Source organism: Bombus huntii, chromosome 10 (genome assembly GCF_024542735.1).
Source record: "Bombus huntii isolate Logan2020A chromosome 10, iyBomHunt1.1, whole genome shotgun sequence".
In the NCBI taxonomy this organism is placed as follows: Eukaryota; Metazoa; Arthropoda; class Insecta; order Hymenoptera; family Apidae; genus Bombus; species Bombus huntii.
This window is the reverse complement of record NC_066247.1, coordinates 10,229,011-10,301,099: the sequence shown is the minus strand read 5'-3', so window position 1 is coordinate 10,301,099 and position 72,089 is coordinate 10,229,011. Positions and strand designations below refer to the sequence as shown.

Here is a 72,089-nt window from a genome sequence, read left to right as displayed (position 1 = left end):
AACCAGTCAACCTTCTTTTGTACGTATGGTAACGAATATAATTCATAAATTAATGAAGTGTGTAATTCAATTGAAAGCTCTTTTCACTGAATTCAGTTTAGACTAAGAAAAATGATATAATAACGAAATTATCAATTTACAATTTATAGAGCGTATACTTTATTCGAAAGTGAAGTTTATTACTGCAAATATTAGTTGGCTATTTATAGCCTGTTTGAAAAGGTGATTTAATTTCGATTGATTTTCGATAAGTTTTTGTTGGTTTACTCAGGTTAATTAATCTCCAATAAAATAGAAATACCAATCCGGTAGTATAATTGCTTTCTTGCTTATTACTTTTTTACTAATTAGCGATGCACGATTCCAGACCAGTAAATATTTTTCCATCGGGAGAAGTCAGGTCGAGAGATGCAAGATTTATACGCTCGTTCTGTCAGTTATCCCAGTGTCTGTTACGCGATAGAAAATGAACGAACTGAATAATAAATGCATTATCGGCATGAAGATTGCTTGATGTAGGCCACCGCTTTTTTTCTATCCTTCCGATACCATTTTTCTTTTTTTTTTTTTTTTTTGCGAAACACTTTGCTAGTCGTGAGAAGCAGCAATTCCCTTCTGCGAATCAATTACGGTTCACGAGAAATTGTATTATAGCCTGGAACGTATTCAAATTATCTTCAATTATTCTCGGCTGTTTCCATTTCCATTCGTCTCTTACGTAAGTACTCGTTTGATGTACGTACATAGTGAGACAATAATCGTTAACACCTTTAATGTCTTCAGTATTATAGAATAAGACGCGAAAATACGTTGAAACCTGACTTTTAGATTCGCGAGACTCTATAAGGCTTCGAAAGTCTCTTGTTTCAGGCCGAATAAAAAATTGTAGATGAAGAATTACATTGCGAGGTCTGTTAAGGAAAATTTTAAATCGTATCGTTGTAATAGGATTATTTCAGCGAGGGAAATTACGTGTTGCGTGCGAAGCCACGAGCTTTCTTTCAGGCTAATATACATAATTATCCTATCGAACTTTCCATCTAAACCGTTGCGCTCACACGTGGATTTTGCATTTCAATTTTCTTACTTACAGTCCAGTCCAGTGAGACCAAGTTAAATTTTTCAGCCCTCCGAGGTAGAATATGTTTTATAGAGAGACGTACAACGCCATGAAGGGGAGACAGATTAATAAATTGGGTTATCTTTAAATTACTGACAATCATTTCATCGACGCGGTTTCACCGACACCGAGTCCCCCGGCAACGTCTGTCAAAGCTTATTTACCGATACACTGAAATCAACCACAATCATTTTACCGACCTCTTCCTTTGCTGACAGTTATTATACTCGCTGTCATATGTTATCGTTGATTATACATCTTTATTTACAAATTCGTTCCTGTATATAACGAAACAAAGGAAGAAACGAAAATAATACGTTTCATGACGCATTGTTAAATTATTAATTAACGAGAGTTACATATCTACATGAATGCTTTGAAATGTCAGTTATAATTCATGAAAATGGATACAAGCCATTTTACTATACATAAATAGAATTATAAAGACATGTTACGTACTAATGCTTTTACGAAATATATTTCTGTATACGTTTGACGTTTCTGTATTATTCCTTATGTGCTTTCTGCTCTTGTGTTTAGCTCGTCGGAAGTAAAAATACGTTAAGCGAATCAGCTAATCTATTCGAGCGTTTCAATGGCTCAGTCTTCTTTTATGCAACTACCAAAAGAGAAGATAAGTCTTTGGTTATACAACATTTCATAACGTCCAAAGTAACGGGGCACTAATTAGTTGAAACTTTAAGACAGACCAGATATCAGTCATCGTCCGTAAATACATTTATTACGATCGTTTAAAGTTTAAAGAAACACCATTATAAAGTCGTAATACGAGACAAAGCGATTCAGAACTCGAATTCATTTGTTGGAACGACGCCATGGGCAAAAGTAGATAATGGAAAACTTTCTTCCAAAGACCATTTGATAGCGCCGACGTAATCAAGAGTGTGACGATATTGCCAGAGACGTTTCTGCAAATAGAAGACTAACTTATTTACGAATTTCCGTAACACGATTGCCGCTGGTAGTATGGTTAGTAATCGCTTTATTGAATTTTCGCTTGATGTGACATCGTCGAGAGTTTCTAGCGAAATTCTTCTCCCTGTAAAACTATGTTTCTACAGTAATGGCTGTAATTTTCGAGTTACCGTTTGCGAAGAAATCTTTTTCTTTGTTACGTGTAATAGATTATTTTTAAGTTTTAAATTACATTGGTAACCTTCTATAATTTATTACTCGAAGGTGGTAATTTTTTCTTAAATAGTTTGTTTTTCCTATAATTATTTTACTACAGAATCCTCAAAAACATGATGTATGTATATATATCCTGAAATATTATCAGTCTATTGTCAAGTTATAGAACATTATGGAAATTGCCAATTAAAGTCATAAAAAACAAAAAATAAGGAAGTTCGTTAAAATATGTGATTTTCCAATCAAGATATAGAATTTATTCGAGTAATATAGATTACGGTAGAGATGGTGACGGTAACAATGAGTGGACTGATTCTTCGTGCGAAAACAAATTGGAAGCGCAGAGCGATGTATTGTTTCAGCGAATATCGATTTTAAAGCATGGTTTTAAAGCACGGTATAATCAATTTTTTTTTACATAAAATTATATTGTATAGGCTATTGTTATTTAAACATTTTAAATTGGATGGTTTTTACATATGCTAAAAAAATGGAAAATGATGATGATGAATCAATGACACGTAGAAAATTATAATCTATTGTATTGCTGTTATCTAATGGTGTCGTAGTTGACTGTATGGTGGATGTATCTAATGGTGTTGTAGTTGACTGTATGTTGTTCAATATTGCTATGAAACTCTTCGGATTCATTGTCACTTATACGAAGGATGGAAGGATACGAAATTGATAAAATTATTAATAATATTTACGAAGAGAAAGTAAACTGTTGGATATATGACAAAATAATTCTATTTTAAGTAAGAGACTGGTCAGCGTGGTTATTTTGTTTACAAAATCAAACGAATTTAATGAATGTAATGGTAAGGAAGTAACTATAAGTGGCTGTTAAACTATTTTTATGCTTGAAAAGTAATTCGCAAAGTAATGTAAAGCAGTACTACTGAGTTGTACATAACCTCTTTCAGAATTTGTTCTTAACCTCTTGCTTCATAATTTCCTTAATTATACTCTTCAAACTTATTGACTACTTCGATGTTGTTACGAACAGAAACTGATAAAATATTAATCTTAAATATAGATTGAAATGAAAGCTTGTCAGGTAAATATATATATATATGTACTACTTACTCAAACTATGGATCACATAACCTATACAAAAAAAAAAAAAAAGAAAAAAATTATTGTACACTATAAAGCAAGAGGTTAAATCTTTAATCTGTTAAGAATTAAATTTTTTATTGTAACTGCGAAAATTATAAAAGTACCAAGCGAAGCAAGTACGGAATATATGCGGAATATGAATCGCTCAACGAACCAAAGAGCGGCTCAGTGACAAAATTAGTAAAGTAAAGACCACAAATATTACAACATTATATTCTACCACAAAATAATTCTCTATACAAAAAAGGTACACAACGAATCGATTTTTCACAACGATACGAGTCAACAGAACCAATCAAGACCAGGCGAGACTCTCATAAGACAACGATATCAGAGGGATCAAATCAGCGACTTCAATCTATGTTACAGAGTATAGTTATCAAGAAAAATTGCTCTTTTCATGAAAAGTATGGTAATGATACTCTTATAATACATTGTATATCTGGCAGTCGGATGTGCCCGTGGCCATCGGAAATGTAAAGACGACGCTTTTAGAAAGTGATAGCGCCATCGCGTTTTAAAAACTTTTACTTTTTCATTTACCATTACGAAGATTGTGATGGAAGAACGTAATGGGGTAAAAGACGACAATTCCTTAGTGAAGAATGCTCAAAGAGATTCTATAGGGATCTATGCTCGTTCCGTTGGGTGGTTCATTCGAATTTTGATTGGGATTATCGGGATGAAAGGGTCGAGAGTGTCACGTAAAGTTGGTACTTGGGTGGTAGTAAGAAGGCTGAGTCGTAACCCAACTACTTATTTTCCTTTATAAAAGATTCTTTATCTAAAGATGTGTCACCTGCATATCTTGAATGATCTCCAATCTCAGTTGTATTCTCTGCTTGCTCTTCTTGAAATTTCTCATCTTTTTTTTTTTTTTTTTTTTTACATTGATCATCAATTTGTGGGTCCTTATTTATTATTTCTTGTTCTACTTCATTAATCGCAGCGTTCTTTATGCTCTCTGTCTCACTACTTTCCTTACTTTAGAAATTGTTTTTGTTTTTATTTAAATTTGTTACATCACATTTATTTACTACTAAACCATCTTGAATTGTATTATCTGTACATTCCTGTGACTTATTTTTTTTTTTTTTTGATTTTCTGGAATATCATGCACATTCTTTATAATATCAGTCGTTGATTCTGATATTAATGAAGAAGATACATCTACTTTTATCGATGATTCTACTTTATTAATGTCACTGTGCACTTTATCTAGTTGTTCCATAGTAAAACATCAAGATTGTTACAATTACTTAAGAAGTCATGGATTGTTATTTAAATATTTACTGCACTTTTCCATCAATGTAACCCTTTATGGCAGTTTGACATTCTACAGAACACCAATGCTGTATCAGTTTATATTTTTCTTCATCATGAAGTTTTATTATATCACCTAATTCTTCCTGATGTTTTTTTTCTTTTTTTTCAATTTTCAAATAAGAGTGTGTTTTCTATGTGAATCTTTTAATTCTTGGTTCGCCTCGAGTAAGCGATTATTAACATCTTTGGAAAGTTTTTGGACGTTTTCCAGTTCTTTTCTAAGAAAATTATTTTGTTCGTTCATATCTTTTACTTTACCTTCAATTTCTACCCTACGCAATATTTCAAATTTATTTTCATTGACAAGGATCATTTTTCTTATTTTTCAAAATCCAGTTTCAATTTATTAGTTTCTTCTTCATATTTATATCCAAAATCACCCACTTTTTTATATTCACCCTTTAGTTCGTCTAGTTCACATTGAAGGGCAGATTATTTGTCCTTGTGGTTCAAGAACTACATTTTATCTCTTTTGCATCTTTAGCTCCAGCTTCACGTTCCTCCATTGAATTACTAACACATGAATTAAGTTTGGCCTTTTTTTTTTTTGTTCCAGCAAGTCAACTTCATATTTGTGACTTATGTTATTTCTTCTAATTTTATTGTTAGTTCTTCAATTTGTATTCCAAAAGATTGAACTCTTTTTACGTGCGTGTGTATTTTTTTTTTTTTTTTGTAACTCGTCGAGTTGCAATTCTAATTTTTGCACTTCCTCCTTCATGTCCTCTATGTGCTTCTCGAGCTCTTGTGTCGTCCTGTCTTTGTCGGAACATTCTACTTGAAGATCAGCGAGTTGATGCTCGGGATCGTAATTCAATTTTTGGTCGTTAGCAGTAATAAGCTCACGTAACTTCACTTTTGAACTTGATCTTGTTTGGTCTTGATTGTGTTTTCGTGGTGCTTGTGGTGTTCTAAAAGTAATCGTCACGTTGCTTGCATTTTTAGTGCACATTGATACACTGCACTCTGCACAGGCAATGCTTTTGTTGTCATGAAATCTCTCTAACTTTTCAGTAACAAAACCTTTTATTTTATTATTTAATTTTGGATCATGCGCCCCTGGTGGAGATACATTATGTGTTCTCTTTACTTTTATTATGCACACGTTTTCCTTTTGCTCTCAATTTTTCGATCATCTTGTGCTGTTCTATATATTGTGTTCTTATGTTCTTCGCATATAAATCCTGTCGATTGATTTTATCTTTCAGTTGAGGTACATGTTTAATTCTTTACCTTTTTTTTTTTTTTATGGATTTCTTGATAATCTTTTAGAAGTTGCTCGTTATATTTGGAAAGCTTTCTCACTTCGTCTTCAGCCGTTTCCTAACGGGATTTTTCTTCTTCAAGTTTTTCTGTAATCATTTTTTCTAAACTTCTCCATTTATTCTGTTCTTCTTCGAGTAATTCATTACGTTTCGGTATCTGGCTATCTTTTCCTTTAAAACATTTAATTTTATCAGAGAGTTCTCCTATTTTCAAACTTGCTTCATTTAAGGTAACTTTATGAATTTCCGATTGATGCTTTAACATTTGATGTAAGTCTTCTATTGCTGTTTCACGTTCTTTCAACTGTTCATTAAATTCGTTGTTTAGCATATCCACTCGAGAAATTTCGAGTTCTTGAGCATCGTTTCTTCTTTTCGAAATTTGGCTTATTTTCTCTCGCCTGCTGCTACATGTTGCTGTCATTTTATCAACTTCTTTCTTCTTTTTTTTTTTCTTTTTTTTTTTTGAACTTAAAATCTTGATTTAAGGTTTGTGTTTCACTATATGATTTATTATTATTAACTAGTTCAACATTATTTTCAGTAGATTTTTTTTCGCGTGATTTTTATACTTATTTAAATAGTTTAACATGAGCAAATGCATCGTACGTCAGATATACCATTTTTAATAAATTGTCGCCTTTACAACTCGAGTTACCTCTGAACGAGTCGCATGATTGATCAATAAGCCATGAGTAATTATGCAAAGTCAGTTTTTTTTTCATCTATTTATTTGAATATTATAACAAAGACTTTACATTGAATATTTTATTAAAATTGTACGTTTTTCATAAACGCCTCAAAATCCACAGTCTATTGATCAACTCCTCTATCCTTTCTCTTTCTCCTCACTAAAATAGATAAATTCCTAATGTAGTTTGTGGATAATATTCTTTTTTTTTTTTCTAAGGCAAATCACATTTATCATCTGATATATTTTTTGAAATAATTTCTGTCTGTACATTTTCTTCTTTTCTCTTACTCCTCTTTCTCTTTCTAATGAATTCTTTTTATTCCGTAAAATAGTTTTTGTATATTCAATTTTGTTAAGTGCAATCCTTATTTCTGATAACTTACTTTTATTAGATAATTCTTGTGAATCTTCTACTACATCTTCCATATCATTTTGAGTGCGGCTTCTACCTTCAGTAAATTTAATATCTTGAACCGTATCATTAATTTCAAAAGCTCTTTCGGTATCAAGTAAATCGCACTTATTATTGAATATACCTTTTGAATTGACTTCTGTCTCTGTAGTTTCTTCTTTTGTATCTTCTTCGAGTTTTCTTTGTTCCTCTAATCCACCCTTCTCATTTTGTAGGATCTTCCTTGTATCTTCATCTTTTTTAACTTCGACTTTATCGGATCTCCTAGGTCTGCCTCTATGTTTCGCATCATCAGTTGCTATTACACCCGTTACTGCATTATCATTTTCTACAGATTTATACCTATCGCTATCACTAGCTGTGTTCGTTAAAAGAACTGCCCTTCGTTGACGAGTATCAGTTGTTTCGTTTTCACTATCTGAAATTGATTTTTGTTTAACACCTCTTTTTTCTTCTTTGGCAAATTTATTTTCTACATTTTCCGATGCCTTTTGTTTATTAATTATTTCAGACTTGTCTTCGATTAATTTCGTCTTTAAAGCGCTTCGCAAAATTTTATTTGTGTTTGATTGTCTGGTTTGATTATAAACAATTTCTTCAAATTTTGGCGAAGTAGCAGGCTTTGCAGCAACATTATAACGACTGCTCCGTTTACTACTATCTAACATAGATGGAGATGGATTCTTGTCATCTTTATTCTCTAAAGACTTCTCTTGTGTATTAGCATCTAAATTTCTCGACATAAGATCTGCTGAAGTTTTTGATTCTGTAGTGTCACACGCATTTTTCGCTGTCATCATTTGGTCTTCTTCTATAAGCAAATGTTCATTATTGTAAGCATTATCTCTTACTTTTTGTATAGATTCTAATGATATATTTTGTTCAACGTTGTCTATTGATTTTGTATCATTTTCAGCAGTTGATTTACTAACTGCTTCTAATTCCTTCGTTTCAATTTGGTTTTCTTTATTTGTATCGCCGTCCAAAATATTTCTCATTGAAATATTATCCTTCTTGTTATGATCTTTTTCTGCTTCTCCTAAACTTTTACTTTTTTTGTCAAACCATTCTTGTAAATTTTGAGTATCTTGTGACGAAGATGGTGACAAATCATTATACAATACTGCAATATCTTCTGTCCTTCGTTTCACAGACTCTTTCTGGTATTCTGTTGAGCTATTGACATCAAACATTAAGTCTGTTTTAATGAAAATATAATCCTATGAAGCGGTGTCAATTGATACTTTCTTTTCATAAGAATTTTCTACATTAGACTGCAATTCTTTTGAAAATTCTTTCAAAACCATTTCTTCATTTCCTACAGTAACGTCTGTTTTCTCCAAGCTTTTGTTCAAATTATTAGAAACTAAACTACCCTGATAACTCCGACTAGTCGCTGCTTTAATAGTCTCCTTTAACAGTTTTCTTAACTTGATTTCGTTCTGCTTCTGCATAGCGTCTAGTATGGCCCGAATACTTGGATCCACACCAGTAGCCATAGGGCTAACAGAAGATGTGTCTTCTGATTTTTTGCTCATAGTGGTTATTGTACTGTTGTTGGAGTCTGTACTAGCGAAGCTATTGCGACGAGTACGATAATATTTAAAAGAATCCAGTTCTTTACCTGAATATTCTTCTTTTCGTGACCAGTTTCAATTTTGGTGATGACCGTAGTCCGCTTTCCGTAGAAGTCGTTTTCACGCAAAGTGAGCTGATCTGCAGAGGTCCGCTGATCCCTCAATCTTCAATGATGCATGTATGCCGAAATGCGTAATTTCGTTTTCTTGAAGTTGATGGATCCTGGCACGGATCGCCAAAATGTCACGTAAAGTTGGTACTTGGGTTGCGAGAGAAAAGAAAGCTGAGTCGTAGCCCAACTATTAATTCTCTTTTATCGAACTTTATTATGACTTTGGCACTTACAGTAGAATAACGTTGAACAGAGAAAGGGGTGTTGTACAAGAACAGCAACTAGAACGAGAACTCCCCGGGCTGGGTGAAGTCTCGGCTTATATACACCCTGGCTTGGGGATGTTGGGGGGTTTGGTGTGGATTCCAAGGAGTCCGAAAGTCGGTGTTGGGGCCTTATCTCTGATGGAGACTAAGATGCGTCGCGGCGTTGGCGTCCGACAGTCGGGAGTCGATGTCTTTTCTCTGAGAGGTAATTGGTGTCACACGGTCAACGGGACGAACTCTCCATCTAACAAAGGCATTAAGTAATCCTATAGCTCTCCTTAAAAGAAAGATTTGTAGCGGCACATGGCAGTAAACATTCCAACGGTTTCTGTCGCTCGCCACGCGCAGATCCTATTCTCCGGGCAGGATGTTTACCAGATGTCGACGCGTCTCCACAGTACGTGATCGGCTAGCCCGAGGACCGTCATAAACACTAATATCTAGTTACCTAAAATCCTTCAACAGATACACAGTCTTTGTCCCAGTTACGGGAAGACAGGAGAGACCTATTTTTCCACGAACGACGTCTCCCACTAGCAACCCTCCCTCAAGGGCGGCTAGCATCCTTTTCTAACTACCGATATGGAGATTGGCCAATTAGCAGCAACGTCAATTTCCCTTACTTTCCGAACGTAGGATGTCCCCGACGAATCCGATGATCTCGTGTCCTTAGACACACCCCGTCATATTTTTCCTCTGGGGTATCACCGGGTCGGAAAGTCTCTCTCTCTTGCGGTCTCATCGACAAAAAAAAAGAGATTAACGCCAGCGACTATTAACACAGAATCCGACTTAGATCTTTGCGAGTGCGTACGGCTGCCGTCCCGTTGTCCGCGGGTTCGTTATTGAACCTAGGATCATTGTCATTAGTTTCTCGAGTATCTAATTACCACGGTTACTTGTCCGGTTCTATGGTAATCGTATTTGCACTAGCCAATGTCTTCTCTACTGCATAACGACGACGTGTAATCCAAACGACGCTTTACGCCCCTAACCCTAATTCTAATGTAAACCCGACGTATATATATATATATATATAATAAATAAGTAATTATAAATTAATATTACCTATTATTAATAATAATTTAATTATATATCTCAAGATAATAAAATATTTATAATTTATATTAATTTTTATATATAAATATTTAATTATATATAATACATTTTTGCAATTTAAAGTTAAAATATTTATATTTATATTTTAATTTTTTTATAAAATTAAATGTATATATAAAGATTTTAAAATTAATATATTTAAAATTAATAATTATATATTAATATATACTTATATACAAGATAATTCAATTTTTATCAATTTCATTAAAAAATTTTATTTTATTACGTTAAATATTTATAAATTATTTTAATTTAATTATCTAATTAAATTATTATTAATTAATTATAATAGCAATATTTATAATAGTATTGTTAATTTTTTATTTTTATATTTTAAAATATATATATAATGTACGTATCCATTATGTATTTCCAATGTACGTACAGCAGATACTCACAGGAAAAACCAACGAGACTAATAATAAAATCAATGAATTAGAAAAAAAGAGCTATAGACAAATATCTTATAATATACCGTGGCATAATCTGCAATTTATTATAAAATAATTGATCCGAGCAGTATCAATTATAAAAGAAGATGGCTGAATATGATAGACACTGTCGAATACTAATCAAATATAATCATTTAGTTAATCTTTAAGATTTAAGTTAAGATACATCTTTGAGGAATCAATAAGTCTTTCGCTAATAGCCTAATAGATCTCTTGATAGATCAAACGAAGAAATACCTAACCGCGATTACAGCCAATTGGTACATATTATTCGATACATAATTAATATTTGCAAGTGGTATTGAAGAAAATAGCCATTTTATGTTACAACTATAACGAGTAAATTTACTCGTTTAACTTGAGAGGAATTAAAAAGGTACCTGACTTTTAAATAAGCATTAAATAAGAAATTTAAATATCGCAGACGGTGATGTAGGTGTTATTCAAGAAAAGAGAACATTTTATTTTGTAATTAGCACGAGTAAATGAACGAATATCGATAATATAATATAATGATTAATATGAATTTTATCTGGCTGATTATTTAAATACCATAACATATTTCACAGTAACGTCATCGACTGCCGTTAGGCTCTTTTCCCTTTTTGTTCAAACTAATTGATAGTCGAAAACTAGTATCAAGGAGGTGTGAATTTAGTCTTAGTTTGTAGAAACTATTAAAATGATAAAAATGGATACCGTATTAAATCGTCGAAGGCGCCAATTTACGATAAAAATTAAGAAATTGTTCAATTTGATTTTGTTATAATGGAAAACCCGTCCTTTGCTATGTCAAGAGATCGTTAACGTTTGATTGACATCTCGACACCTTGTCAAGATATATAAGGAACGCGGAAGTCGCGCGCGAGCTCTTTCGTGCCTGAAATTCCGGACAGTGAACATCCAAGAAGAATTTAAATATAAGGTAAATAAAAAAAAATATCAAATAACAACATTGTAACTAGTAATTTATAACGTCTAAGCCATTAATTTACAATACTTGAGAAATTAATTTATAATATTTAAGCTATTAATTTATAACATTTAAGCCATTAATATATAACATATAAGCAATTAATTCATAACGTCTAAACTATTAATTTATAACATTTGTTGAGATATGTATAATTTTCTGTGTTGGACTGGGTTAAATGTGTAGTAGAGATACTTGTATGTGAATATCAGCGTGTGGATGTATGTGTGTGCGCGGCGTCTCGAAAACAGATGAATGTAAACTGTTCAGTCGGTTAACAGTCGGGTATAGAAGAAAGTGCTGAGACGCGTGCAAGTGTGTATCGATGAATATATAAGAAATCGTCCATGAAATAAATATATTACTATTTTAAAATTAATCCTCAGTATAAATTTAGTGTTCTTATAACATTATTTCGACTTCAAAGATCCACAATTCTCAACAACATTTGTGCTATTAATTTATAACATTTAAGTTATTAATTTACAACATCTAAGCCATTAATTTACAACATTTGAACTGTTATTTTATACATTTAAGTTATTAATTTATAACATTTAGGCTATTAATTTACAACATCTTAGCCATTAATTTACAATATTTGAACTATTATTTTATACATTTAAGCCATTAATTTATAACATTTAAACTATTAATTTATAACATTTAAGCCATTAATTTATAACATTTAAGCTATTAATTTTCAACATCTAAGCCAATAATGTACAACATTTAAACTGTTATTTTATACATTTAAACTATTAATTTATAACATTTAAGCTATTCATTTATACCTTCTAAGCCATTAATTTATAACATTTAAGCCATTAATCTAAAACAATTACATCCTTAATTCTTAACAGTTATACCAATAATTTATAACAACATTTTCCCATTAATTCAATGTAATTATGCTCTTAATTTATAACAGTTATACCCTTAATCGGAAGTAACTCTACATTCATTGATTTTAATCAATACCATAAATTCGTAGTGAGTGAATTAAAGATTTATTTTGCTTTATTTTATTAACGAAATCTATCAAGTCTTTGAAGTGCTATTTCATTTCCATATAGCATTATATTTTAACTCTGAATACAGTATTCAATTTCCAATTTCACTATTTCGTATAAAATCTGTGGTAACACAGAGTGTCGATGTATGTAACGATATATGGTATAACGTTATAACGTATTACTTTACATGATATAACTTTATAACGTATTACGTTATATGGGATGACGTTATAACGTATTACGTTATATGGGATGACGGTATAACGTATTACGTTACATGGTATGACGTTATAACTTATTACGTTACATGGTATGACGTTAGAACGTATTACGTTATATTTTATAACGTTATAACGTAATACGTTGTATGCTATGACGTTATAACGTATAACGTTATATGCTATAACGTTATAACGTAATACGTTATATGGTATGACGGTATAACGTATTATGTTATATGGTATGACGTTATAACTTATTACGTTATATGGGATGACGTTATAACGTATTACGTTATATGGGACGACCTGTTTCTGTCTGGAGATTGATTCCTAATACAACGTGTGTTTCATTATATCAGCATCTCTAAAATGCAATTCTATGTGATTTCTAGGGAGAACAATACAACCGATCCACACCTTCGTCAGGCAAAACGTTTATCCCGTGACCGTGGCTACGTTCGGCGACCAGTTGTCACCTCGAACCCACTTTCGCTTTCACAAATGTCAAACAATTACAAATGACAATTGCTTAATTACAGTTATGATAAAATCTAGGCTAAAGCATTAGAAGGCTTCCTCAAAATTGCAAAGGGAAGGCTCCGGTTTTCCTTTCATCTCCGACATATATAATAACCTGTTAATAGCAGCGTTCTCTTCAAGTTAACTACCCTTATTATCCCAAAAGAAATAAGGGATTGAACGATTCGTGGCGTCGATTAGTCAATCGTAACGGGAATTTACGACTCCCGTTGGCGCACTTCCTCGAGATCGCGTCTCCCTACGAACGTGCGAATTTACATATTTAACAATATATATATGGCGGGTTAATGTTGAAATTTTGGGTGTTTGGGCGTTAATTTTAGTTTCTTTACATTTTTTTCCTTTAGGAATACCTGCACTTTATCATTTATGGAAGTTTTGTTAACAGAAACGAAAAATTTAGAAAAGATATGTATAATCAAGGAATCTCAGGATAGCACACTTAGACTGCAGATTTTTCTGTATGCAAAAGTAAGTCAAAGGAAGAGGATGAAGTTTTCTTGTATAAGGCTTTGTTTCTGCTTGAGCTAGCTTACAATGAAATACGTTCAGTGTGACAGAGTATCTACAACTATTTCAAACTTTAGTTTTAAATAAAAAAAGTTTACGCGCAAAAATAAGCTGGAAAAATGAAAAATGTTTTTTTTTTTTCTTGTTTGACGTCTTATCCTGTCTGGCGGTATGGAATTATTCTGGAAAAGCCTGTATATGTACAGAGTATATAAAAAATACACTTATTTGACCGGACCACCCTAATTCTACAACTCTAGATGATACAGTTTTACAAACGTCTACTCATCGCGAGGACCAACTTGCCAACTTTTCAAAATAAGCTATGAGTCGCAATTGAACCGTTTTCTGGAGAAATGGCGTTGAAATTCCATTGGGTCTTACATCGAGATTATTCGCAACAAGTTTATATTTCGCAGTCAGGTAGAAAGTAAGCAATGTGACATTAACGAGAAAACAACAAGTTTTCGTTAGCAGGTGGGATAGCCCGTGATAAACAGAATGGAGCAATCAGCGTGATTTCACATTATTACAGAATTATCTACTGTGTGAAAAAAGACTTTCAAACAAAGATTCTGATTTTATTAGCTTTCTTTTAGAATAAATAGAAAATAAAATTTGTAAATAACAATTAATCTCATTATTTTAAATAATATATTTAAACTTGTTGAAATTGCAAATAATTTATTTCTGTCTTTTAACATTTAAACAATTATTTAAATGAAAATTTATTTAATAGTGCCCAGTATTGCGCGCAACACATTTTTGGAACAACGAACAATTCGATAGTCGGTAATAGAGATAGATGGCAAAATAATTGGATTTATTGATAAAATGAGGATTAAATTGATTAAAAAAAGTAAATTGATTAAAATGTATACAAATCCTACATATACAAGAATATTATCTTGCACATCATGGTATCCAAATATACTTTCCCAGTAAAATTCCATTTGATCCTCGTGCTAAGTAGCATACGGTGCCAGCAAACGTCAATTTTTACAAAATTTTGCATGAATCAATCGATCCAGAGGCTCCGATCCTCCGAAATCACGCTAGTGGACACTTATACGCCCTGACACTTTTTATACATGCTATACATAAAAATATACGTATCGAAACTGTTGTTATTTCTATACTCAGAGGTAAGATCAGAGTAGTTATTATTTTATTGAATGGATAAATCTATTACACCGTTCTGAGCCAAAAAAAGCCTTTATTGCACACGCCTACAAAAACTAGGGATAAAAACAAAAAAGCATCTTAAGCCTATCGATTAAATCTATCGATTGTAACTAGCATCATCCTCTAGTTACTATTTCTTATCACTAACGTATCTGCATATGGATGGCGAGCACGAACTCACGTTGTCATTTTCAACAGAAACTTTGATACAAAGTACGCAGATTTGTGTATAAATACATTACGGTTGAAAAATTGTTGAATATTTACTACTGTGTATCTGTTATACTTGATCGTTAACACCTGTTTTTTTCGCCTGCCTAACTTACTATCCTCAAAACATTATCAGATTATACATTTTGTTCGGCTGATAAAATGGAATTTCTTGGAATTTAGAGCTCCCTTTACATTCACTTGTTATTGTACGAGTATTTCGCTCGTTCACCAGCCGTTCACTCATTTTATTTTGCAATCGTGACAATTTGATGCTGCTTCTCCACTCTGTATAACGTGTTACCTACAAACACCAATATGTATATAATCTGATGCATTAATTACTATACAATACATCATGAGGACGTTAATACACGCAAAACGAAATAGATAAACAGTATCTGCTAAAATTATAGCTATAATATATAATATAATATATAATATAATATAATATAGTATATTTTTGTTATAGTCGACTTCTCCAAAAGTCAAAAGCTTGTCTTGTTATTGGCACGTACCGTAAACACTCGATTAATTGCGTATTTCTTAAAGCTATATTTCCCCTCTTTACAACTTTTTTACGAGATTAGTTTGAAATCAGCCCAATTGATAAACCATTTCAATTTTCAATCTCCTATATTCAAAATTTATTATAATCAATTCTATTTTAGTTTTTGCTATCAAAGGAACATAAATTGGAAGTTGAAACAAAAAACATGGGTTCTAATTAAATATTACTATCTGCTTCTATTCTTAATCGTTACGAATTATTTATACATTATTACCAATTATCAATTGTTTATTACACATTGCTCGTTGCATTCACCCTATTACCCCTACACTTCCGTATCATCAACCATATTGCTATCTTCGAATAATTTTCCTCAAACGCAAAATCTCCCACGTACCTAACCTTTTAATTTCAAAGCTAATTAATTCACGGACATCTTCGATCTTTAACAAGCGTGTATCCTACCAATGATTAGCAGCTACTCTTCATTAATTCATTAATTCATTGATTCAATCTGTAACGTTTTGAGTATGTACATCGCATGTCGTATCATTGTATCGGTATTGTATCTGTTGATTCGAAAGATAGCTGGTTACTCAGGTGGCTAAATTGATCTCGCCATAGACGAAACTTATTTGTGTATCCATCTATGTATATATAAAAGATATACACAAGCAAACAGATAAGGCAATCGAGAATCAATGGATTCAATAGCCGGTAAATATTTACAAAAAAAAGGAGATACCGCCGATTTTAACATTTTTTAAATATTTTGTTAATGTTATCAGTTTGAGTAAGATTTTATTCGAGGATTGCCGTCCATTAAAAAGTTAATATCAAAAAGTTCAATGAGTCATTTGCATTTAAGAGAGTGTACTTAGTCAGATTCTTAGTAAACACTTATCCAACAGCCGATCGTTTAGTCATTTTCGATTCGATTATTGGTGTTCGTTTTTTCGTGTTCGATAACGTTTTGCAGAAGAAGATTCGATTCAATGTTTGTAATATGTCGTGTATACAATTTTAATAATTACATTCGATAATTGCACAAAAATCGGGACTGAAACGTTACAATTATGGAGACGTAGGAACGACTCTATTCCTCAAAATTGACAACGCGAATGAAAGAGAAAGAGAGCCTCGTTAAAGGCTGGCGATAAGTTGAAAGATTCTTATTTGCGATTTTTGATCAATGAAATTTTTGCTAATATGTTTCTTGCGTTTTACTGGTTAAAATGACACCAAACACGATAAAATTTGGAACATATTTGTTTACTTAATAATTGATAATTAAATATTATTCATATTATATCATGTTTGATCTTATTTTAGTCGGGGAAATCCTACAAATGCGTTAGTGGAAATTTAATTTTAAAAAGCCTAAAATAAGGCAATTTTCAGTTTTGAATGATTACTCGGATACATTGTCTTAGCGATAACTGATAATATTGTATCATGTTACACTGCTCGATCGCAATGGACCGCCAAACTTCCGCGATACCTCAGGGAAATCTGCCCTTCTCAAAGTGGATACGACGGCTGTGTAACTACGTAGAGGACATTTTCGAATGTTTGTACTAACCGTTTAATTTTTGTTCCAAAATTTTTATTCTTTATATTAGATGAATAATTCAAATATCCCACTGTGAAGTACCTGTGTTATTATTGATTGGTGTTTTATAATTATATTAAACAACGAATACTGAATAACGAAGTATTTTTCGGTTAAGGATTTCTTTCGTTATTCATAATTAATAATTATTGTATATAGCAATTTCGACAAAGTAACGAAGATGTAGAGTCGAATTCGAGTACGATAAGTAGTCACAGAAAATTTATCTTTTCTCCAATTGATTGCGTCTCCTAGTTTAATGGTGTTTTATAAACGGGCCGCTTATCTTGAAAATGGTAAATCCATTTTCCTTTGTTTCGGAATATTGAAACATTACGTTCGATTGGACTATTTTACTACGTTTTATGACCTTGAGTGACCTTAAATGACCGCGATATTTAAATCCGTCTTCAAAAGAGCAACAATGGGACAAATAGGTATTCAAAACTACACGGCTATACTTAAAAAAAAAACGAAGCCTATTAAAGTGTTCTTTAAAACTCGTAAACGCGTCCATCTGAGAAAAACTTTTTCCATCGCGTAATAGCCTCCTCGAAACCAAACAACTTTTGTTTCAAACATTTCCCTGCGTCTCAAAAAATTGAAAGAATTATTCAGGTGGTTTGCTGTTGAAGACTCAGCCTGTATATCCCCAAAATTCCATGTAGTTCTGATTGTTAGGCAAACTGATATTGTAATCTAACACGAGTCAACCTCATCAAGGGGCGAGAGGGAGGGGGTGTCAATAGACTAAACACAGAAGTATTCGCCTCTATATGTACCTCTATTCGCTATTTTGAACATGAACAGAAAGATAACAGTACGGAGTGGGTGAGAAAAGCATTAAGAATTTTGATCCAGTATTTTTTAATCTCTTTATTGTGACATGAAAACTACGGAAAAAGTAATTTAAAAAAGCGACCAGATATCAATGACCTACGAAAAAGATAAAATTCATCCGGACAGAAAGAAGGAAGAAAACTATTTAAGGTTTCATCAGAGAAAAAGAATCGAGGAAAAGGCTTGGTTATTGATCTTGTGAAACAGGAACGTCATAAATGCTAGTATAGGTAATCTTGCAGAAATTGTTAAGAATCTTTATCGTAGTTTGGTATGAAAAATATCGAATAATTTGGATTTCGAATCACATACAAAATAAGATGCAGGGGAGAGTCGCACAGTACCTTGTGCTAGAGTTGGTAAAAATGAAAATTTACAAAGTGACTTTATAGCACAAATGGAACTTGATAAAAGTAGGAAAATTAATTTTATGAAATTCAATAATACGAATTGACGAATTGACAATGTGCAAGAATAGTAATGTCGGAATTTGTAGGAAACGAAAAATTGTCGTCCAGTACCGATCAATTATTTAATTATTTGATCTTTTGCTCTAAATGGTTAATAATGTTTTAAAAAGTCCTCTAGATGTCAGTATACATATTCTTATTCAAATTTGATTTTTATGTATATCGTATGGAAAATACTTAATATTTTCTTGATCTGCGCATTCGACGTGTGCCCAGACTTCACATTCGTCGTTTTTGAAACATTGGAAGCTTCAGTGACCTGTCTTTGGGCCATTTTATTTTTGAAGAGTAGCTTCGAAGCCCCATTCATGTTCTCCTCTGACCATTTCTCTCTTTTCTGTTTTGGACTTTCAAACATTTTTCTATGGGAAAAGGTAGAAGAAAAATTAAACGGACACCTTCTAATTTAGTCTCAGTTGCCAAAATATTGAACTTACAGGTAAAAGAAATTCGGTCTATGACTAAATCATCGGTATTGGACGACAAATACGTTGAACAAATACGTTTTAGATTATAATGTATATAATATACAAAGGAAATTATAAAAGTGGGGCAAATAACTGGTAATTACACTTAATAAATTAGATATAGTATACATTAAAAAACATTTTACTTACCTGAAAAACAACATGTCAACTCTAGAAAATAATTTTTAATTTTCGAAATATCAATGTATATGTTTGACATATCAGATCAATATGGCTCCGAAATATGTTACACGGAATTGTTCATTTTCATTTGTTTGTTCCAATAAAAGCGCTAATATCTGGTGAAAAATCCTATGTATTTAGAAATTAACAGAAATGTTAAGTGAGCTGTTATTTTGCCCGCATTGTATTTCTTACATGTAATGCCTGTTACACGTTTTATCTTTAAAATAGCAAACTCATTATTTACTCGAGATTTATTCCTAGCGCACGAATATTTTTCAATAGAGCGATGCAAAGTTTTACTGTATCTCGGATCATCACAAGTTAATCAAAATCTTGAGGATTCGATTTCACCTGCTCAAAGTGACTTTTGCAGGCAAAAGAAATTGTTCCTCGGATACTTTAATATTTTTTACTAAATTTCATCAAAAATAGAATTTTATTTGCTAATAGAAGATAACTATGTTTTGGTACCGCCGCTTCGAGCTTTTTACAATCCACTAGCGATAAAAAGTTCGCGTACAAGATAACTAGCGGGCAAAAGAACGGTATAAAGCATAGAGTATAGAGTATATTAGCGTATCTCGCTTAGCGTAGCTAAGCATAGAGTATCTCGCGAATTATTACACAACAGTGATAATAAGGCAAATCTAATAAAATTTACTTCTAATTAAAAAGTCGTACCAAAACAATTATTTATTAATTGGTTTATTTATTAATTCTTAAGAAGATACATATAAATAAGAAAAAATGGTAAAATTTGATTAGTATAATAAAAGTAATATATGCCTATGATCATTCTAAAGTATAAAAAGTGAAATAGTCTTACGTTCATTGGTATATTTTAAGAACACATACATCTTTTAACGATAGTTGCAATGTAACATCATTTTTATATTACACGCAATGTATGGCAAGTATTCCTGCTCTAAGGCACCATTTGAAATCAGCAACATTCAGTTTAACAAATTATAACTTCTATTCGTTTTCCATCATGGAATAACGCAGTGGTGTCTTCCATATTGCACTGGACGTGCGTTGTAATCTACTCCTATCTATATTTTCAAACATTTCAGTTAAATCTGGCGTGCACATTCTTCTATCAAAGAATTTATAGACTGCTTTCTTCGGAATTTATCGTTGCATTGCAAGTTCATTTTCGCGTATGTACGCGAAAATTGATAAAAATTCGAGTACTCCATGCATTATAATGTTTATTAACTCATTAAGTAAAACAACACTTACATTGCGCCTAATGTGGAATTGTACGCCTTGGTCTGGCTTCATCGTCCGATGTGTCGTCGTCAGGTTTACTGTGCAAAACAGAAGTGGACCTTGCTGTTTGGAGCTATATTTTGGATAAAATATCGAATGAATAATAGCTTGTGTTTTTATAACAGAAGAATACTTTGATACTGTTTGTAATGTTACCTGCGATGTCATCATCTGAGTCTCCTTCTTTTGTTTCGCTAATAAGATTTTTTTTGCTTTTTCGACAGATCTTCGTGCCAGTTTTTGAACAATGGCTTTTTCTGAAATTTTTTCTTTTTCAAAGGCCTCGATTCTCCTTCTTACGGGCACATTTTTCTTCATTTCATTTTGAATGTCCTGTTTCGTCATGTTTCTATTAGACATTTCCCTTTCACGGGATGGCTCATCTTCTGCGAATAATTCTTCGAACTCGGTGAGTCCAATCGCTTGATTCAGCTGCTGAACCTCCTCCTGCAGAGTTATTGGCGACCGTGATGTAAATTTAGGTTCATTATTTTTTCCTATACTACTAGCCAAGTTTTTATTAATTACTACCGTTTCGTTTGATTTTATTGGTGATAAAGGTTCTACAATTGCGGTAGCGTCCATCATCTTCTGCGTATAAGTAGAATTGATGTCCATCGTGGAATTCATAAGAGGAGTAAATTTCTCAAGTGCATCCTCGCACATTGAAGGATCTTCAATATCATTTCTTGCTGATGGAATTACTGTAACATCAATAATATTAGAATATTTACCCTTCGTGTTTTCACTCCGTGAAAAAGTTCTCTTTATATTACTATATCTTGTTGTCATTGAAGACTTTAATGGTTCAATCCTTTCTGGTTGTATTGCATCTTCTTTTGAAATTGTTTCGCTTAAAACATTCTTTTTTGTTTTACTATGTTTTGTAGGACCTTTTGTGTTTTTTTCATCTGAACTACTTTTAGCACTTTCCTTTTTTTCAGGTCGGCCTCCACGTTTCCTCTAAAAATTTAGAATATATTTAACAACGTTATAGTAGTGTTACGTCGCGTAACACTCTACCTAGCCGAGGCCACACACCGCAGGCAATATGGTAACCAGATGTCTTCGGATACTCGCAGCGTATCCTCCATAGTTTCAAGGACCTTCCATAAATCGCATAGATTTCCTAGAAAAGGTCCTTCAAACAAAACAAACATCTGTTTCCGAAGAATTTCAAAAGACTATTGTCTACCACGGCGAAAAAGGGAAAGTTAGTTTCTCTCACGTACGCTGCAACTTTCCTCCCACTAACCACTTTCCCTCGAGGGCGGTTAAGACCCTTCGTTTAACCAATTAAAAACGAAGCCTATTACCTCACTCTCCTAAATAACATCGGCACCAACAAATCCGATGGTCCCGTGCGCTAGACACACCCATCCTTAGCTTTCCTCCGTCACAGCATCGTCTCAAGAAAGTACTGATTTTACGTCCTTCGAACGGTAAACATCCTTCGAGCGGGTATACACACCCGCAGATCAGTCACTCACTCATCTCGTACATACGCACCAGTGTAACTATCCTCGTTATAAGTTGTGGAATAAACGGTGAAATATAACTTACTACTGTGTCACATTCATTCAACCACCTCTGTTATCTTAACCGAAACAGGGGAACGACTACTTCGCGGCGTCGATTCACCGAATCGTGGCGAGAATTTACGCCTCTCGCTGACGCGTTTTCCTCGCGACCGCGTCTCTCCGCGAACGGTCGTAACAAGTAGTATTTATATACACAATGTACATACAATTGTATAAGCAATTAGATTTTGACGTATTAATTAACCGATATCAAACATTATTGGGTACTACATATAAGGGTTAGTATTGATTAGTAACATAAGATAAGATAAGATTAGTAACATAAGATTAAAAGTATTAAATTTCATCATAATATGACACAAACATTTACATTACTGTCATCATCAAGAGATAGCCTTCGTAATTTTGTAACAAGTGACGTTGACTGCTGCTTTTTAATATTAATTGCAGCTTTTATTGCAGCCTTTCTTTTTGTTCGGTCAATTGTTGTTTCCAGCACATCCCCAGTTTTTACATCTTTATTTTCTGTTTTATCATGTACTGCTGAATCTGTTACTGTATTATCAGTATTGATAATATCATTTTCTGGGATAGTCTCTTTACGGCGACAACCTTTTTCCTTCAAAACTTTCGGCCTCTTTGTAGTTGAAGGGCCAGGGACTGATTTGGTAATCATTTCATTAATCTCCTTCTTTGATCCAGTATCCATATTTAAAATCTACGAATAAATGATATGTATTTAATATATACATTAAACTATACTTTTTAATAATACATACCATAATTTAATATTATGGTTGAAATTATGACGTATATAGCAATTAATACATACACATGTGTTTAGTTCTATTAACTTAGAAGCACATGTAACTTAAAAAAAAAATACATATATATGAAACAATAATAAAATAATGAAGTAACATTGAGAATAGAATCTAGTTTAATTACACATATATACCCTTTTAACAATTCCGTTCTTATAAATTTTATTAAATTTACAGTGAAGCTTACAATTACACTAATGCCAATGAATATTAATGTATGCGTTTATTATTACACTGAATAAAAATGAAAGTAATGCAATGAAAAATACAATACGCTTTAATGGAAATAAAATAAGTAAATAGCGAAGTATTTATTAATATTATTATATAGCATTATATTATATTATTATAATATTTATTAATATTTACTTACCTTTTACGTTTGCACAAAAACTATAAAATTTTAAATATAAAGAGAGATTTATAACAGAGATAAAGCAAGTCACAGAAATTAGTGTCTTTCAATGGCAAAAATGCGTTAAAGGAAGTGAAACGATAATCTCCGTCTCGCGTCACAAGCGGAACTGTGTCAGTTTTGCTCCTTGAAAGTACACGTAGCGGTACATGAGCTAGAGAACATTTCAAATCATGTTGTTGTTTTTTTTGCTTCGGAGTATCAAGATCGTGAGGACATAATAATATATTAATAAATAAACTCCGGGCAAAACAATGTCGCCGTTACGTTACCGTCGAACCAAGACGAATTTGAATTCTCCGACTCTCCCCCGATCTGTTTATACTATACCAGTTTAAACGGACGCAATCGTAAAGAGTTCACGAGAGTTATGGATCAGTATCTACGAGTATCTACCGTCTTTGCGAACATTATCTATAATTATTTATTTAATCATTTGAAAATATACTTGAAGGTTTCAACAACGAGCAATCTTGTTTAATAAATCTCACGATCAACTATCCTCTACACACAAGTCCTCTGAAAACATAATCCTCTAAAACATAATCCTCTACAAACATAATTATTAAATAAAAATCAGATATATCTTATTTAAATTACTGTTAAATGCAATTTAATTATTATGTTATTAACTAAGCAAATTTAATTTTAATTTAAAAAAAAATATATATATATATGTCGGAGATGAAAGAACACCGGAGCCTTTGAAATTTTGGATAATCCCGCAACATTGTAACCTAGAGTCTACTATAGCTGTAATTGAACAATTGTAGTTATTCAATCCGATTGTAATTGTTCGAGATTGGTGATAGTGAGCTTGGGCTCGAGGCGACAGTCAGTCGCCGAACGTAGCCGCGGTCACGGGATGAACGCTTTGCCTAACAAAGGTATGGAGTAATTCTATAGCTCTCCTTAAAAGAAATATTCGTGGCGACACGCGACAGTAAACATTCCAACGGTTTCTGTCCCGTGGCTCGCCACACGCAGACCCTATTCTTCGAGTAAGATGATTGCCAGATGTCGATGCGTCTCCGCAGTACATGTTCGGCTAGCTCGAGGGCCCGTTATAAATCTTAAGATTTAGTCAACTAAAGTCCTTCAAATAGACAAACGGTCTTTGTCCCAACTACGGGAAGATAGGGGAGACATATTTTTCAACGAGCGGCGTCTCCCACTAGCAACTTTCCCTCGAGGGCGGCTAGCATTTTTTTCTAACCACCGATATGGAGATTGACCAATTAGCAGCAACACTTTCTGAACGAAGGCTTTTCTCGACGAATCCGATGATCTCGTATCCTTAGACACACCCCGTTATAGTTTTCCTGTGTGGCATCATCGGGACGGGAAAGGCATTCTCGCTCGCGATCTCATCGATCCAAGAGTAACGCCTTCGCGATCAGTGATTATTCTCAGACTTAGACTTTGTGAGTACGTTCTGTTGTCATCCCGTTGACCGCGGATTCGTTATTGAACCTAGGATCATTGTCATTAGTATCTCGAGCACCTAACTACCGCGGTTACTTGTCCGGTTCTATAATAATCGTATTTGCACTAGCCAATGTCTTCTCTATTGCATAACGACAACGTGTAACCCAAACGAAGATTCGTTTCACGCCCCTAACCCTAATTCTAATGTAAACCCGACATATATATATGTCGGGTCACGATTCGAATTTTGGGCGCGCGACGACTCTTCATGTGGACTAGCCATCGTTTCACAAAGCCGAGATTTTATTTACACGTATATACAGGTCTATCACTAAGCTTAACAAATAATAAGTACGACTAATAATAAGTCTAACAAACACTAAGCCTAATGAATAATACGATCTACGAATAATTAAATTAAATAATACTATTAGCAATGTTTGAGTTCAAACGAATCCACGGTCACCGGGATTCCTTACTAAGCGAAACTAACTTAGACGCAAATGCGATCGTCGAAAATGCTCGATGTATCACTCTCCAAGGCAGTCGCAAGAATGCCAGCCTCGTGGAGATTTTTCTCCCTGTACGATTGCATTTTGTTTTCTATACCCGTTTGGAAGCATCGAGAAGGTTCCAAACGCCGTTGCTAGGCACACTCGTTGGAAGCATCGAGAAAGTTCCAAACGCCGTTGCTAGGCAGTTTCTGCCTGGAGTTTTGATTACTAATACAATGTATGTACCATTGCATCGGCACCTCCGAGGCAACATCACACGTGGCTCGGCCCGCTCTCGAGGCCGCATGCCGCCACAACCACATTTCTCGGAAAACACATACAACCACTCCAGACCTCCGTTAGATAAAACATCCATCCCGTGACCGTGGCTACGTTCAGCGACCGATTGTCACCTCGAACCCAATCTCGCTTATTACAAATCTTAAGCAATTACAACTATAATAAAATCTAGGCTAAGGTACTAGAGGATGTTCCCAAAATTTCCAAGGAAAGGCTTCGGCTTTCCTTTCATCTCCGACATATATATAATAAGCTAAAATTAAGCTTATAGGTTCATACCCTATCGATAAGTTTAAAAAAATTTTTATATAATTAATATATTTAATATATATATATATATACATGATATAATTTTTAATTAAAATTTTATTAAATGTAAATATATTTAAATAAATTATATATATATATAATTATATTATATATGTATTATTAATAAATATAACATTTATAATATATTAAAATATAATTTTAAAAATAAAAATTTTAATTTTACAAATTAAACATAATTAATATTTTATTAATCTAAATAAACTTATTTCAAATAATAATAATAATAATAATATGATAATTTAAATTATTTATTAAATAATTTTATTAAAATTATATTTATATACATATATATTAAATAAGAATAAATTTTATATCTATTATTAAATATAAATTATTCAAATTTTTATTAAAAAATCTTTTTAAAAATTTATTTTTAATTTATATAATTATTACTAATATTAAGTAAATAACAATGTATGTCGCTCTTGTGTGAGTAAGTCTGTGTTCTAAAGCCTAGACCAAGGTAAAGCAAAAACTGGGTAGGTCGAGTTTGCCGCCAAGACACAAAAACGCGGGTGCTCGGCAAAAATAGAATAAGCCGATGAGTCTGTAACGTCAATTCATATCAGAGACCAGGCCACACACCACGGACAGGATGGCACCCAGATGTCTGCATATCCTTGGCGCGCACCCTCAATAGTCTTAAGTGCCCACCAGGGGTCCTTGGCATTTTTATAGTTAAGGTCCTTCGGACCAAGCGAGTATTTCCTGTCTTAAATTTCCCTTTACGTTTATTGTCTACCACGTGTTAGCTTAGAAAGTTGGTTTCCTCCACATCTGGTATGTTCCGTTGGCAACTTTCTCGCGAGGGCGGCTAAAACCCTTCCTGGTCCACCAACCGTCCTATTATCCAATCGGAGATGGTGTCTACTGCCCTCACTTCCTTAACCAAAATTGTCATCAACAAATCCGATAGTCCCGTGTCCTTAGACACACCCACCCCTAGCTTTCCTCAGACACAGTATCGTCAGTGAAACTGCACTTATTCTGTATCCTTAGAATAGTCAACATATCTATGTCGGTCTCTACTCTTATAAGTCGCGTAGTTAATGTATTGTTGTAACTAAGTCTTACATAACGTGGTTGGAGTAAATTGTGATTTATGTTAATTCAGTGCGTGTTACATTGTGATTGGTGAATTCATAATAAAGGTTGATTAAAACCAAGTAAATAGTGGTGTTACGACTCAACTATATTTTATTTTCACCGACCAACCCAAAAATTACGTGACAAGTCACTGGTCAATAAAATAAACTCGATCATTACAAACGACAATTTTCCCTAACAATAAATAATGTCAATGTTTTGTGTGCATTTATTATACAATTACATTATTTATATAAATGTCTCTTATGGTGTACAATTACATATATTTGAATAATGTAGGAAATATTGCTCTTTTTATTTTTACATTCCAACTGTACGAACAGTTTTGTTTTCCACTATACATACATACATGTATCTTAAATGTTATACATACTTTGCATGTATCATATTTGATGTATGATGTGTTCATAAAGATCTTGTTAAGACAGCTTGTTAAAATTGTACTTACAAATCTAATTGTACTCTACAAAATTGTACATACAATCATATCTATTAATCATTCTTACAAATCCTCTAAAAACATAACGACTTTTCAGTTCAATTTGAATCGTTGCGTTCAACGCCATCAGGGTGTCCTGCATAACGCGGGCATCCGACTAGGTGCTGATACCACATACAAGAACAAGTCGAATATGTGAAATAAAGCTTTTTAGCTTAAGGTCCCGTTTTGAAAAAAATACAGTTTGAACATGTTCGGTTGGCAATTGGCTTAATACACGCGTATGATAAATTTTCAATTTTATTTTTCTCTCAAACAATGCGTTGTGTGAAAAAATTGTATTCCATATTTTTTTGTTATCTACTACTTAATTAAAAATTGATTGTAATAATAATTTATTGACGAATTATTTGAAATATGTTATCATGGTGTATATCCTGTGGAATTGACAAAACATACCTTTATGATTTTGTGAATCGATACGAGTAACAATAAATTTAAATTTGACGAATCAAAAAATTAAATATTTTAATTCTTATTTTATTATTCTAAAACAAAGTAGTCTACAGATATTTTTAACACTTCTACCCTTACGTGTCACACGTTATTAAAGTATACCATTGATACTGATACGTATATACGTTCGTTAAAAATATAAATTGGTACAAATCATTAGAAATACAATTTTCCAACTTGGTATCTTTCTTCGAAGATGGAGAATTCCAAATATTTTATTCCCATTTGTATTATTACGTAATTATAATTATATACTAACATATAATACGCGAGATATTGAACAGAAATAATAGAACCTTTCATTTGCAGTCACACAGCCATGTTATGTTTGTCTGACCAAATATTGTAATATCGTAGAATAGATTTAAATTAGAGGTCAGTTGAAAATAGAAAAAAACCGTGTACGTCGTCTTTCGTGGTTTGTTTACATCCAAGAGCGCCTAGCAACAGCGACGCGAGAAAGGATAAGCAGCGTCAAAACAGAGGTACGGTTTCATATTTCAAGGAGTGGCCATCGAGAGGCCAGAGTATGTGAGCCGAAAAGTGTGTATCAGTTCGCTGTGGAGTGCCGAAGCGTGCAGACGTGTCTCTAGTGCCCAGCGTAGTTCGAAAACAACACGTGTCGCCCAACTGTCGAAAGAGAACGCAGCTAAGTGTCCCTTACCCTCTAGGGAGAAGAAAATCCCACGCACCTAACCCCAACCCGAATACTAGCCTCACAGCCTCACGACTAGTTGTTCATTCCGAATTAACTAGCTCGATGATGGCCCAGCAACCGCGACCAGGCTCTCCGGAGCAGACTCGCAGCTACCCCGTGCTACCCCCCCCCCCCGTGGCAGAAGTGCAGCAGAACTCTCCGCACTAACGACGCTAACACTACAAAAAAAAGGAAAATTGAACCAGCAACGCAAATAAACACACACAACAGGTTCGCCGTACTGGAATCCTCAAACGACGCCATGGAAATCGTAGAACCGCCACCAAACCAACATTCACAGAGAATCCCCCCTCCCCCACCAATATTTGTAGACGACGTCATTGACATACAGACAATGACCAAGTCCCTAGAGAGAGATATCAGCAAGGAGGAATATAACCTTAAGATAAGCAACAACAAGGTGAAAATACTACCGACGAACCCAGAAGCTTACAGAAAACTCACCAAGACACTCAGGACCCTGAACGCCAACTTCCACACCTACCAACTCAAACAGGAAAGGCCTTTCCGGGTGGTCCTACGAAACATACACCACTCAGCAGACATAGACGAACTAAAATACGAACTCTCAAAACTTGGCCACGAAGTCATCGACGTAAGTAATATAAGGCATAGAGTCTCGAAAGACCCGTTATCCTTATTCTTCCTAGACATTAAACAAAAACCGAATAACAAGGAAATATACAGCGTCAGTCGCCTAATGAACGCGATAGTAAAGATCGAGCCACCGCTCGTGAAAAAAGAAATAGTGCAGTGCAAAAGGTGCCAAAGGTACGGTCATACGCAGAAATACTGCAACCATACTTTCCGCTGCGTTAAATGCGCAGGCTCTCACTCCACTGACCAGTGCGCCAAATCACCGGAAACCCCAGCGAAATGCATCCACTGCCAAGGGGACCACCCTGCCAACTACAAAGGCTGCCCAGCATATAAAACACTATACACGAACAGGTACCCTAAGCTCAGAGCAAAAGAGGTATCCAACCAAACAACCAGCCCGCCGAAATTCTCGACTACCCCAACCCCCTCAACCAACCAAACACCCAGTCCTACCAATTTCATCTCCACCTCAACCTCCTATGCCCAAGCATTACAAGGCATCCAAAATAACCCGAACAGCCAAAGGAACCTTCCCCAAAACAGTGTCCCCAACCCACCAAACGCAGACAACTCCTCAAGGCTCGAAAAGCTAATAGAGAAACAATCGGAGCAAATAAATCACTTGCTATCGCTACTAACACTCATCGTGGAAAAATTAGCACGCCCCGACTCAAAATAAAACCAAGGCGCATAGCTCTCTGGAACGCCAACGGTCTAGCGCAACACAAACGTGAACTAGAACTCTTCTTAAAACACCAGCAAATCGACGTAATGCTCGTATCGGAAACCCACTTCACCGACAAGAGCTACCTGAAAATAAATGGTTACAAATTCTACCATACTCAACACCCCAGCGGAAAGGCCCACGGTGGCACCGGAATAATAATCAAAGCAAGTATTAAGCACTACGAACTCCCACCATTCCAGAAAGACTACCTCCAAGCAACAAACGTAGCAATAGAAGACTGTCATGGCTCAATCACCACCTCAGCAGTATACTGCCCTCCCAGACACTCCATCGCCAAAGAAGACTTTGATAACTTCCTGGACACCCTGGGCAACAGATTCATAGTTGGAGGAGACTATAACGCCAAGCACATCCAATGGGGCAGCAGACTGGTTACAGCAAGAGGCAAAAACCTCTTAAACAGCATAATAAACAACAACCTCAACTACCTCACCACATACGAACCCACATACTGGCCCACTGACACCAACAAAATACCCGACCTTCTCGACTTCTTCATAACTAAAAATATCCCATCAAGACACGTCCAGATCAACTCCTCGGCAGATCTCTTCTCTGATCATTCTCCCGTGATAGCAACAGTCAGTTCAACAATCATCGAGAGTACACCTAATGGCTCCATTCACAACCAACACACCAACTGGCAGCTCTTCAGAGAAGTGTTTACACACTCAACCTCAGCCTTCACCCCACTAAAAACAAAGGAAGATATCGAAGCAGCCACGGAATACTTAAACACGAGCATAATAAACGCAATCCGCCTCTCCACACCGACAAAGCCAACTAACAGCAAACAAGAATATCCACAATACATACTAAAAAAAATAGCAGAAAAACGTAGACTAAGAAGAGTATGGCAGACCCACAGAACACCGGAGGACAAACGAAAACTTAACAACGCAACTAGAAAGCTAACCAGAACCTTAACAAACTATAAAAACGACTGCTTCCATAAATACCTCGCCAGCTTATCGCCCACAGCCGACACCAACTACTCACTATGGAAGGCCTCCAGGAAACTCACACGCCCCCCACAAATAATCCCACCTATCCGCCGTCCGCAAGGTGGATGGGCGCGAAGCCCTATCGAAAAAGCCGACCTGTTTGCAAAACACTTGACAAAAGTATTCAAACCCCATTCCCCCCAAGCCGCCGCGGACGTTACTGAATACCTACACACCCCCTTCCAAATGTCCCCTCCTATCGAACCCTTCTCCTCTGCTGAGACTATAGAAACAATCAGTCGCCTAAACCCCAAGAAAGCAGCAGGACACGACCTAATAGGCAATAGAGCAATCAAGGAACTTCCCACAAAAGGGATAGCACTCATCACATCGATTTTTAATGCTATCCTTCGCCTGGAACACTATCCTAAGGCTTGGAAAATCTCATTGATTACCCTCATCCCTAACCCCGGTAAACCGATACACGAAACCTGCTTCTATCGCCCAATCAGTCTTTTACCTACCCTGTCCAAACTATTCGAGAAGATGCTCACGAACCGACTCCTTCCAATCCTAGAGAACTTGAAAACACTCCCAGATCACCAATTCGGCTTCCGAAAACATCATTCTACAGTAGAGCAAATCCACCGCTTAACTCATACGATCAGCCAAACACTTGAAAAGAAAGAATATTGCTCAGCGGTTTTCCTAGACATCCAACAGGCATTCGATAAAGTATGGCATGAAGGGCTACTATACAAACTTAAAAAGATCCTACCCCATCCCTACTTCTCCATCCTAAAATCATACCTAACCAATAGACAATTCATGGTTAAATACCTAGACGCCACTTCCGCAACATTCCCAATAGAAGCCGGCATACCCCAAGGTAGTGTCCTCGGTCCCCTACTGTACTCCATCCACACTGCCGACCTACCTATATCAGACGATATAACAATAGCGACATTTGCAGACGACACAGCGCTGTTAGCTTCCCACGCAGACCCGGTAATAGCCTCATCCACTCTCCAGCGAAGTCTCGACTCCATGGAAAAGTGGTTTCACAAATGGGGCTTCAAAGTCAACGAAAAGAAATCCTCACATGTAACCTTCACGCTCCGAAAACAAACCTGCCCCCAGGTCACCATCAACAATGCAACAGTTCCTAGCAGGGACACAGTCCGATACCTGGGCATGACCCTGGACAGGAGACTAACGTGGAAGACACACATCACAGATAAAAGGAAGCAACTAAAGGACAAACTAAAAAAACTCTATTGGCTCACGGGCCGACGCTCCAAACTAAATTTACAGAATAAAATTACCCTTTACAAGACCGTAATAAAACCTGTCTGGACCTACGGAATCCAACTATGGGGAACAGCAAGTAACTCCAACATCGAAATACTCCAACGCTTCCAATCGAAAACGCTAAGATCCCTAATTGACGCACCTTGGTATGTAACCAATGAAACAATACACCGCGACCTCAAGATACCCACCGTCAAAGAGGAAATAGCAAAATATAGCAACAGATACAGCAAAAGAATCAACAAACACCGAAACCCCCTAATCACTGGACTACTCGATACGACGGACCAGATTCGCAGGCTGAAGAGGCACTACCCGCTAGACCTAAACGTTAGATTCATTTAATTATCCAAATCAAGCATATGCACTTACTTATAATACTTATAGATCATAAATTATAACTATCTATAATAAGTATTAACTTATTGTAAATAAACAGCCATGTCACTGCGCCACGCCAGAAAAATTACTGAAAATTCTCAACGCGAGAATTGATTGTAATTTCAACAAATAAATAAAAAAAAAAAAAAAAAAAAAAAGAAAAGTGTGTATGAGTGTGAGAGGACGAGAGCAAGAACGAGCATGACCGGGCAGGAGTGTGTTGCGAGAGTCAGAGCGAATTGAGTCGTTGAAGAGTAGAGTCGTTAGAGGTTTCGAGTTGTCGAAGAGTAGAGTCGTGAGAATTGATAGAGTTGTTAGAGAGAGAGAGTGTGTGTGTTAGATTCGTTGTGACGAGAGTGATCAAATAACTGTAAAGTTATTTGATATAGATACGAGTATTGCATTTAGTTTCCGTTAAATATCGTTCTCTGTCCAATTTATATTTGTATATTCAATTTAATATTAATAAATTGTAAGTAATCGAAAAAAAATTTCTATCCTTATTTTTCGATACTACAATATGTATTAATCATGTGCAGAAATTACTGACTTCAAACTAATATTTCTATGCTGTTGTGATTCATTAGGTAATCAATTGCTTAGTCGAATCAGTTTGCCAAAGCCAACCATTGGAATAAATAATTAGTTTTGTTGATTAAGAGCAAATTTAATTCGTATATTTACTCATTTTTGCACCATGTTACTATTTCTATTCACAATATAAAACTGTTATTCTATCGCATTGTTATTGCTACAATGTGGTTTCGTCATTTCGTTCTGTTCATATTCATTTGAATAGCGAGAATTTTCAGAGATAAATACAGACGTATAAACAATAACACAGATTACAACGATAAAAATTGAATATCATGGGATTTATGGAAACGAAAGAAATGTTTTCGCATGCGAAATTATATTATTGTATATATGGTAGCTTTTATGTTATCATAAATATGACTGTTCTAGAAATATGAACTCTCTCTTTATTTCTGTCACGACATATGTACAGTGTTTATTTGTGTATTAACTATTCCGATAAATAAAAAGATTTATTACATGATTTTACAAAATTTGTTAAAATTGATTAAGAAGTTACTTTCAAGAAGTAATATTTACATAATTGTAAATTGAACCCTATGTTTAACAAAATTAGGCATTCTTAAGTATTTGTTATTGTAAATTACTATTATGCTTCGCCAAGTGTGATTGGCGATTTCTGGAACACAGCGTCCATCGATGTCTTCAATGAAAGAACATAAGTTTAATAATCTAACTTATCGACGAAATAAATCCCTAGCCCCCGGGTAGCGTGTTAGGAAGCTTCCGTGGTAATTCTTTTAAAAGCAATTAACGAGTGATCTGTTCGCGAATTATTGTATTGTATTATATATTATGTGGCATCATGATATCATAAGGAATACAAGTCACTATGATTTCTTCGTACTATTTCACAGATGGAGTGTGCAAATTTGACTTTACAATGAACAAAGTCAAACGTGACAATGACAAAATTGTATGTGGCAAAACTGGATACCTCAATGTTATACAGTGTGTCAAGAAAGTGTTTGTTGTCATCTTATGTCTTTGGGAGGTAATTCTACACCTTCGGATTTGCGAAGATCTGTTGAAAAAGAGGATCACAAAATTGACCTCGAGCATTCTATTGCACGTATTGCGTGTTTGTGCGCGTATTTATCCATCGATGTATTGCAAAGAACAGTTTGTCCAATAGGGGTTTCACACGCAGCAGTGAGAAAAATAATACTCTCACCCTGAGAGAATTGACCGGCGAGGGCGCGGCAGAGGCCATGGAAGCGCTTCGGTGAGGCGCGCTAGGTCCGTCGCGCCCCCCGGTGGGGTGCAAACTTAGGCGCTGGCAACTCAGCGCCCCGGGGCAGCAAATCAGCCCGGCAAGGGAACCGGACTGTCTGACACGGCGGCTCCGGCGACGAGGTGCGGTGTGACGTGGCCGCATATCGCTCCATTAGAGGGTGTATTGAGCGCGGAGGGGGTGTATCCCTCACACCAGTTCCCGGGCCCCTCTAAATCGCTGCCGGGACGGTCATCGTGGAGGTTTTAGTCCGTTGGCGTCTGCCACTACCACGCCGCTTTTTCCCAGAAGCGACCTGGTGTCCGTGCGGATTTCCTCCACGTTAATAAAAAAAAAAAAAAAGTGGGAAAAATAATACGCCAAAAAGGTGTACGTTATAAGGTTCGCCGTGTGCGAAATTATGTCGTTTGACGAATATTCGATGGTTAGCCGCTAAGAAAATTATAACGCAATCCTTGGAAATATCTTGTTTACGGATGAGAGCGATTCTTCCGATAGCAATATTCTCGATCGTCAGACTGCCAAGATTTAGGCTTGTGAAAGTTCTCACATTATGATACAATGATACAGAGATTCAAGCAGGCTCGAGCAAGTTTGATTTATTATTATATTATTTATATATATATATATATATATATATATATATATATATATATATATATATATACACATATACATATATATATGTATTCGTTTGAATTAGCCATCGTTTTATGAAACAGAGATTATATTTACGCGAATATACAAGATTTTACAAAATATTATGAGTATTGAGTTTAATGAATGATAAGATTAACAAATGATAAGTTTAACTAATGATTCCAAACGAATCCACGGTCAACGGGATAACTCTTTACTATGCGTAGAATAATTTAAACACAAAAAAAAAATACGATTGCTGAGGCACTCGGTAAATTGCTCGATGTATCAATTTCCAAGGCGATCACACGAATGAATATCTGATGAAAATCTTTTTCGCTGTACGACTGCATTTTGTTCGTTATATGCTCGCTGGAGGCATCGAGAAGCTTCCAATCGCCGCTGCTAGGCAGACTCTGCCAAGAATTTGTTGTATACTCTTTGGAAGCATCGAGAAAGATCCAAACGTCGTTGCTAGGCAGCCTCTGTCTGGAGTCTGATTCCCAATACAACGTGTGTCCCATTATATCGACATCTCCAAAGTACAATTCTATGTAATTTCTAGGGAGAACAATACAACCGATCCACACCTTCGTCGGGCAAAACGTTTATCCCGTGACCGCGGCTACGCTGGCGACCAGCTGCCACCTCGAACCCACCCTCGCCATCACATATATCGAACAATTACAAATGACAACAATTGCTTAATTACAGCTATGACAAAATCCAGGCTAAAGCACCAGAAGACTCTCGCAAAATTGCAAAGGGAAGGCTCCGGTTTTCCTTTCATCTCCGACACGTTCTTTTGTGATCCCGTTGGCCGCGGATTCGTTGTCGGGCCTGAGACCATCGTCACTAGTGTCGCGAGTGCCAATTGTCGTGATCAATTGTCAAGACTGTAATAACTCTATTATTGTAATAAACTACACCTGCGTGTACCGTACCAATGGCTAATTCCCGTGAAGATTCATTTGACGCCCACAACCCTACTCCCAGTGCTAATCCGACATACATATTAATATTTTTAAATATTTTTTTTTAATATTCAAAAATTTTTTAAATTTCCCTAATATTTTCAATATTATGCTCTAAATGTATAAGCTATTTAAATTAAACAAGTTCATCTTTCTCTTTATTTAATTTAAATATAAATTAGTAATAATATAGATATAAATTAGTAACCCCAACCTAACCCCAACGACCGACACCCTCGAACTATTACAGACGCGACAACCCACGTCCTTCGAACACTAACAACAATATCAGAAACAACCGCCAAGATCGAAGATCGGTACCTCCATCGCAGAATTTTTCGAATACTACAAGACGAAATATCACGTGTAATTATTGTAAAAAACACGGGCATTTAGTGAAAGACTGTTACAAATTTAAAGCCCGAGTAGATGCCGGATTAATCGTACCCTATGCTTCGAGACCATCGGGAAACCAAACACGTTCTTCGGGAGAATGGGGCGAGCCACGAAGGAACGATACGCCGAATCGCCCAAGAGTACAGGCGGCAATCAGGCGACCGGCGCCGACGGCAACAAACAGAACAAGGGCAGCCACCCCCGCGAGATCGACTCCACCACCCATAACGAGAGACAGAGCGAACGCAATGCTGACTATAAGATCGAACGAACAACCACTAAATACTGTGGGGGAGTCATCCCATAACCAAACAAGGTCACAGACAGAGAATCCAGAATCTCAAGACAAAAGGGAAAGAGTGAAGCACAAGCAACCGGCGAAGGAAAATCATCAGGAGTTGTATTCAGATTCGGAAGGCGACCTCTCCGAATTATTTCAGTAAAATTTAACGATTCCCCAACGACCCCAACTGCACGAATAGTTTCCCCAGATCTAAAAACTAAGACGAGTTTATTATTAGACTCTGGATCGGAAATCAATATTATCAAAAAACCTGCTTTACCCGATTCAGCCATCATCGACGAAAAGGAATCAATCGAAGTGCGAGGAATTACGGCAACGAGCCTGGTCTCCCTAGGGCAGACGGTAATACAGGTTGCGGGCCATCCGGTTAATTTTCATGTAGTCGATGATTCATTGCTAATCGATCAAGACGGAATCCTAGGATCCGAATTTTTTGCAGGTTGTAAAGCTCGTTTAGATTATGAGGAAAAACATATCAAGTGGGGAAATATTTATATTCCCTTCGATACTAAAGAAAAAATAATTATACCGAAGCGAAGTTCAATAACGTGTTCAATTAATATCGCTAATCCAGAGATAAATGAGGGATTTATTCCAAGAATCGAGCCGAACAAGGGAATCTATTTTGGTAATGCAGTTGTGAGGAATCATAAAGGAAAAGGTTACATAAGAGTAATAAATACTACTTCAAGAGATTAAGAATTTACAGCACCAACGATGGTAATTAAGGAATTTGAAAATCCCTCCCCGTTTCCTAGGACAGCGTGTAATACAGTTCTAAAATCGAAGGAAAGTAGATACGATAAAATAAATGAGTTACTACGACTCAAACACTTGAGCGAAGAAGAAAAGGAAAATGTTAAAAAGTTGATTCGTAATAATCAAGATAGGTTTCTACTCTACGGATACTTTGTGCAATTTTAATGGTTCATTTCACTGTATCGTATGTGAGAGGCATATGTAATATTTACATGGCACGATATGGTATACTTGCAATAAAATCAGTTCGACAGTCTCGCTTTTGCACACTTTATATTCGTGGATAAAGATACTGACGAAACTACAATGGACTTGCAAAGCGTACAGCGGAAAGTTGCCAACTTCTTTACCAAATAGGTTACAGGGGGTAAGAAATTCCGCTAACTTAAGATCATTTGAACTCTCGTGTGTAAAATTCAACGAGACGTTTCACGTGAAAGAAATTTTAATGCGCAATTTGTTTCGAGAGAAAGTCAAGTGTCTCGGTGAAAATACATATGCATATGGAAACTAGGACGGTCCTTTAATCGTATACAAAATAAGTTTACCCTGTTCACCTTGTTTTATACGAAATTTCTTCGCCAACAATTTTGCGCAAAATATTTTCAAACGATCTTGCGACCAATTACAGCTTTCAAGAAATTCTTAATACGCGACATATGACGCGACTTTCTAGCGAAACGTTTCCCGTATATCTTATAAAACTATTTTTATCAATTTTACGTTGTCAGATCGCGCTATGAATTGTGCCAGAGCACTAGAAAATAAAATTATAATATCGCGAAATACGTATTTGTTATATCTGTGCTAACTGTTAAAGTAATTATTAATACGCGTTATAGTAATTATTTATACGATATTGCAATTCCACGCATCAAGTTATATATAAAAAACTACTTTTCGTGGACTGTACGATTATGAAAGATGTTTAGGTACAACGGAGGATCGTGCGTCGTTGTCAATTAAATTGAACGAATACTACGAAATACGAAGTGTCTCGAATCTGAACCCTTATTCCCGTTCGCACGAGAGTAAAATGAACGAAAATTCTTTTCTCCTCAGAAAGATCAAAGGCAGATCGAAACGCCGAATCGTTTGTATGTTCTAGAAAATTAGTGGTTCTCTTGGCAAGATTTTTTTATCTCTTTGCTCAAAGATATCTAAAGTATACAAATTAAAGTTACAACATTTAATAACTGAAACAAATCTGAAATATTTAGATCCCATTTCTTCGACTATAGTCATGCAAATATGAAATTGTATAAACATCCTTAGTCAAGAGATAACGATAATAGTTAACGATTGTGCAAAGTTGCGTGGCAAGTGGCAGAAGCGTAATTAACTATGTTACCGATGCGTCCGCCTGAAAGTGTTAATTTTCCAACAAATATTTTAATGAGTAAAGTTGGCGACTCGATGGTTTAACGTATTATTTTGAAGGAATCCGCACGCGAATTGGAAACAAGTGCTTGAACGCGAATCTACAAATTTTACTGATAAACCGGTGATCCCGCAGGGAGGATTCGCTTTTGCGAGTCTATGGGGGCTGGCAAACCCACGGTCCCGCAGCCAGGGAGGACCGTCGGGACAAGCGTCCCGCTTACGTGAGTCCTCTATGTACACCGCAAGGAAGGTTGCTGTGGTGTAAGACAAAAATCTTCCCCACGGAGCCTTGGGTAGTAGCGCACCCACGATCCTGAAGCCAAGGGTGAGACCGTCGGGAGAGCCGCCGAGGTACATTTCCTCAACTCCCGCTTACGTGAGTCTCATCTGGGTTTGACTGCACGGTGTGCAGGTAAACCGTGCAGCAGAGACGTGGCGGTACATCCACACGCGCGGTCCCACCGTTGACAATGAAGGGTACCACGGGCGGTCGAGTGTTAGCCCAGAGGGCGTAGCGAACCCTCGGCTCGACCAATTATGGGTATGGACTCGTGGTGGCAGTGGTTGTGGCCAAGTGCTGGCAAGAGGGCCGAGTTAAGGGGGACAAAGTCCTCCGAATGGCCTTCGGCGGGTGAGCAGCGTCCCACCTGCTCCGGATACCGTCCCGGAAGACGGAAGGGCTTGGAAAGGGCCCCGTTCGACCTGAGACGAGAGTGCCTCCTGCGGGCGATTATTTGAGGTAACCGGTACTGTGTACCGAGTGCGCTGGTTGGGCGTATCCCAACTCCGATGGCTTCTAGGGTTGCCCGGGTGCTGTATATGATATTAAATCTCAGGAAAGTACCCGACACCAAGAACCAGACTACATGATAAACCGGTGAGAGTCACAAGGTGAGTGGATGTGAGCGGAGAACAAGGCACCCGGTTCGAAACTCAAAGCCAAGTTTCTTTAACGATGAAACCAATGAAAGCACTACCTACTAGCATTGTAATCTGTTCGAGAGCGCAGTCGAGCAGCAATACATTGTTGAATCTTTGCGCGTCTACACGCGCGTCTATACACGCACAGTACAGCGAATTATCTAGATGGCGAAAAGCGCTGGAAGAAGTAGTTTGTTTCTCCATTGGCATAATACGTTATGGCAAATAACACGTTATTATCAGAACCTACGATCGAATCGTTCCGTCATAAACGAAGATTCCAAGAGAAAAACACGAACGAGAAAATATTTTTCTCCATTTTCTTCATTTCAATGTCACCTTACGATTAAACAAGACAATTTCAATATGGCATATAGATTGGAAGAGAAAACAACCTATTAGGTTCAAAGATGTTTAAAACCAATTGATAAATTGACGAAGCATTAAAGTGATATGGAAGCCAAATGTATAATAATCGAGCGATATTTTAATATCTTGGATATTCTAACATTACGATGTAACATATTTTAAAAGTCTCGAAGGGAATAAAAGAAGCACGTGTTTATCTCGAAAATCATATATAAAGACAATTTTGTAATATCAATGTTAAAGCTACTTCGCTGTAATAAATAGAAAATGCGACTTGCCATGTTTTTCCTCCGTAGAGCATAATCGTATATGGTAATATCGTAAATGAAAGCAAAAATAAAAATATGAGCCGCCCGAAGGGCAAAATGATTATCTCCGATTGACGAACTTTTTTTAAATCTTGGCATCGATAAAGTCCAGCGGTAATTTTAGCATCGGTAAAATCCATCAACGTACAAACGTGTCATAAAATTTTAGCGTTCTTATAATAGTTTATCGACTCTCTACAACTTTGATTTCTATAACTTCTCGTTCAAATGATACGAGTTTAACTTTCATTGTCTACCATGCTATGTGTTGAAAGAGAATCAGTGGCAGACTATACCCTGCACATTTACCCTGACATTTGTCAGTCTGTGTTTTCGTTACTTAGTTATTTATCGTTAATTTTACGCGATTCTACTCGATTTTACGGTTACGTGTTTTTCCTTTTGTATCGTTAAAAGTATATCTTACCAAGCAATTTTCATATAAAACACAAGCAATAATTAAGTATTTGAACGATCGAAAATTGAAGTAAATCTTATTCGACTATCAGAAAAGTACAAATAGACACGATAATTTCCCTCGAAAACACCTATAATATATATAAAATATAAAACTTTATGAGTATCGATAATTGCGTGAAATTGATTACAACGTGTTCGCATCTAGTATAATATTTACATAACGACTTGATCGATTTACGGGTTACTATATTTATACCGTGAAAGTTGCGGTTGGAAAATTACCGCTTGGAAAGCAACCAACTCGCATATACCATACGCGATATACGTGTGTAGGTGTTAACAACGCATTAAATGAGTTAGGAACATTTATCTGTACCTGTCAAATTATATCGCGACTAGTTACAATAATTATTGATTGCGCGAACATTATCCGAATAGAAGAATTTCAAGTATAATTTAAATGTCTTCGAGTCAGATTTGTTTAAGTTAGGACTTATTTCAGACTTTTACACGAAGTGTCCCTAGCTTTAATTAAAAATATCTCACGAATTGTCCATTTTTTATAACATTTTACCTCAACATCTTTCGACGTGGAACGTTCCGAAGAATCCACATATGTAAAAAAATATATATCGTTTCGTTAAAAAGAACAAAGTTCGTCTTCGTATGTCGTCTATTCCTCTGATAAAAAAGCTAATCACGTCAAATTATGTTCTCCCTCGGAACGATCCAAATTTTATTTCAAATATATCTCGTTAAATCATTGTTTGCGCGATAACCAAAGTGGCTGCAATTACGTGACCCACCCTGTATACGATATATACGATGGGTTCGTTCGTAGTTGCATCTGATTATTGTCAACAGCACAATAGCAATGTCGTCTTTGGTCTCGTTTTGATCAGGAAAATCGCATCGATGCGTTATTGGAATCTTTGTTCACGGAAGATTTCAAATAAAGAAGTTTCGTCGTTGCATTAATGTCGTTGTCTCGCCGATACAAAAGCGAGAGCGAGAGCGAAAGCGAAAGCGGAAGCGGACCCCACTGTGGGGTTACTGGGTAACTGGAAATACTTTTGAAAGAAATTTCTTTGACGAGTATGCGATGATTATTACTACGATCATCGAACGATATTATACATACTTGCACGAAAGAATATGAAAACTTAGATTTCGAAAATTCAGAACGATGATTAAATTCTCGATAATTTACGGTTCGGTGCGCGTTTACGTGCACGCTACTGTTCTTTCTGACCTACTAAACAAGAAACTTGATAATTTATTAGAACGTTTCGATTATTAGCACTGTTATTTGAAAAATGAAAACGAATAGAACGAAGACGGTTGAATAAAACATTAGAAAAATAATTTCACGAAATTGTAGTTTGTCACGATGAGGTAAAATTAAATAAACTGCAATAGCGGAGATGTTAGAGAGCCGCGTTGACTCGGTCGACTGGGGTTCGGATTCGTGGTCAAAGGGCTCACGGCACGGTTCAAGTTCCGGTTGATCATCGGCCGGCATTTCTGCAACTCGATTTATTCGCAATTACGTTGTGCTTATTTCAGCGTGGTTCTGGTGGTTCGGAACCCATCTAAAGCTGTAGCTCCCACATGTTTAACCATTTACAAGTTCGTCTTTACTCGCTCCGCGTGTGAACGTTTACATTCATACTGACATACTTAAAGAGACTAAAACCTCCGGCAAAAATGAAAGTATGGACGTACAAGTTGCAAAAAGTAGTTACAAATAATCCTGACAGTCGATGCGACTTTAGATAATATAAAAGAAACTAAGATATTCGCGATACCGACGATGACGTCTTTGTCAATTTATATTCTATACGGTTAATGAATTGAATATCAATAAATTCCACCACTGACGAATCGGTGGTACTTTACGATCGCTCGATCAACCAGAAGAGAAAGTAAAATTTTGTTCCGTGTTGTATGACACGTAGTTGACTCGAACCAAACGTTGTTGGAACAAACAAGTAATAATTATTTATCGCCATTCGAATTACAATTATATTACTTGCTTTTGATGCTACGCACAATTACCCATCGACATTGAGGAGGAGATGTTTAATTCTCCCTGTTCCTTACAAACCAAACTAAATCTACGCGAACCGTGCAAGATCGAGCTGCGAAACTAACATCGAATCAGGAAACAGCCAAAGGGAGTCTCGTCAAAAAGTTCGATCTCGCATTCGACGATTACGCCAGTTTATTTCTTATCATACAAATCGTACAGTTTCACGAAAAGCAGTTTAAGCGATGTACACGACATGACGTGGACGATTTCACGAGGAAGATAAAGTTCTATAAGTAGTTGGTCCGTCGTAGCCAGCACGCAGACGATTTCGTAGCTCGAATATGGCTCGCATTTCCGAAGGGGGAACCGACTAAAAGGAGGAGAGAAAGAAAGAGAGAGAGAGAGAGAGAGAGAGAGAGAGAAAGAGCAGAAGACTCGTAGAATTATATTGCCGTAGATAGGATGCAAGAGACCGCCGCATCTCGAGAATACCAATTTGATTTCGCTAGAAACGCCGGAAGCTCGTAAAGTATACAAGCAACGTGGTCAACGAACCTTACGTCTTGCCGCTGCAGACTACCGGAAGTACTGTCCGTTACGAAAGGGTCGAGTCGGAGGCGAAGGTACTTAAGGAACGAACGATGACGCATCCCGAGTTCTTTTTCAGCCACTGATGTGGTCGTAAGAAGGATCATGCACGTTGCTCGACTTTCTGTCCCGACTCGAGCATTTTACTAGAATTCGCTAATGAATGCTGACCTTATTACCAACTTATACAAAGTTCCCTTTGTCTACCAAGTAATAGTTTGGTCGATTTTGGAATTCAGCAACTTTTGTGCTCGTTGGTTCGATTAGTTGTAATTTGAGAGTAATTAATACAGAGTTAGTTTAGTTCCGAACTTACAAGTTTGATTATTATTGGCAAATGTTACAACATCGAATTGCTTGCGCGAGAGCCTTTCAGAAGTCAGACTATAAATTAACTTTACTTTTTGTTAATTTCGTTACACGAAAAAAGCCAATCGACGCTTATGATAGTACGAGGTGTGGAGAAACAAACGACTCGATTCCGCAAGTCCATTTATTGCACAGAAATGACACAAACAATAGCAAATTTTAAGGTATACGTTTGAACGAATAGAATCGTTCAAAATGGTCCCTGAACGGCTCATATTATAGCGATATAATGGATTTTGTAATACATAGGCTTTCGAGAATAGAAACTTTGTTTCAGAATAAATATATCTTCGTAATTGCGTAACGCTTGCTTTAGTGAATTTTTCATCGGCATATGTTTGAAACGAAATTGATATAAGAACGAATAGCTCGTCGAGTTCTTTACGTTAAACGGAAAATAAGCGTGCATGTATATTTCTGTTCGGCAACCAACCTCGGCCCCTGTTCCTCGAGAAACACGTACAACCGCAATTTCTCTCGAGCTTCGTTAACAAACGTTGAGTCGTAGTATTTGTCGAGGAGCAAATCACTCGAAATTTTTCATTTCCGTAATATTCGTATTTTTGGCTCGTAAGATGCGTGGCAAATAAATATCCTGAATTGAGTTTACCTAATCGAATCGCATCCGCCCTGGTTATGCGATCGTTCGTAAGTCTAAAAACAAATATCAAGTAATTTGGTTAAATTTCTCTCGCGTCTCGTCGTTCGTTTGAAGATAAAAATAAGAACGTTGTCGGCAAATGTTTGACCAAAAATCGTGTTACGCGTGTACGGGTCGTTAACTTTATTCGCTTTAAATATCTTGCTCTCTAGCCATAACAAAATCATTAGCGTTGCATCGTAGCCCCCTTTATGGGATAGAATTCTGCAAAATGAAAACAACCATTTAGTCAAACAATGTTCAAACGTTGATACGTCCAACATCCTCGTTACCTATCGAGTCGTCTATTAATCCGACGGTGTTATACCCTGAGCTTCGTAAACGATAAATGTCAAATGTTCTCTCTATGTTCAGCTATAACGTTATGACATCATTCGTTACATACGGTGTACCTTAAGAACGGAAATTTCTATCTGTATAAATAACGCCGAAACGGCGCGAGCGGAGAATTTAGACGAATGATCCGAAGGAGCCATGCAAACCGGAACTTTTCGTCGTCTCCATTTTCCACCGAGAGTTCGATTTAAATGCTTCCTTAGTATACTTAAAACCACATTCGTAACGTTTCGCTGAAACTCGTTACACGGGATAGACAGAAGTAAGTCATTTACATTAGTGAAACAGAAAATCGGTTTCCACTTTAACGGGATTGATTTGCAGTTTGATGTTGGTCGAGCATTTTTAAATCGTTTCGTTTAACGCTACGAATTTAGATGTTTGCACGTTTTAAATACAAGAATTTGGTATATTCAATTTTTCCAGTCATCTTAATTTATGTGCTTCGATGATCGATCTCCGTGTTTTTCTATTTATATGAACGTCTGTTTTCACATTCGGTTAGTAGTTACTTGGAAAGATTGAAATTCGAGAAACTATAGCGTTCTCTTTATAATAAATATATGTATACAATTGCAATTGTCATTCGCAAAGTACTTTATATTTTCATTGAACAACGAAGTATCTATGTTCTACTACCTCCGTTCGTTTTTTTTTTTCTTTTCTTTGGTGTTTCGAACATCGCATAATGTATGCCAGGTATGTAAATATGAAACCGGAATTTGTGTATAGAAAATACACGTTTATTGTATGAAAAATAATTAAAAATATTTTACTCGAAGTATTGCCCATCGCTAGCTATACATTTTTCCCACCTGTCTGGCAATTGGTGGATGCCACGCCAAAAAAACTGTCGCTCTTTTGAGGCAAACCAGTCATCGAGCCATTTTCGTATATTTTCGTAAGAAGCGAAGTGCTGGTCAGAAAGTGCGTGTCCCATCGATGCAAATAAATAGTAATCGGACGGAGCCAAGTTTGGTGAGTAAGCCGCGTGCGAAAGTATTTTCCAACTGAACGCTTCGATCGTTTCCTTGACCGGTTTTGCTGTATGTGATGGTGCATTATCACGAATGCAAAATTACTTTGTGTTGCCTTTTTTGATATTCTGGTCGTTTTTCACGCAAAGCTTCATTCAAATCGATCATTTGTTGTCGGTAGCGCTCGGTATTAACGGTTTCGCCAGGTTTTAACAGCTCATAATAGATCACACCCTTTTGAGCCCACCAAACACAGAGCATTGTCTTACGCCCATAGCGATTTGGTCTTGTAGTCGATGTCGGTGGTTCGCCTGGAGCTACCCATGATCTTTTACGCTTAGGATTCTCAAAATATATCCTTCGATATAGATCGCGACGTTGCGTCGCCTCGCGTGGTTTGTGTTTTAGAAACGGAGTCGCGCACGAGCGTCATGGCACCATTTAGCGTTGCGTGAAATGGTCGACTAAAATTGTGTCTTACGTTTGTTTCTTACCTACGTTAACATAATAATACAAACGCGATTAAACGTAATCGATTTCTATCGAAATTATTACATTTTTATGACCAATTTCAACGGAAGAATCAACGGAAACTTAAAAATGAAAAAACTCACGACTCAATTAGGAATGGAAGGAAGTTAGCCGGTCGAAGTGAACAAAATATCGATTATGATTCGATAATTCTTTACGATCTGCCAATAGTAAGAATGGTACGTGTTTATGCCAGCAGAATTAACTGAATCGCGTTTAATTAAGGTGCGTCTCCCAACAACGTCGATAACTCGATGACTCGACGGAAAATGTTTTCAAATTCCAATTATTGGATCTCGTTGAAGTTCTGTTTACGAGCACACGCTTAATATTATGTACTCGAATTCGTGTATAATCTGCGACTTCATAGACATATCCAACCCCCGTGATTGTAATTTCCCGTAAATGCTCTTAAACCACTTAATTTGTGGCTTTTCACTTTTCGAATAGCAGTTGTAACATAGAAACGTTATTGTATTATTTTAGACAGTTTGTTCTCTATAGATAACTATAGATAACTCTATAGATAACTCGCTAGATAACTAGCGTCTATGTTACTTAAGCTGCTTTCAAACGAATTAAACTTTGAACGAATTCTCGAAATAAATCTCTATTTAGGTTCCGTTTCTCTAGGTGTATTTAGAAAAAATATAAATTTAGATAAACATCGATACGATACATTAAAAATTCCATTGTATTTTTTACCAACACCGTTATATCTATAAACTATAGATCCATAGATAACGTCACAGTTACTTCAAAATTATAGGTAAATATTTCTGCACCTGCACTCTAATCTAATCTAATAATCGAATCTAATACGTCGAGAATCCTATGTTATATCTTTTCCGTCGCTAATATATCGATTTCATTAGCGGTAATTTGAGAAGAACGTGATTCTAGAACGTGTCCCTGGATACGTTTTCGGTCGAAGGAGCTTTCGGTAGACTCGCGGTCTAGTCAGGCGAAAAAAAACGCAGCACCAAAGAAAAGTAAATATTCTGCTTGTTGGCTGCACTTTGGCGCTGGTCGGCAAAGAAACGGCGAAAAAGAAGAGAGGGGCGGGGAATGGGAACGCTAAAAAGGCTACGCGCGAGCGCATGCAGCTGCAAAAGCGTAACCGTTGGCTCGCAGTAAATCAACCTGTTAAGAAAATGTGATCTGTTTGTAAAAAAGCGCAAGATACGGGAAGACCATTCACAACGGGGACCGACACCCCGTTGAAGATATATTCCGGCTGCGATGGGTTGAATCGTCCGTACGCGTACCTGTATTTTCGATTCACCCCTTTGTGCTACGATTACCAACATGCGATCACGCTTATTTCCACGCTTATGTGCACACGAGCTTTACTATTGGCTCGGGCAATATTTTCGTTTACGGCGCGTTCATTCGCCTTCAAAGGCGAAGGATAATGGAATTGCTGTTTCGTCGGGTAAACATTTATCCGGCGGGATATCTCTTGGTCCTGTAATTTTTACAGCGACGTGCCTCTGACTTTGCCTATGGCACGCAACTGCCACGCTTGCCAACTCTTTCTGTTTTCCTCCGGAAATATCGCGGCTTTCTTACCTCCGGAGTAATGTTTGTTTGAGAATGAGCCGTTTCTATGGTAATTTTGCGAATATCAAATAGTCACAATTTTTTAGAAGCGGCTTAGTAACGAGTACTGTATATTCCGTGTCACGCGAGTACTTACAATCATTTAAGTATAATTTTTACAAATCCTGTTAAGTAAATATAATTATCGTTGATCGACAGATAAACAAAGAATCGAAATAAACGATAACGTCGCACGTAAACTATTTTTTGGCTAAAACTTCGCACTACACGTTTATTGGGAATTTTACATATCGTTTCGATATATTTTGTAGCAAATGCCTATGAAAATACGTAGAATATAAAGAAAGACGTTAAACGGTAATCTGCAGCGTATATGTTCCTTGCCTTGCATTTGTAAGGTTTACAACGATCGAAATCAGAATACTTTTTAAATGAATTACCTTCAGACTCAAATACGTAATACGCACGAGCGGAAAGTTGGCTAACGAAACAGTCAACGAGAGACGTACCGTATTTGTTCCTGTTCCGTGATCTATAGATTCAGACGATCGGCGGACGATTCTGTTATACAAGCTATAAACCAAATAGATCCGAATTTAGCAAATTTTCGAACCTCGGTGATCAAGTACTCGCTTTAATAGTTTTTTTTAAGAAAAAAAAAAGAAACGCATCGATCGATATTAGTATACAAACATTAGTATATAAACATAGATCGTTTTTAAATTAAGCTGCATGTATATCTCTTCGCGTACATCTCGTACACAGCTTAATTTAAACAAAGAAGAAAAATAGAGGTCACCTTTAAACGTTTCCACTGCCATAGCAACCGCTTAATACCATAATACCGTACGATGCACTACTCGAAACCGTTCAATTTTGCCTCATAAAATTTTCCACCATCTATCATTTTGAAGCTATGGTTTGGCCCAGTTGTGAGAAACGCTGTATATTCGACTGCATCGAAAGGGAATTATTTATTTTAAATTTCTGCTGAATAATGGAATGCTGAATTCATTATCTGGACAATTATTGCTCTTAGTCGGACATTAATTGCAGCAATTGAATGGAACATCCGTAAATGGTCAATAAAGAAAGATATCGTTCTTCGATAAAACAGTATTAGCCCTCGTGTATCGACAAAGAGTCTGCAGACACTATTGGTCTTCAACTGAAACGTTCTGTTCCATCTGTTTCATTCAGTAGACACAGTATCGTTCAATTATCATTTCTGCTAGTACTTAACAAAATCGTTCAACACGATCATTGTTAATCGAACGTTCTCATCGTTTATTGTACGTTAATTGTGTTAAGGAAATTCGAGGATTTGGGAATACAAATTATTGACTATATTTCCCACACAACAGTTATACATCTATATTACTCTCCGAAGAACGTCTTGCACGCACGCTGGTCGCCAACCGACTATCCTAGATTCTTCTAACATCTCGCAACAGTCTTTTGTCTCCACTAAGGCCTTGACGCCCTCTAACCCTTACACACACACTCTCATGTACAGTGTAAATGTATCACTTCCCTAACACGCCTCCTTACATTTATACTGTACACTTAATTTTATTTACATACTTGTCGAATTAACAAAATATTTAACATTTATCGTTTTATTTACATTTCTCTTATTTTACATCCATCCATGACCTAAACCTTTCAAATTTCTCTCTACACAGTGCCTTCGTAAAAATATCCGCAGTGTTTTCTTCTGTACTTACTTTTATTATGTTTATCTTATTTTCCTTTACGTACTCGTGAACGTAGTGGTAATGAACTTCGATGTGTTTAGAATTTTTTGTAAAAGTTCCGTATTTTGCTATACTCATTACTCCAGAGTTATCCTCATAGATTTTTACAGGGTTATCGTCTACATTTACATCGAAGATTTTCATTAGTTCTCTGATAGTCATTACTTCGCTCACCGCTTCCGATAGAGCAACATGCTCTGCATACGTCGAGGCTTTTGTCACACACCTTTGTTTTTTAGACTTCCATCCAATTACATTTCCATACAATCTAATTACATACCCAGAAGTCGATTTCCTATCTATATGATCTCCTGCCCAATCAGCGTCCACATAACAATCTATCGTTTCGCACTTTTCATTTCTTTTATAATGTAGCCCTAAATCTCTAGTCCGGTACAAATATTTCAATATTCGCAAGGCATATTTAAAATGTGTCTCGTTACAACAATCTTGAAATCTACTCAGATAATTCACACTATAACTTATATCGGGTCTGGTATTTACACTAATATACAGCAATGCGCCAATTAAATTCTTGTATCCAATGTCCTCTCTATTTATCTCAGCTTTTTCAATTTTTAAGTTGGTCTCCATAGGTGTACAGTACAATTTGCTGTTATGTAATTTATATTTGTTTGCTAATGATTCTATGTATTTCTTTTGGCTTAATCTCATTTCATTTTTTAAATAATCATACTCTACATCTATTCCAAGATATTCTTTTACTTCACCTAAATCTTTCATTTCAAATTTATCAGTTAATAATCTTTTTACACTTTGTATCTTCCCTTTGTTTTTACTACGAATCAACAAATCGTCTACGTATATTAACAAATAAACAACATTTTCTCCCTCTCCATAAGTATATAGGCACAGCTCTATATTGTTCTTTTTAAAACCTAATCTCGTCACATACTTATCAAAACACTCATACCAGTCCCTCGGACTTTCTTTTAACCCATAAAGCGCTTTCGATAATTTACAAACTCTATTCGTTCCGTCCGCATATCCCTTTGGTTGATTTACATATACCTCCGAAGTTACTTCACCATTTAAAAAGGCAGTTTCTACATCCATTTGCTCAATTATTAATCCATTTTGACAACAATATGATAGCAATATCTTAAAGGTCTGATTACTCGCCACTGGAGAATATATGTCATCGGCTACGTTTCTTTGTTGAAATCCCCTTACCACTAATCTAGCCTTATACCTGTCCTCTGATTTTTTCGTGTAAACCCATTTTACATCTAATACTTCTTTGCCTTTTACCCTTTCTACCAATTTCCAAGTTTTATTCTTATAGAGACATTCTATTTCCTTATCCATAGCCTGTTTCCAAACTTCATTATTTTCGCAACAAATCGCCTCCTCAAATGTACGAGGGATATCTACTTTATAATAATTTGCATGCATCTCGTAAATATTTTCCTTTTCTGGATACCTTACTGGAGTTTTCTTAATACGTGTAGATCTCCTAGGAGTGTTTGAGCTTTCAATACTACTATTATTTTCATCTTTCCTACCTTCTAACTCTTCCTTATCCATACCAACCAATGAATAGTTATCTTCGCTATCATTTCTATCTGCCTCTGATGAATTTTCCTCAAAACCGATACATTTAGTGTCTGTCTCTATGACCTCTACATGTCTAGCTATTGTTATTTTCCCACCTAATAAGACTCTGTATCCTACTTCACTATATCCTAGTAGAATTCCCATATCTGCCTTCTTGTCCCATTTGGAAACTCTTTTTTGTTCTGGCCTTCTTACAAAAACTTTACTTCCATATAGATGTAGATTTTTAACACTTGGTTTTTTCCCGAAGAATATTTCAAAAGGTGTCTTTCTTTCTATAGTATTCGCTAATATTCGATTTTTCAAGTATGCCGCTGTACAAACTATTTCCGGCCAGTACCTTTTATGTACATTCGCTTCCGCTAACAAGCAACGCGCCATGTCCATCACTGTTCTATTATACCTTTCCGCTGTCCCGTTTAATTCATGTACGTATGTTGGGCAATTATTTATTCTTATACCTTTATCCCTAGCAAATTTATAAATTCGATTATTTAAATATTCTTTACCATTATCGCATCTTAATATTTTTATTTATTTACGAACTGTACGAAAGAATCAAAGACCTCATCTTTTGATTTTATACAATAGATCCTAGCTATTTTACTATAATCATCGATAAATGAAATGAAATATTTTTCTCCATTGAATCCGGTAGTCTTAAAGGGACCACATACGTCCGTATGAATAATTTCCATTATTTCCCTAGCCTTAGTTCGATTATTTTTGAAAGGTAAGTTATGCATTTTGCTTTCTATACACACCCTACATTTCAAAAGTTCCTTTTCAAATTCATTCGGTATGCCAGTCACTAGCTGCTCTTTACCCAAAATCTCTAAATATTTAAAATTTACGTGTCCTAGAATCCTATGCCATCTTTCCTTTTTACTCATACCACTACATTCGGCGCTGTTTACTAAGTGCTTCTTCCCTTTCAATATACTTTTTATTCTATATGTCCCATTCTCTTTGAACGCTACAGCTGTAAGTTTATTATCTTCATCTATTACTTTCGCAATATTTCCTTTGGAAATAACCGTATTCTTATTGTCTGTTAGTTTACCTAAACTAATCAAATTTGCGGACATTTCTTTCGCGTAAAATACTTTCCTCATATTTATTTCATTTTGTTTTCCGAATGCTTCAAAATAACTTATAACATTCCCAACTTTTGTCGCTTTTATCGGTCTATTATCGCCTAAATATATATTTACCGGTTCTTTTCCGGAGCAGACTCGCAGCTACCCCGTGCAACCCCCCCCCCGTGGCAGAAGTGCAGCAGAACTCTCCGCACTAACGACGCTAACACTACAAAAAAAAGGAAAATTGAACCAGCAACGCAAATAAACACACACAACAGGTTCGCCGTACTGGAATCCTCAAACGACGCCATGGAAATCGTAGAACCGCCACCAAACCAACATTCACAGAGAATCCCCCCTCCCCCACCAATATTTGTAGACGACGTCATTGACATACAGACAATGACCAAGTCCCTAGAGAGAGATATCAGCAAGGAGGAATATAACCTTAAGATAAGCAACAACAAGGTGAAAATACTACCGACGAACCCAGAAGCTTACAGAAAACTCACCAAGACACTCAGGACCCTGAACGCCAACTTCCACACCTACCAACTCAAACAGGAAAGGTCTTTCCGGGTGGTCCTACGAAACATACACCACTCAGCAGACATAGACGAACTAAAATACGAACTCTCAAAACTTGGCCACGAAGTCATCGACGTAAGTAATATAAGGCATAGAGTCTCGAAAGACCCGTTATCCTTATTCTTCCTAGACATTAAACAAAAACCGAATAACAAGGAAATATACAACATCAGTCGCCTAATGAACGCGATAGTAAAGATCGAACCACCGCTCGTGAAAAAAGAAATAGTGCAGTGCAAAAGGTGCCAAAGGTACGGTCATACACAGAAATACTGCAACCATACTTTCCGCTGCGTTAAATGCGCAGGCTCTCACTCCACTGACCAGTGCGCCAAATCACCGGAAACCCCAGCGAAATGCATCCACTGCCAAGGCTGCATTGCTGCCAAATGCACCCTGCCAACTACAAAGGCTGCCCAGCATATAAAACACTATACACGAACAGGTACCCTAAGCTCAGAGCAAAAGAGGTATCCAACCAAACACCCAGCCCGCCGAAATTCACGACTACCCCAACCCCCTCAACCAACCAAACACCCAGTCCTACCAAATTCATCTCCACCTCAACCTCCTATGCCCAAGCAGTACAAGGCATCCAAAATAACCCGAACAGCCAAAGGAACCTTCCCCAAAACAGTGTCCCTAACCCACCAAACGCAGACAACTCCTCAAGGCTCGAAAAGCTAATAGAGAAACAATCGGAGCAAATAAATCACTTGCTATCGCTACTAACACTCATCGTGGAAAAATTAGCACGCCCCGACTCAAAATAAAACCAAGGCGCATAGCTCTCTGGAACGCCAACGGTCTAGCGCAACACAAACGTGAACTAGAACTCTTCTTAAAACACCAGCAAATCGACGTAATGCTCGTATCGGAAACCCACTTCACCGATAAGAGCTACCTGAAAATAAATGGTTACAAATTCTACCATACCCAACACCCCAGCGGAAAGGCCCACGGTGGCACCGGAATAATAATCAAAGCAAGTATTAAGCACTACGAACTCCCACCATTCCAGAAAGACTACCTCCAAACAACAAACGTAGCAATAGAAGACTGTCATGGCTCAATCACCACCTCAGCAGTATACTGCCCTCCCAGACACTCCATCGCCAAAGAAGACTTTGATAACTTCCTGGACACCCTGGGCAACAGATTCATAGTTGGAGGAGACTATAACGCCAAGCACATCCAATGGGGCAGCAGACTGGTTACAGCAAGAGGCAAAAGCCTCTTAAACAGCATAATAAACAACAACCTCAACTACCTCACCACATACGAACCCACATACTGGCCCACTGACACCAACAAAATACCCGACCTTCTCGACTTCTTCATAACTAAAAATATCCCATCAAGACACGTCCAGATCAACTCCTCGGCTGATCTCTCCTCTGATCATTCTCCCGTGATAGCAACAGTCATTTCAACAATCATCGAGAGTACACCTAATGGCTCCATTCACAACCAACACACCAACTGGCAGCTCTTCAGAGAAGTGTTTACACACTCAACCTCAGCCTTCACCCCACTAAAAACAAAGGAAGATATCGAAGCAGCCACGGAATACTTAAACACGAGCATAATAAACGCAATCCGCCTCTCCACACCGACAAAGCCAACTAACAGCAAACAAGAATATCCACAATACATACTAAAAAAAATAGCAGAAAAACGTAGACTAAGAAGAGTATGGCAGACCCACAGAACACCGGAGGACAAACGCAAACTTAACAACGCAACTAGAAAGCTAACCAGAACCTTAACAAACTATAAAAACGACTGCTTCCATAAATACCTCGCCAGCTTATCCCCCACAGCCGACGCCAACTACTCACTATGGAAGGCCTCCAGGAAACTCACACGCCCCCCACAAATAATCCCACCTATCCGCCGTCCGCAAGGTGGATGGGCGCGAAGCCCTATAGAAAAAGCCGACCTGTTTGCAAAACACTTGTCAAAAGTATTCAAACCCCATTCCCCCCAAGCCGCCGCGGACGTTACTGAATACCTACACACCCCCTTCCAAATGTCCCCTCCTATCGAACCCTTCTCCTCTGCTGAGACTATAGAAACAATCAGTCGCCTAAACCCCAAGAAAGCAGCAGGACACGACCTAATAGGCAATAGAGCAATCAAGGAACTTCCCACAAAAGGGATAGCACTCATCACATCGATTTTTAATGCTATCCTTCGCCTGGAACACTATCCTAAGGCTTGGAAAATCTCATTGATTACCCTCATCCCTAACCCCGGTAAACCGATACACGAAACCTGCTCCTATCGCCCAATCAGTCTTTTACCTACCCTGTCCAAACTATTCGAGAAGATGCTCACGAACCGACTTCTTCCAATCCTAGAGAACTTGAAAACACTCCCAGATCACCAATTCGGCTTCCGAAAACATCATTCTACAGTAGAGCAAATCCACCGCTTAACTCATACGATCAGCCAAACACTCGAAAAGAAAAAATATTGCTCAGCGGTTTTCCTAGACATCCAACAGGCATTCGATAAAGTATGGCATGAAGGGCTACTATACAAACTTAAAAAGATCCTACCCCACCCCTACTTCTCCATCCTAAAATCTTACCTAACCAATAGACAATTCATGGTTAAATACCTAGACGCCACTTCCGCAACATTCCCAATAGAAGCCGGCATACCCCAAGGTAGTGTCCTCGGACCCCTACTGTACTCCATCTACACTGCCGACCTACCTATATCAAACGATATAACAATAGCGACATTTGCAGACGACACAGCGTTATTAGCTTCCCACGCAGACCCGGTAATAGCCTCATCCACTCTCCAGCGAAGTCTCGACTCCATGGAAAAGTGGTTTCACAAATGGGGCTTCAAAGTCAACGAAAAGAAATCCTCACATGTAACCTTCACGCTCCGAAAACAAACCTGCCCCCAGGTCACCATCAACAATGCAACAGTTCCTAGCAGGGACACAGTCCGATACCTGGGCATGACCCTGGACAGGAGACTAACGTGGAAGACACACATCTCAGATAAAAGGAAGCAACTAAAGGACAAACTAAAAAAACTCTATTGGCTCACGGGCCGACGCTCCAAACTAAATTTACAGAATAAAATTACCCTCTACAAGACCGTAATAAAACCTGTCTGGACCTACGGAATCCAACTATGGGGAACAGCAAGTAACTCCAACATCGAAATACTCCAACGCTTTCAATCGAAAACACTAAGATCCCTAATTGACGCACCTTGGTATGTAACCAATGAAACAATACACCGCGACCTCAAGATACCCACCGTCAAAGAGGAAATAGCAAAATATAGCGACAGATACAGCAAAAGAATCAACAAACACCGAAACCCCCTAATCACTGGACTACTCGATACGACGGACCAGATTCGCAGGCTGAAGAGGCACTACCCGCTAGACCTAAACGTTAGATTCATTTAATTATCCAAATTAAGCATATGCACTTACTTATAGTACTTATAGATTATAAATTATATCTATCTATAATAAGTATTAACTTATTGTAAATAAACAGCCATGTCACTGCGCCACGCCAGAAAAATTACTGAAAATTCTCAACGCGAGAATTGATTGTAATTTCAACAAATAAATAAAAAAAAAAAAAACTTCTTTCATTCGTCTCACTGCTGTTTGCAGCGTGCGCCGTTGCTGTCCATATGCCTGCTCTTGAGTTTCCATGCTCGCCCGTGCCGGTTGTTGATTGACGATGAAAGTTTCCACGTCCTCTGCTCGTATTGCCTTTGTTCCCTCTTCCTCTGTTTCGACCACGTGTTGGCCCATGCCAATAGCCGTTACTGCTTCCCGCTTGGACGCCATTTTGACACTCTCTCGCAAAGTGTCCTAATCTTCCACATCTGAAGCATCCTTCCTGTTACGACCGTTCGCGGAGAGACGCGGTCGCGAGGAAAACGCGTCAGCGAGAGGCGTAAATTCTCGCTACGATTCGGTGAATCGACGCCGCGAAGTAGTCGTTCCTCTGTTTCGGTTAGGATAACAGAGGTGGTTGATATGAATATGACACAGTAGTAAGTTATATTTCACCGTTTATTCCACAACTTATAACGAGGATAGTTACACTGGTGCGTATGTACGAGATGAGTGACTGAGTGATCTGCGGGTGTGTATACCCGCTCGAAGGATGTTGACCGTTCGAAGGATGCAAAAACAGTACTCTTGGAAGACGATGCTGTCTCGGAGGAGAGCTAAGGATGAGTGTATCTAGCGCACGGGACCATCGGATTTGTTGGTGCTGATGTTATTTAGGAGAGTGAGGGAATAAGCTTCGTTTTTAATTGGTTAAACGAAGGGTCTTAACCGCCCTCGAGAGAAAGTTGTTAGTGGGAGGAAAGTTGCAGCGTGCGTGACAAAAACTGACTTTCCCTTGTTAAGCCGTGGTGGACAATAGTCTCTAGAAATTCCTCCGAACCAGATGTTTGTTTCGTTTGAAGGACCTTTTCTAGGAAATCTATGTGATTTATGGAAGGTCCTTGACATCATGGAGGATACGCTGCGAGTATCCGAAGACATCTGGTTGCCATATTGCCCGCGGTGTGTGGCCTCGGCTAGGTAGAGTGTTACGCGACGTAACACTTCCTTTTTTGCAGAAAAGGCGTTGGTTTGCCTTTCTCCTCGATTGGATTTATTTTTCTTCTCTGCTAACTCTATTTTATTTTTTACATACGCTACCGTTTGATCCTCTTCTTTCAATGCGTCTATTATGTCCGCTATGTAGCTGTATTCTTCGGGTAACGTATTCAGCATGTAATTCAGCTTTTCCCTCTCACTTACTTGTGCGCCCGCACTTTTTAATTCATTGATTAATTTCTCAAAATCGTTAAAGAATGATGCTGAATCACTGTAGTTCTCCAGTCTTATGTTTTCCAATCTCCTTCTGCATACGATCTGCAGTGCCGTCGACTCTTTCAAGTACATTTCATCGAACCTTTTTATTATATCATACGCCGTTTTTCCTTCCCTAACATACTCCAATTGTCTGTTCGATATTGCACTATAAATTATATTAATCGCCTTCAAATCCTTTTTGTCCCAGTCTTCATCGTCTCTTTCGTTCTTCATTCTAGTTGTAACAACCTCGCATTCCTTATATTTGAGAAACATCCTGATTCTTTGCTTCCACATTCCATAATCCTCACCATCGAATATAGGTATCATGATTTCCGATCTCTCCATTTTAATTGATTCTTCTTTTTCTTCTTTTCTTACTCAAGCGTTCCTACGTGCTCGAAGTATATTTATTTTTTTTTCTCTGAAAGTTTTTTTTTCTTTACTGAAAACTCACTCGCAAGATCGTAACCACGCACTAAATATCTTGCAAAACTAGTAACCACGCTCTGCTACCATGTTAAGGAAATTCGAGGATTTGGGAATACAAATTATTTACTATATTTCCCACACAACAGTTATACATCTATATTACTCTCTGAAGAACGTCTTGCACGCACGCTGGTCGCCAACCGACTATCCTAGATCCTTCTAACATCTGGCAACAGTCTTTTGTCTCCACTAAGACCTTGACGCCCTCTAACCCTTACACACACACTCTCATGTACAGTGTAAATGTATCACTTCCCTAACAATAAGAATTCATCTAAACCTAAATGAACAAAAGAAATAACGATAAATGTACAATTTTAAATTAGATCTTTAAACCAGTCATTTGACTAGCCCTGTAAGGTTAGTGCCTATTAAATAGTTTAGTAGTCGTTGCACGACATTTTGAATATTCATTTGTATAATAATTAGCGAAATAACTTTCCTCCGTTGATTCCTCCGCCATAATTTATTTTCATTATTTACATCCTTCACTGTACATTTCTTAATTCTCCGTATTCAAGATATTTTTAAGAATAAAAATCATTGGATTGGTCAAAATTTCAGATACTATGTCGTGATAATAAAAATGTTATAGAGAAAATATCAATGGACTTCAAATTTTCAACCGTGAGAAAATTATTCTCTTACCACATTTTTCGCTTAGTATTAACAGCGAATACGCACTTAAAAAGCGCTTAACCCTTCTTCTGCATACTGGGTCATTTCCGACCGGTAATTTTAAGTAATTTTTCATTTTCTGCATGCTGTTGTTTCAATCTTGCTTTCTTTAACGAAATTAAGATTATAAAGTAACTAAGGTAATAAGTTAGACAAATGTGTCTGTGATGTTGCCAGTAGGGCTACGAATTATTGTACGATGTTTGTAAATATCGGTGTAGAGAAAGAGTCGTGCTGCGCAATTCGAAAGATTCCTGCTGCGTAATTCGAAAGGAAGTTCTCCGTAGAATAGGAATGTTTTTGTTGATGTATACATTTCTTTGTCTACTAACGTGTAATCGTTAACTGCTTAGCTGCTTGTGCCACCGGCTCGTGTGTCCCCCCTTCCATCGCCGATAACGTGGATAACGTTGCGTCAGGTTTGTAACGTATTAAAACCTATTGGTGGCATCGGTTCTTTATTACTTTCATTAGTGTATTTTTCGCATTATTCATTACTATAGTTTTTACCATCATTTAAATTCGTAACATATGTTCCTTTGATAGAGGTGACGCGCAACTAAACTCAAGTACTTTAAAACAAGATTTCGCATGCGTTTCTGTAGTATTATTTAAGTATATTTAGTTGTGAACTTTCGAATTCTTGCAAATATTTTCAACTGTTTGTAACGCGGGATTATAGTGTATTAGTGTATATCTCATATTCTAGTAACGAACATTCATAGTATAATTCTTGCAAATGCTTACATTGCATTCATGGTACTCGTAAAAACATTTGTTCGATATCGAGGAATATCTTATAATTTTAAATTAATATTTTTCATACGTAAAAGAAAAGTAGCAGTATTTTCTAAATAAACGTTCGATAGAGAAAAGAAGAAAAACATCGAAACAATATTTCGCTTCTTTTCTACTCCCCATTCCACCCCACCCCACCCATAAACAACTTTATTTTTAGGGAATATTTGTGACCGCGTGCAATGCGGTTTGTAGAGTCAGTGTTTGCTCCGCAAAAGTATTTTTCAATATTTTCAAATCACGGTCGTTTTGATTAAATTCAATTAAATAATCACACGCGAAAGTAGTAAAATTTTATCAAACAATTTTCTACGCGACATTAGAGCTCTTGTTCGCCGGTTATAATTTTTGCGGTCGTGGTAATGTGGTCTTATTTTATATTCTTTTGAACATTCTTTTTCGATACTAGAGTCAGTGCATCAAGAAAACAAAGCCTCTGCAGGAGCTCAAGAATGTAAGTAGTTTTACATATTGTATTTCAATTTGTTTTATTTATTATATTTTTTTTGAAATATTGTTAATTATACAATAAAACGATTGATAATTTAGAAAGCTGTAAATGTCCTTTTTAATTGAAATAAAGTCTTAAAATTTTAACATTAAGGTACAATAAAACTGTCTGATACGTATCAAAAATCAGTGAATGTTTTATTCTCAAACTTTTATATTAGAGTTTCAATTTATATACTTATTAGAGTTTAGTCTTTATTGTTGTTAAATTTCCATGCTTATTATTGTGTATTAACAATATTAATGATATTTTCTGTTTTGTTATAGACATATCACAGCTTGAACTTCTTTGTCTTTTTGGGAATGCTCCAACGGTGGCTCAAAAGCCAAGAATGTAAGTAACTTCACATATCTTACTTGAATTATGTGTATTCTGTATATTTTGCTTTGAATACTATTGATTAAGAAATACAATTTGATTGAAAATTTCATAGGTTAGGGTTTTCTAAGATTATTCTTCTATTAAAATAAAAAAAGTGTTAAAGTCTTAATACCAAATTATAAAACAAATGACTAATATATTTAAAAAATCGTTAGATTTTTGATTTCTAGATTTTAAACTTTTATATTAGAGTTTCAGTTTTTACATTTATGGATGTTTATTAGAATTTCAATCTTTATTATTACTAAAGTTACGAGTGTAATAAATTTCCATTTTTCACAATCTCCAACATTCCAAATAATCAGCGATCACTTATCGTGTTTTGTTTTGTAACAGATTTTTCATAACCTCCATTTCCACCATTGGATTTTCGACAGTTCCTGCCTGATGTTAGTCTTTGAAACGATATTTGCTGAGATAATGCAGTGTCGATGGGAACGTTTTCCGCTTCTCCGCTTTTAATGGTGAGTCGCATGCGTTTTTGTTCCTCCGGTCACTCAATCATGTCGTAGGATGAAAGGTCTGAATCGGCACGGGTGACTGGTTGTATTATGTAGAATTTTTTGCGAGCATAGTGACCGCGGGTATTTTTTACACCCGTGAGTAATAACATTTTTTTCATATCTTTATTTATTAGTTCAGGATAGGTCTTCTTACACATCGCGATTATAATCATTAATTTTTTAATAATTAGTTTAAACATATAAATTTGAGAATATATTCGTGGTACTGACAAATATGTATAATAGTATTCAGTATAAATATTTGCAAAAGGCAAATATCTAGACGAATATACTTGTATGACATAAATACACTTAATCTTAAGCAATGAATTTTAGTATAAATAAGAGGTACCGAAGGAAAAATCGGATGCCCTCCGATTTCGTTGGAATAAAAGATGCAATTTTTACTCAATGATAATGACGATACATGCAATACACGATACATTCATTTTGTGACAATATTAATTATAATATATCACATTCTTTTGTTTGACTTCAGATACTATAAACGTAAGTAGAATTTAAAATATGAATTAAAATTTATTTCTTTTCCGTACAAGAATCTGTGAAATTTTATGTGCAAGAAGAAACTTCGCGACAGGCAGATTTTTGAAACAAAGCAATAATTTTGAACACTGTTTCTGCATTTTTGGAAATGTGCTTTGACGAAGAGATTGCCGAAGATTATTTCTATCTTGGTAATGCATTTAGAGACAATTATTCTATTTCATCGAGTCTTAGTCTTTTTTCAATTAATGTTACTTTTTTGATAATATTAAAATTTCAGTAATTTATTAAATTAATAAAGCAGAGTTATTATAATCCAAAACGAAGTAATAAAATGTAAAATCAAAGGACGTTAGTCCGTTAAATACAAATGAGACAAACTAATCATGCTTTTAGATTAGGATTTTCAGATTTAACAATTGCCGTACCCATTGTCAGAATGTCATTCACGTGCTCAGGTGTTACTTGAATGGGAAAAAGACATTGGGCACGATGACTATAATTAATGCAAAAATTTCTCAGCTGCTGACCATGTGTTAGGGTATCGTGCACGACGTATTTTCCATATTGTGTATGTGTATGGTTAGGCTGTGGAATTGCGTCGTTTTTCTCATTCGCTAGAACTTAAGATACGAAAAATGTGGGGACGTATCAATACAATCACAATTCGTGGTAATATTAGCTACACGATTAAGCGTAACCACGCTGTGGAGGTGAACTTCTGATCGGTTAGACGCGTTTTCGAGTGACCAACCTGTTTCAGGGAATTTCATTCGAATAATCGACGGTATAGCTGGCACCAATGAAACATGTCATCGTCTCTGGCTTTGCCCGTCGATTTTTTTAATTTCGTGGTCGTGATCGCGAGTAGTTTTCGAAACGAACTTTAATATTGCTCGAGCATGCAAATGCAAACGGACAACGATCGCTATATGATCGTTGTTCATCCATGTGCACTCGGATCAGCTTCCGCGATTTATGTTTTTATTTCACCTTTATACTTTATTTTTTGGTTTGCGATTTTGAAAGTCTCGAGCTTACATGAAACTTCAGCGGGCATTGCGCCCGAAGAAAGAAGAGGTTACGAGCCGAAGAGGACCGGCAAACTGCCATAGAAGAGGGCAAGTACTAATGACTCCCCATCCTCTGGACTATCCAGAGCCCGGGAAGCCATTCTTGTTACTACTTTGTCACTACGCTCGCTTTTAGTATTTGTAGTAGTAGTAGTACTTCTTTTCTTTGGCCGATGTATATAACAGATAGTAAAAGTTAAAAGACAAGTGTTTGTATGTATCGTCGGAGAAAGGGATGAACGTATCGGGTTAAAACAAAAACTAGCCGGACAAGAAGGCGTGGAGACTGTACCGCGGCTTGGTAGATAAGCTAGATTTATGCGACGAATACAGAAGTTCGTAGTCAGATTACGATCGATCTGTCTGTACTCACGATCGCTTCGTAATCTCCAAGTTCGCATTCGACGAAAACGAACAGCATTGTACTGCCGAAGATTAAAATAGTTTAACTTTCGATTGATTATATTGGTAAAATGCAATTACGTTTCAGAAGTTCCGAGTTGACCTGTACGTTCTATCGTTTCGGTTTTTTAAAAAAAGGGAATTCAATTGTTTCAACTATAATTTATATTACATAGTTAGTATTCGATACAATATTCATCGTTATTAATTGCACGCGTATGTACGAACTTTTACGAAATTGTTAAGGTATAGAGAGGATTCGGAAATACAAATAGTTCACTTCATTTCGCACACAACAGCTATACTTATATATTACACTCCGAAGACCTCGATAACCTTCTTGCACGCACGCTTGTTGTCAACCGACTCTTCTAGATTCTTCTAACAGGCTCCAATCGTCTTTTGTCTCAACTGAGACCTGGACGCCCTCTGACGCTTACGCACACATTCACATGTACAGTATAACTGTATCATCTAACTGTAACGATTTGACGATTCCATGAATTTTCATTGTTCGAATCGCTCGATTAATGTGATATTACATCGTTGAATCGCGTCAGCAGTGTTTAAATGTGATTGTTAAATCTGTCAATAAGTTAATTAATTTGGACGATTTAATAATCTATTCTAATAATATTACTTGTAGTAATTAGAGCACGTTACATGTGTAGGATTATCAGAATTAATTTAACCGGACCGTAACTGATACTGCTTCCTTTTGTATCTGTTACAACAAATCAATCAAATACATAGTACGTTCGTATCGATTAGAGCGCTAGAAATTTCAATCACCGAGTAGTAACGATAAAGACGAACAATGAAATAGCGATATAAATAGAATAAACGACAATAAGAAATACGTGCGATTAAAAGTCATATCTCAATGGTAATTAAAATCGTATGCTGCAACAACGTCATTCTTTTAATCAACCATATCTTTTTCTCAAATTTTTCAACTTTAAAACGAATAGATAAAATTGTGTTCGTAATTCTAATTCTACTTTTACCGCGCAAATTTTGTATTGCATTATACGATGTACTGTCCGATCCGAGACGAATGTAAAATATCAAAAAAAAAAAGCGAACGTTATCCATTCAAGTTCTTTAATTAACGTTATAACTATAACTAGATCGTATGCTAATTTATCTTTTATTTACATGGAAACGACAGAAAGCAGTATTCATCCCTGGCGCGAGTCTCCTTCAATTTCCCTTCCTTTGATTATATTTCGCGCGATGCTAAAGAAAGTTCTCCGGTTAATGCCTTCTCAATATTTATATCTGCCGGAAGCTAATTGTTCAAAAGAGATCCTTTTATTTCACGGGCCGGCCGGAGCGTCGCTTCTTCAGCTCCGTGTTTTACCTTCTCTCTTTCCCTTTTCGAATCATAATTCGAGTTTCAAAGGAAAAGCTAAGTAGAATCCGAAACAAAACCACGTGGTCAGCCAGCTGGTAATTATTAACGCGACGGCAAGAAGGTTGCCGCGATTAATAAGGGGAAAGCAAAAATTCCGACGGAAGGAAATAAGAGGGAAGAAGAGAGAGGGATAGCGAAGAGATTGGTTGAATAGCCCAACAACGTGTTTCACCTACATGCACACACCTGCGTTGTAATGTTTTGCAATATAATATTATGCGGCACTCACAATATGACAGGGTATTATCCTCACGCAGCGCGGATTTCCATATTGCGGCTAACGTGGCATTACGCGAAATCAACTGTACAACTACGAGTTTACCGTTAAACGTCGTTAGCTACCGCGCCGTGAGTCTAAATGCACGTTGTGTCTCAATATCACGAGGACTTTTCTCGATTACCGACCTGTTAATCCACAATCGCCATTTTCTAGCGGAACAACTCGCGCCTAAAATATTTATATCTTACGTTGGATGCTCGACTTCGATTCCAGCAGAACTGCCGTTTCATTTTTGCCAAATCGGATAAATAGCAGTTACCATTTTCAACGTATAACGTAGAATCGAAGTGTATGGAATAATGAGGGAACATCGTTCGTTTGCTATTACCAATTAAAGTATGAATTTTGAATGAAACGTTAACTGTGAGCTAAGAACTTTCACGTACAAAGAATAGAAAAACGAAAATCACAAGTCACGTTTCTTGGTTTTTATAGAAAAGCAATTTTCAATAACAAAATAGTAGTAGAACAGCTGAAGGTAATTGTAGAAAATATATAGAAAAAAGATAGCAAAATAGTAGCTTTTATACTTAACGATTATTAACTAGTAATCCGTTCGTAACGCGACTTGTTAATTATTATACGTAAATACATACAGCACGCAATCGCACGTGTGTATGTTGGTCGAATATACGTTTTCCTTCTAGAAAGTAATAAAATCTTGTTCCAAGCTTTCAAACTTTCTGATACTAAATCCTTACTATATAAATATGCTACACTCGTAATTAGCCTCCGTAAGGAAAGACCCGTTTCAGTTAGTTATCTAAAAAAATATGGAAAATATTTCAGTTTTTAAGCTCGTTATACCAGCTTCCTAATTATACCTATTTTTGTACTGGCTAACTAACGTTCAATTTCCTTTATTATCCTTACACGATAAACACGTACAGAATGTCCTCCTCCTACGTCTCTTTGAATATTTCACATATAATTAAAAATTACGTGAAAACACACGAAAACGTTATTAAAGTGTACCATTAATGTATAATGTTGCAGTTGAACGAAATAAGTTTTACGTCGTTACTTTTATTCCATACAACTATATTTACGATAAAGACTTACAGTCTACGTAAGATCTACAAAAAATATCCAAAATTTTAAGGTTTAGAGAATGGAACAAATCTCTGCTCACGTACCGTTTCCTTGATTGCGTTCATAAAAGTGTGAATTTGCGTGAACATCCGCATTGCTAAAGATTTGGAATGGTCGATTATAATTTCGACGATAACGTCGATAATAGCCTCAAATATGATTTAGGCTAATATTATATCTGCGAAGAATGGCGAAGAAGAAACGAAGAAAAGCGGATAGGAAATATTATCAGGAAGCATAGGAAGCGATTAGATACATTAAAAGTAGCGTTAAGTAAGACCAATATAAGTATAAACGCAGAATGTTGGTACACGTTATCGTGCACATAAAACCGTATACCTTGTATCGAAACTCGGAAGTATAGTTGCTTTTAAAACGGATGCCCACACCCCGCGTAAAACTTCTGTTTGAATGATAGGTGGGAGTGTCCGGAAGTCAGTGGCATAGCGCGAGCTAGCCAACGTGAATTACGAATTCCTTTTGTTCGTCCTTTGAAGAAAGTCCGCCCTTGTCGGCATCAAAAGAGCATTAAAACGTAGGAATAAAAAGTCTCTCTATCGACTGATATACTTTATAAGGATCTGGCTATTCTCGAGTGTGACACGGTATTACCGCAAGCGCATGCTCGTACTTTACGAAAATCATTTTCGTAAATATCGAGGTTCTCACGCAGTTCTAATAGCTCGATTTTTATTTTACTTTTTGATTTTATTTGCTTACTCGTGGATAACAAAACGTATTTAACAAAAGCAACAACGTTGCTTTATTTACAACGATTCCACAAAATTTCTAACAATCCTGATATGTCAAAGTTTTCTCAGTTCTTCGAGTTCTTCGAGTTGAGAGCTCTAATGTCCTACGTATGTAATTCGCGAAAGTCTTGAGTTTTAGAAATCCATGAAATTGTTAATTATAAAATCCGCGATTCCTGTGCAATTCTTAAAAAGTCCAAATAACTCTATTCTATAATATAAATATAATAATAGTAAAAATTGATAGTACAGCATGGTAATAGCTAAACTAAAAATTTATGTTTTATAACATTTTAACACTGAATAGTGCTTTAATTCCACTAACAGACTTAATAGCAGAATTTAATCAATAGTATGATCACGTGATATTTCATCTTTTCACGCGAGCACGTAATTCCACTGTTCTAACATAAAAATAACGAACGCTATTCGTTTGAATATCAATTTCAATGTCTCCTACTATTAACGACAGGGTATTCGTTACTTAATTAACGACCTTAACCAACTACATTTCGATTTTATTAGCCTCGATCGAGCAACGAGCAAAAGGCAAGAGCGACCGCCGCCAGTTTCATCCCTTTTCCGTTCTTTAATCAGAATCTTCATCTATGAAATTGAAGCTTGCAGCAGCATATCGAATTAAAGTGGAAGCATGTATCGGTGAATAAATAGCCGACCGTTCGAATCGTTCGTACGTCTCTTCGCATGCATTCACGTTCGTTTTAGTTACGGTTTGTAAAAATTTTTAAGCGCCACGCCGGATCATTAATTTTTGTTAACACCGTTTCGCGAATATCGCGACAAAAGACGGAAAGAGAAAAGCGTGGTTAACGGAGATATGCACGGGGCCGATGCGTTCTCAGGACCGTATCGCGTCTCTCTGTCTGACACGAGCCACGTAATGTTTCCTGGCGGGACCGATCCGCTTCGATCGATCCATACTTGAGAGACAAAGAAGAAAATAAAACATTGAATTTTTCACGCGGACAGGAAATTGCGAGTGCTTTTTAAACATCCCTGTTTTTTAAGCGCAACTTTCCGTAATAAATCTGTTGTTAGTATGATATCGACAAATGCAACAGGGTTGCGTGTTATTACGCAAAACAGTATGAAAAATGCAACGACAAGGGTAATCGTTTCTTAGTAGCAAAGTATCGGATTGTCCGGAAAGGTTAGAAGTTTTGATATTTTTTTATATTTTTGTTCATCTTCGCGCGGTAAAGAGTGACATGTTTTTGTAACTAATTCGATTTTATCATGAAATCTCGTAAATGATCGATAAAGAGTCGTTTCGTATCTACGTTAGTGTAATGCGAAGGAATACCGTCGTATAGAAATTTGCAAATATAACTACGCGTTAAACGATTATCCTTAGGTGTTACATCTGTAATTAAATCCTTTGAGAAGGATCTTGGTTTCCAGATTAATCTTCAGACGACTAGGATAACAGTCTGCCTGTTGCAATAGTTAACAACGGAATTACTTGGAATATCTGTATTTAGTATAATTATGTTCGTATAATTAATCGATCGTGCCACGTCTATTACACGCTTTTCTTATTAGTACGCAGATTCTGCAAGCGATGAATTTTTATAAACAATGTTTTGTTTATTTATTGTATTGGATTAAAATCCTTGTTAACGATTTTCCAATTTATACATCAAACGACGAATAGGACATTGTAAAGGGTTTGTAGTAACGTACTATGTAATCGAAAGTAGAACGTACGTTAAGAGAATATTGCTATCAGTAGCGAATTTTATCGTTGAACGAATTAAATAATCGAACGACTAATTTCTTTTAATCCGAAAGGTTCGACTTTTACTTCAAGTACAAATAAAAATATTTCATTATCTTTTCTATGTTTATACCACTGCTCAAATGTTACAGATTTTTCCACTTGTTCTTGCCATTGAATAATACGTTATATAAGTTTTAGACACTCGGTTGACATTTTCAATTTCGACGATCGATACAACTAATACATTTTACACGGTACAATGTATGTGAGTAGATATCTGAGATTCCAAATGATCGTATTTATCTTTTACGATTATTCCACGATACAAAATTATCTATTTCGCTATTCGTTTACTTATTTGCACAGTCCTTCGCGAGTAATAGCTAGTGATTATTATTTATTTTTAATTGAATGTTTAAGGCGAGTTCGAACAATTTCGCTGTTTTCGTCGAATTATTTATGTCTACTCGTATAAGGTTGCGCATAATACATACCGTGCGGCATGAAAGTTATAAAATTTCAACCTCTTAAAGGGGAACGAGTACATAAATTTGCAGTTCGCAAGAAAGTTGTAGATCGAGGCAGCGTAAAGGATGTTCTAACGCCATAAAAAACATTTCCTTGCGTTTTTCTGCGTTGGTGGTAATGATATCATTAGTAACTATGATAGCATAGTATAATTGGTAACACGATACCTTAGTGCTGCGTGAAACTTTGAGACACTTTGTATAAAATATAGACGAAGGCTAGTAATTATTTTCTAGCGCTAATGCTCCTTACGAACTTAACTTCCTTTTTCCTCTGTAACCAGTCTTGTTACTTTGTTTCTCAAATTAATAAACCATAATTGCATAGTAGCGAACCTCTGGAAACTCAACAACCATCAACTATTCCATTGTTTGTCATATGTAGGCAATTTGCGAAAAAACAAGGCATGCAAGTTACAATATAAGTGCCGTATACAACGTTTCCACATAATTAATTCGATATAAAAATCTGAAACTTTCGCAAATTTTATTTTATTTGGAATTTTATATGTTATTATAAGGCACGTATGACGCGAATGAAATAATACATAGACGATAAAAGCGGCGATGAAAAGCATCGAATTTGTGATATACATCGGCAGAGTCCTGCCGTACGATCGAGTTAATATTGTTAATGGAAAGTTTCGAAATCGCAAGTTACAAGTCACTAATATCGATATGACAAATATCCTGCATAACGCGTTCACAAGTTTAATAACGAAATAAATGAAATTTCATAAGTAAATTTTACAAATTATAAATTATTTGATTGTCTCGTTTGATGAAAAATTACGGAATTACGAACAAGAAGTCTATAATCTACGACATGTGACTTGTCGATTTATTAATATTATTCGTAGGTAAATTACCGTGTAAGAAGACCGAGGCCCGGTTGAATTTTACCAAAGTATACAAATCACGAGACAAAACGAACGACTAGTAGCAAAATTTGTTGTAATATGTCCAAATGGTCCATTAAAAGATTGGCTATAGTATATCGTAATTGAAGTACACGTGGCTTAGCTTTGTTCGTTAAAACGTCGCGTCGATTTTAAATATCACTGCTTGAATCAAGTCGGCGGAAGTATTTACGCTGATTCGAAAGAACATTATTTAACTTACAATTTAAAAATCAAGGATTTTGAGAAGCTGAAGAATGTTTTTGATAACAAGATCGTTCCTCAAGGTTTACCTAGGCAATAATCTACGCTACGTAATAGTCAATTCGATTGATTCAATAAGAAAACTCATAAAATCTAGTTACAATATAAAAAATTTATGATCGATATTGGCAATATTATTCGTAACACGTTAACACAAGAGTAAAAATAAGATGTAAAAGATGTTCGTATCGCGTACGATTACGCTCGATGATATGCTAAACAAGTATAAAGCTTGCAAGCCCATCATCGTTTATCCAATTTAATTGAGTCGTGAACGGCAAGAAGGATTATTGAAGGATAATGATAGATTTTCTCGAAGCAAGCAGCCGCAATTGGGTTATCTGTATAGGAGTATTTACTGACCCCGGTCTGTTGCGCCACTCCATCACTTAGGGCAGGGCGTTTTCTCCATGAAGTTCCCTTGGGCTTCCGAGGTTATGTCCCAGCGAAAAAGGAAACTTTGTGCAAGCTGCGTTTCAAACATGTCCTAAATCTTTCGGATATCTACTCGAATAGAGCTAATCGATCTTTCCATTTGGAAAAGGGAACGATGAAAGAGAAACCAAGTATCAATTTAACCATCTTCTTGATTTTTTCATTTCACGTCGTTGCGATTTTTAATATTTTGCAATTTCTTTTGCATCATCTTCTCTACGATCTTCTGTTTATAGGATTTTTCAAATTTAAGTAGTACCGTTCGTCGTTATTTGGAGAAACGGTTATTAAGAAATTTAATGAAAACGAATTTGACGAAGGGATGGTTTTACTATCGTATATTATAGCGTCGTTCATATCGAATCGTAATTGTAAGTATCTACTTAGTTCTCACCGTTAGTAAAGGATTTTATATATTATTTTTACTGGGTTTTTCTTCTTCAAAGAATTCTGTTTCGTATTCGCTACGTTGGCCATCTTCTTCGCAATAATCTCGATGCTCTCTAATTAAAAAAAAGAAAAATATATATCGTCTGAAATATATAATCTATTCTTTATTCTATAAAATATCCAGGCTATCAACGTATCTTCTATGCTGACAGTAGACGTACTTTCGTTCGGGAAGTGGCGTCTTTCCCAATCGATTATACAAGCGTACAAATGTAACACGCATATTATCTAGAAACTAGACCGGGTATTTCAGTCGAAATCTCGTCAAATATCTCTAGAATAGCTCCATAGAATAAAGTCACTTTATAAAGCGAATTTAGCGAATTTTTCCTTCGTTGCATTTTAGACGTGTATTTAGGTAACGTGTATCTGGAAATCATCATTATCCGCATTCAAATCAATTTTTAAATAATGCATATTTTATTAAATACTTTGTTACAATACACATTGCAGAATTCCAATTACTTCTCCAATTATATCTTTAATATGGGAATACTACTGTAATCCCTCTATCTTTCCTACAGTTACATCGATCAATGCTCATTCTGTAACTTCGCGTTACATAATAATAATAATAATAATAACAATAATAGTAATAATAATAATAATGGTTCTAATTGTGCCGCTTTAAATGTTGATTTCGCAAAATACGTTACGCGATATAACGTTGTACACGATACAAGCGAAATCAAAGAGTGGAACCATTAGTAATGCCACAGTTACTATTATTCGCAGTTAATTAAAGATTACACGCATGCTGTGCGATCGAACAAGCAGAAATATTCCACGGTTTTCTGAAACAATTATTTCAATGCCCGAAGTAAATAAATCGCCAAACTGAGTAGAAAGGATATAATATATTCGTTTTCGATTTACTATTTTCATGGAAAATATCATTTGAAAATAAGAAACAAAAGCTGTTCCCTATCA

The 72,089-nt window shown here is 36.3% G+C and overlaps 1 protein-coding gene and 1 long non-coding RNA gene across 2 annotated transcripts; one reads left to right on the top strand and one right to left on the bottom strand.

Annotated features, from left to right (window-relative positions):
- Positions 1 to 20,490: 20,490 nt before the first annotated feature.
- On the bottom strand, positions 20,491 to 46,255 carry LOC126870562 (uncharacterized). The gene is made up of 3 exons (XM_050628381.1): positions 46,100 to 46,255; positions 22,522 to 22,890; positions 20,491 to 21,594 (listed from the first exon to the last, which is right to left on the bottom strand). The coding sequence occupies exons 1-3, from the start codon at positions 46,253 to 46,255 to the stop codon at positions 20,491 to 20,493; spliced, it is 1,629 nt and encodes a 542-aa protein (XP_050484338.1).
- A 13,280-nt stretch (positions 46,256 to 59,535) lies between these two features.
- LOC126870329 (uncharacterized) lies at positions 59,536 to 61,698 on the top strand. Its single transcript, XR_007691302.1, has 3 exons — positions 59,536 to 60,379; positions 60,703 to 60,769; positions 61,154 to 61,698. It is a non-coding gene; the product is annotated as an uncharacterized LOC126870329 (long non-coding RNA).
- The last annotated feature ends 10,391 nt before the right edge of the window (positions 61,699 to 72,089 follow it).

Bases quoted from the DNA above. Each gene is read 5' to 3' on its own strand.
- LOC126870562 (XM_050628381.1), bottom strand. From the start codon at position 46,255: ATGCTCTGTGTTTGGTGGGCTCAAAAGGGTGTGATCTATTATGAGCTG. The intron at 22,891-46,099 runs GTAATTTTGCAT...ATTTATTCGTAG, and splicing joins ATCAAAAAAGGCAACACAAA to ATTTTAAATATGGATACTGG. The intron at 21,595-22,521 runs TGATGAAATTTA...CTAAATTTTTAG, and splicing joins TAAATGTTTGTGTCATATTA to AGGAAACGTGGAGGCCGACC.